Source organism: Coregonus clupeaformis, chromosome 27 (genome assembly GCF_020615455.1).
Source record: "Coregonus clupeaformis isolate EN_2021a chromosome 27, ASM2061545v1, whole genome shotgun sequence".
In the NCBI taxonomy this organism is placed as follows: Eukaryota; Metazoa; Chordata; class Actinopteri; order Salmoniformes; family Salmonidae; genus Coregonus; species Coregonus clupeaformis.
The window spans coordinates 5,880,826-5,952,914 of record NC_059218.1 but is presented as its reverse complement, the minus strand read 5'-3'; the positions used below and the strand labels follow the sequence as shown (position 1 = coordinate 5,952,914).

General features: G+C 44.3%; 1 protein-coding gene, 1 long non-coding RNA gene and 2 pseudogenes across 3 annotated transcripts in view; 3 read left to right on the top strand and 1 right to left on the bottom strand.

The window, feature by feature from the left end:
- LOC121542162 overlaps positions 1 to 343 on the bottom strand; it is a 2,183-nt gene extending 1,840 nt beyond the window's left edge. Inside the window, exon 1 of the long non-coding RNA XR_005995837.1 lies at positions 269 to 343. This is a non-coding gene — a long non-coding RNA (uncharacterized LOC121542162). The remainder of the gene's footprint in view (positions 1 to 268) is intronic.
- Positions 344 to 15,371: 15,028 nt separating this feature from the next.
- Positions 15,372 to 42,113, top strand: LOC121542219 (annotated as a pseudogene).
- A 189-nt stretch (positions 42,114 to 42,302) lies between these two features.
- LOC121542218 lies at positions 42,303 to 63,656 on the top strand (annotated as a pseudogene).
- Positions 63,657 to 66,527: 2,871 nt separating this feature from the next.
- Positions 66,528 to 69,855, top strand: LOC121541748 (14-3-3 protein eta-like). 2 transcript variants are annotated; one of them, XM_041851026.2, is made up of 3 exons: positions 66,528 to 66,637; positions 66,815 to 67,014; positions 68,361 to 69,855. In XM_041851026.2, exons 2-3 carry the CDS (start codon positions 66,928 to 66,930, stop codon positions 69,012 to 69,014), a joined length of 741 nt encoding a protein of 246 aa, XP_041706960.1. In that variant the 5' UTR covers positions 66,528 to 66,637; positions 66,815 to 66,927; the 3' UTR covers positions 69,015 to 69,855. The 2 variants fall into 2 exon arrangements, with proteins under 2 accessions (XP_041706960.1, XP_041706959.1); XM_041851025.2 differs by having other exon boundaries at positions 66,532 to 66,637; positions 66,750 to 67,014.
- Positions 69,856 to 72,089: the final 2,234 nt, after the last annotated feature.

Here is a 72,089-nt window from a genome sequence, read left to right as displayed (position 1 = left end):
GGGGTCAAATACTTATTTCCCTCATTAAAATGCAAATCAATTTATAACATTTTTGACATGCGTTTTTCTGGATTTTTATGTTGTTATTCTGTCTCTCACTGTTCAAATAAACCTACCATTAAAATTATAGACTGATCATTTCTTTGTCAGTGGGCAAACGTACAAAATCAGCAGGGGATCAAATACTTTTTTCCCCTCACTGTATATGAGTGTAGTATTAGTTCTTGAAATGGCATAATGCAAAGGAAAATATTATATAATGACTTACTGGCACGGAGTGCTCAATGTTCCTGCTGATAGCAAGCCTCAACCTGGATGAATGGTTCATGCCTGTAAATGAGCGGTCATCACTAGTTACCACAGCCACAAAGTCATACATCCCGCCTATTTCTCCAATTTCTCTTCTTAAAATCTGATTTTAAACCTAAGCCTAACCTAAGCACACTGATAACCTTATACCTAACCTTAAATTAAGACCAAAAAGCAACAGTTTGTTTTCATGATTTCTTATGATTTGGCCAATTGACTTTGTGGTTGTGGTAGCTAGTGGAAACCCAACAGAGCTGATAAAAAATATGCACGCCATTTTGTGATAATGGTTATGACAAATGACATGGCATCCATGTGAATTTATAGATAAGCTATTATTTATAATATGGCACCACGTATCATTTCACTAACAATTGCAACCTCGACTTATTCCATCATGACATCAATGACAACATGCTCCTTATTTGACTATAGTTAGCTGCTAGTTTAGCCAGATGCAGCCTGTGAGGCCGGGATAATTTTGCAGCCAAATTGCTTAAAATAGGGTGATTAGCCTAGGTAGCTAGCTAGCTAGCTAATTTTCCCCAAACATCGGACACCCCCTAACCTCGGACACTCTCTAGCGGTTGGAGGACTAAATCACCTCGAGCTCAACATTTAAATGGACTGGAAAATAACGGTGAGTTTTGCGACTAACGACACCCTTCTAGCTAGCTGACCACCGATTTTCAGTGCAATTTATGTAAGTTAAGTTAGGTTTTGAGCGTTTTCAAAAAAGTTATACATGTACACATTTTGTGGAACACGCTGCATATTGTAAAAATTTGACTGCGCGACAGACCACACATCATTTAATATCCAACTTTTTACCTCTGAAACAGATTTTCTAATGTTGCTAGCTTAGTTGCTAAATGTTGATAGAACTGCTAAGTAAGCAAAAAGGAAAGAAATTGTAAGCGTTAGATAATACATATCACGAAAACAGCTGCATGTTGTCAAGCTTTACCGTATCAAAATTGGAGTCCTCTGACGGAGGCGTTTTGCACAATCTGCAAAAATGTATTTGGAACTTTGAACCATGAACTATTTGACACCTATCACTGTTGGCTATGTTTCATCTTACAACAGCTACATAGAGGCAGTATTTTGTCAAATGGTACAATGTATGCATCAATATTACACTAATTGGGACACTAATTTTCATTACAGATAACATCAAACAAAAAACGTGGGTACACTGTCAGTTATTGTGAAAACTTTCATCACCTTTCAATGCCTTAGGTTTGAAATGTAAATGTTTATACATATTCAGATTGAGTTATCTTTCTAAAATGTGTATAGTATGCCAAGTTATTTAGCTACATGTATTAACACCACAGCATGGAGAAAGTCAAGAGGAAGCAGTGGAGTGAGGTGGACATGTTCCATGCCATGGAGGACTGCGGGGCAGGGATGGCTATCCGCCAGGCTGCCAAGGTTAGGCATCTTTTGTTTTTAGGAGATTACCATGTGTATGTGAATTTTATCTGCTAGTAACAGTTTTCTTTTCTTATCTACCAAGGTGCATGGTGTACCTCGGCAGACCCTGGCGGACAGGCTGAGCGGCCGGGTGACCCATGGTTGTCGCAGTGGACCACCCACATTGCTTGAAAAATATGACAACCCTATTAATTCTAGAAGTATCAACTATTGCTTGATTCAGAAAGTAGGCTTCACCTCCGAGTTACATCTGTATGCATTAGCTCGCTAGCTAGCTAGCGTGATCTAGATAATGTGAGCTAGCTAGACAACATTTCTGACATGCCACAATCCTGCTTACTTTACATCTGACAGATATGTAGTTAGCTAGATAATAATGGTTTATGATAATTGCAGTTAGTTAATTATCTAGCACTTAGCTGGCTAACTAGGCAGTTATCAAAGACACTCACTCTGTAACTTACCATACTTTTCTGACCAACTAGACATAGCCGCGGGAAGTAAGGGTACTTCTGAATCTAATTGCTCCTGTAAGTCGCTCTGGATAAGAGCGTCTGCTAAATGACTAAAATGTAAATGTAAATTTTAAAAAAGGTTTTCAAAAAAGGTTGCACAAAAGTAGTGCACTGGCCCTTTAATAGTCCTGTATTAGCGGACTGGTATAACCTATGAAGCACCAGCGCCAGCAAAAATAGCAGCACCCCCATGTGGCATCAGGCTATTCGGTGTGGGAAATGTGGAGATGCGGTGTCCAAGGCTACATGTAGCTATGTGTGTGGAAAACATTTCATCACAGGTAAGACATTTAACTAGTTTAGTACAGTCCGTTTAACTCCACTCACTACTTGTAGTTGTATAGTCCATTTGTTTGTGTTGTTGGTCTTGGCTAGCTATGTTCCAGTCGGTAGCTAGCTAGCGCTGATTCTCAAGTGGCTGCTAGCTTCATCATGAAAAGGGGCATGAGAGAAGCCCTACAATATTACGTTTTTCTAAGTAGTGAGAACGCTAGGGAGCAGGCAATGTTGCAAAATAATCTTTAGAACATGTTGTACTTTTCTTAAAGCTGCAATATGTAACTTTTTGGGTGACCCGACCAAATGCACATAGAAATATGTGTTATAGATCTGTCATTCTCATTGAAAGCCATTTCCAAGATGGCATAGCATTCTCTTGTGTGTCCATGTAAATAGCCTGTTTTTGGTTATTTTTTATTTTTATTTTACGTATATATTTCCCTATCACACTTTTCATCCTTCTACTAAATATACTTTCCTGCAACCCGCCTCACTCAATGTAGAACGGATTCTATTATTTACTCACCTTTATCTAGAATCTCCAGTTGTAAATAGCCAGCCAGCTAACTAGCTACTTGCTATTAGCCACCATTAGCGGTTTTCACCCAGAACATTGGATTTTCTGCCGGAATAACTGAATCACTGGACCTTAACACCGGATCGCAACTAGCTAGCCGCAACCGAATGGATGTCGAATGGATGTTACTGTAGGCTAATCACCACTGCCCCCGAAGCAAGCATCAGTTAGCCTCGAGCTAGCCTCGAGCAGGCCTATATCCCGGCTATCTACCTCTCTGTCTACCGGACGGGAGTAGCCAGCTAACTAGCTACTTGCTATTAGCCACCGTTAGCGGTTTTTCACCATTGTCCGTGGCCTGCACTACCTACCAGCCAGCTCTAGCCTGGACTATTATCGGCCAGTCTGCACTGTCTGCACAGCGCGTTATCTGATTTTCTGCCGGAATCACTGAATCACTGGACCTTTAACACTGGATAATCGCAACTAGCTAGCTGCAACCAAATGAACGTTGTTGTTGGCTAATCAGCCTTGAGCTAGCCTTGAGTCAGGCACATCTCCCGGCTATCTACCTCTCTGTCAACCAGACGGGACCTCCTAGAGTCGACACGGAGCCCCGCCGATCCATCACGACTGGTCTGCCGACGTAATCGTCTGTGGTTTCAACAGGGTTCCCGTTGCGACGACCACGAAGATCCATCTGCTAGCCCCGGCCCGCTAGCACACGCAAACGACAGCCGTGCTTCCTGATCGCTGTCCTGTAGTACCAATTCGAACTGCTCTCGGACTCACATATTGCTGTTCACTGGACCTTATGATCACTCCAGATGCCTGCTGGACTGTTCCTTTACACGGTACCCTGTCCTGTTTATCTGTTTAGCCTCAGCCCAAACTTTATCGCCATTACCAGTTGTTGTCTTAGCTCTCTCTAATAACACCTGTGATTGCTTTATGCCTCTCTCCCATGTCAATATGCCTTGCCTATTGCTGTTCCAGTTAGTTCTTATTATACAATTTCACTGTAGAACCCCAAGTCACTCTCAAACTGCCTCAAATAGTTCCTTTGTTCCACCCCCCATACACGCCGAGACCGGCTCAATCAGTGCCTCCAGTGATGCTATCTCTTTCATTGTTACCCAACGCTTAGGTTTACCTCCACTGTACTCATATCCTTCCATATCCTTGTCTGTACATAATGCCCTGAATCTTTTCTACAATGCCCAGGAATCTGCCCCCTTTATTCTCTGTACCCAACGCACTAGAAGACCAGTTCTTAAAGCCTTTAGCCGTATCCTTATTCTAGTCCTCCTCTGTTCCTCTGGTGATGTAGAGGCTAACCCAGGCCCTGCAGCCCCCAGTATCACTCCTACTCCCCAGGAGCTATCATTTGTTGACTTCAGTAACCATAAAAGCCTTGGTTTTCTGCACGTTAACATCAGAAGCCTCCTTCCTAAGTTTGAGTTATTCACTGCGTTACCACACTCCGCCAACCCTGATGTTCTAGCAGTGTCTGAATCCTGGCTTAGGAAGGCCACCAAAAATTCTGAGATTTCCATCCCCAACTACAACATTTTCCGTCTAGATAGAACTGCCAAAGGGGGTGGAGTTACATTTACATTTTAGTCATTTAGCAGACGCTCTTATCCAGAGCGACTTACAGTTAGTGAATAAATCTTTTTTTTTTTCTTTTTTACTGGCCCCCCGTGGGAATCGAACCCACAACCCTGGCGTTGCAAACGCCATGCTCTATCAACTGAGCTACATCCCTGCCGGCCATTCCCTCCCCTACCCTGGACGACGCTGGGCCAATTGTGCGCCGCCCAGTCACGGCCGGCTGCGACAGAGCCTGGATTCGAACCAGGATCTAGTGGCACAGTTAGCACTGCGATGCAGTGCCTTAGACCACTGCGCCACTCAGGAGACGGAGAGTTAGCCTGCAGAGCTCTATCATACTATCCAGGTCTGTGCCCAAACAGTTTGAGCTTCTACTTCTAAAAATCCTGGGCTAGACAATCTGGACCCTTTCTTTCTAAAACTAGCCGCCAAAATTGTCGCAAACTCTATTACTAGCCTGTTCAACCTCTCTTTCGTAACGTCTGAGATCCCCAGAGATTGGAAAGCTGCTGCGGTCATCCCCCTCTTCAAAGGGGGTGACACTCTAGATCCAAACTGTTACAGACCTATATCCATCCTGCCCTTCTAAAGTTTTTGAAAGCCAAGTTAACAAACAGATCACCGACCATTTTGAATCCCACCGTACCTTCTCTGCTATGCAATCCGGTTTCCAAGCTGGGCATGGGTGCACCTCAGCCACGCTCAAGGTCTTAAACGATATTATGGCCAACCGCGATAATAGACAGTACTGTGCAGCCGTCTTCATCGACCTGGCCAAGGCTTTCGACTCTGTCAACCACCGCATTCTTATTGGCAGACTAAATAGCCTTGGTTTCTCAAATGACTGCCTCGCCTGGTTCACCAACTACTTCTCAGAGTTCAATGTGTCAAATCGGAGGGCCTGTTGTCTGGTCCTATGGCAGTCTCTATGGGCGTGACACAGGGTTCAATTCTTGGGCCGACTCTTTTCTCCGTGTATATCAATGATGTCACTCTTGCTGCTGGTGACTCTCAGATCCACCTCTACGCAGACGACACCATTTTGTATACATCTGGCCCTTCATTGGACACTGTGTTAACAAACCTCCAAACAAGCTTCAATGCCATACAACACTCCTTCAGTAGCCTCCAACTGCTCTTAAACACTAGTAAAACTAAATGCATGCTCTTCAATCGAACGCTGCTGGCACCCGCCCACCCGACTAGAATCACTACTCCCGACGGGTCTGACCTAGAGTATGTGGACAATTACAAATACCTAGGTGTCTGGTTAGACTGTAAACTCTCCTTCCAGACTCACATTAAGCATCTCCAATCCAAAGTTAAATCTAGAATCGGCTTCCTATTTCGCAACAAAGCCTCCTTCACTCATGCTGCCAAACATGCCCTCGTAAAACTGACTATCCTACCGATCCTTGACTTCGGCGATGTCATTTACAAAATAGCCTCCAAACACTCTACTCAGCAAATTGGACGTAGTCTATCACAGTGCCATCCGTTTTGTCACCAAAGCCCCATATACTACCCACCACTGTGACCTGTACGCTCTTGTTGGCTGGTCCTCACTACATATTCGTCGCCAAACCCACTGGCTCCAGGCCATCTATAAATCACTGCTAGGCAAATCCCCGCCTTATCTTAGCTCATTGGTCACCATAGCAACACCCACCCGTAGTATGAGCTCCAGCAGGTATATCTCACTGGTCATCCCAAATTTGCATTTTATTGCATGACATAAGTATTTGATACATCAGAAAAGCAGAACTTAATATTTGGTACAGAAACCTTTGTTTGCAATTACAGAGATCATACGTTTCCTGTAGGTCTTGGCCAGGTTTGCACACACTGCAGCAGGGATTTTGGCCCACTCCTCCATACAGACCTTCTCCAGATCCTTCAGGTTTCGGGGCTGTCGCTGGGCAATACGGACTTTCAGCTCCCTCCAAAGATTTTCTATTGGGTTCAGGTCTGGAGACTGGCTAGGCCACTCCAGGACCTTGAGATGTTTCTTACGGAGCCACTCCTTAGTTGCCCTGGCTGTGTGTTTCGAGTCGTTGTCATGCTGGAAGACCCAGCCACGACCCATCTTCAATGCTCTTACTGAGGGAAGGAGGTTGTTGGCCAAGATCTCGCAATACATGGCCCCATCCATCCTCCCCTCAATACGGTGCAGTCGTCCTGTCTCCTTTGCAGAAAAGCATCCCCAAAGAATGATGTTTCCACCTCCATGCTTCACGGTTGGGATGGTGTTCTTGGGGTTGTACTCAGCCTTCTTCTTCCTCCAAACACGGCGAGTGGAGTTTAGACCAAAAAGCTCTATTTTTGTCTCATCAGACCACATGACCTTCTCCCATTCCTCCTCTGGATCATCCAGATGGTCACTGGCAAACTTCAGATGGGCCTGGACATGCGCTGGCTTGAGCAGGGGGACCTTGCGTGCGCTGCAGGATTTTAATCCATGACGGCGTAGTGTGTTACTAATGGTTTTCTTTGAGACTGTGGTCCCAGCTCTCTTCAGGTCATTGACCAGGTCCTGCCGTGTAGTTCTGGGCTGATCCCTCACCTTCCTCATGATCATTGATGCCCCACGAGGTGAGATCTTGCATGGAGCCCCAGACCGAGGGTGATTGACCGTCATCTTGAACTTCTTCCATTTTCTAATAATTGCGCCAACAGTTGTTGCCTTCTCACCAAGCTGCTTGCCTATTGTCCTGTAGCCCATCCCAGCCTTGTGCAGGTCTACAATTTTATCCCTGATGTCCTTACACAGCTCTCTGGTCTTGGCCATTGTTGAGAGGTTGGAGTCTGTTTGATTGAGTGTGTGGACAGGTGTCTTTTATACAGGTAACGAGTTCAAACAGGTGCAGTTAATACAGGTAATGAGTGGAGAACAGGAGGGCTTCTTAAAGAAAAACTAACAGGTCTGTGAGAGCCGGAATTCTTATTGTTTGGTAGGTGATCAAATACTTATGTCATGCAATAAAATGTAAATTAATTACTTAAAAATCATGTGATTTTTCTGGATTTTTGTTTTAGATTCCGTCTCTCACAGTTGAAGTGTACCTATGATAAATATTACAGACCTCTACATGCTTTGTAAGTAGGAAAACCTGCAAAATCGGCAGTGTATCAAATACATGTTCTCCCCACTGTATATATTTTCTGTTGTATTTTTGACTTTGTTTTGTTTTACCCCATATGGAACTCTGTTGTTTTTATCGCACTGCTTTGCTTTATCTTGGCCAGGTCGCTGTTGTAAATTTTTACGTCATTTAGCAGACACTCTTATCCAGAGCGACTTACAAATAGGTGCATTCACCTTATAGCCAGTGGGATAACCACTTTACAATGTGTGTATATATATATATATTTTTATTTTTTTATTTTTTTGGGGTGGGGGGGGTGGGGGGTTGGAGTAAGGGGGTGGGGGGGGTGGGGGGGGTAGAAGGATTACTTTATCCTATCCCAGGTATTCCTTAAAGAGGTGGGGTTTCAAATGTCTCCAGAAGGTGGTGAGTGACTCCGCTGTCCTGGCGTCGTGAGGGAGCTTGTTCCACCATTGGGGTGCCAGGGCAGCGAACAGTTTTGACTGGGCTGAGCGGGAACTATGCTTCCGCAGAGGTAGGGGAGCCAGCAGGCCAGAGGTGGATGAACGCAGTGCCCTCGTTTGGGTGTAGGGACTGATCAGAGCCTGAAGGTACGGAGGTGCCGTTCCCCTCACAGCTCCGTAGGCAAGCACCATGGTCTTGTAGCAGATGCGAGTTTCAACTGGAAGCCAGTGGAGTGTGCGGAGGAGCGCGGTGACGTGAGAGAACTTGGGAAGGTTGAACACCAGACGGGCTGCGGCATTCTGGATGAGTTGTAGGGGCTTAATGGCACAGGCAGGGAGCCCAGCCAACAGCGAGTTGCAGTAATCCAGACGGGAGATGACAAGTGCCTGGATTAGGACCTGTGCCGCTTCCTGTGTAAGGCAGGGTCATACTCTCCGAATGTTGTAGAGCATGAAATGAGAACTTGTTCTCAACTGGCTTACCTGGTTAAATAAAAAAAAGTATAAGAAGTGGTAGATCTGTTCTATGGACGCTATTTCTAGGCTTCCCATTCGTAAGTTTCATTTTTGCGTCTTTTACATTCGTTTTTTTGTACACAAGCTTTAAACAGCTGAAAATACAATATTTGTGGTTATGGAAAATATATTTAACAATGGTTTAGATGGTACAATGATTCTCTAAACCGTCTATTCCCAAACTACGCAAAATAAAAAATGTGAATCACATTTTCAAACAGTCCATTTAGATTTTCCAACGTGGCTATACATTTGGGTGATGTTTTTTTCTCACCTGAGTAGCCTCGTTTCAATACCAAAAATATAATTAAACCATCTAGAGTTCAGCGAAATAACAACACAATGTCAAATAATTAACATCAATCACATTAACCGTTACTCTCTCGCGGGAATTCTACTAACGGTCCGTATGTAGCCAAACGTAGCTGCTGCTCATTACGTTTGCTCGAAAATGGATAAATGGTTTTAAAAAAGTAAGGCAGCTTTGTCGCTATATTTAGCGAGTATTCAGACCCCTCTAGCGACACATTTTCAAAAAATCGACTAGCAACAACTCTAGCGACTTTTTCTGGTGTTATTGGAGACTTTTGGAGACTGACGTGAAAGCACGTATCGTTCTAACTCTTCTCAACGAGCAGCGGGTGCTGCCATGGGCCCCACCCCCGTCCCAATGCGCTCACAGGCGGCCCAGTCCTCGCGCAGCAGTCCCTCCCAGCTGCAGTCAGAGCAGGAGATGTTCACCCCTTCGCGTCCAGAAAGCAAATGAATAGCGCATGTGGGAAGCGGCCGCTGGCTGATCCCACCCTGGCTTACATTCAGGGCGGGATGTAAATGTAAAATGTTCTTTGTCTAAAATAAATCACTGCATTTTACTCACACAGCCTCAGTCACTTACTCACCTCGTCCACCGTTTGTGTGCCTCTCTGTGACATAAGCTAAACATCTAGCTGGCTAGCTCCTTCATGTCTCAGTCTAAACTGTACACTCAAAAATACAGAAAGGAGTGGGAATCAAACCCTGAATTCAAAGGCTGGTTGAAGCCGTTTATTGGAGATGATACACGGGCATACTGCCTGTATTGTAAGGCTGATTTCTACGCCAAACTTAGTGATGTAAAAAAACACATGACAACTCAAAAACATACTCAAAAGGCAAAGCCTTATAACAGTTCCACGCAAAACAAGCTGCCATTTATGGTTTAAAAAATTGACTCTGCAAAAAATCTGAGGCCACCATGGCATTAGCTATCACTGACCACTGTTCCATGCTGGCATGTGATCACATTGGAGAAGCATGTAGAGCTGCTTTCTCAGACTCCACTGCTGCTACCCACTTCAAAGTGCACAGAAATGATTAATGGTGTTCTAGCACCATACTTTCTGAAAAAGTTGGTCGAAGATGTGGGTGACCAGCGTTTCAGCCTCCTCCTCGATGAGTCCACGGATGTAAGTGTTTCTAAGTACCTGGGGGTTGTGATAAGGTACTTTAGTGACACCAAGCAGACAAGTGTATCAACATTTCTGGGGCTTGTTGAGTTGGAGGGAGGAGATGCCAAATCTATAGCCTGTGCTGTTGTGGCTTTCCTCGAAGTGTTGTCTTAAAAAAGAGAAACTCCTGGGGATAGGGACTGACAATGCCTGTTATGACGGGGATTAACAATGGGGTCCATAAAGTGCTGAAGGAGGAGTATGGCCTCAAAGATCTGGTTCTTATTCGCTGTGTGTGCCACTCTCTGCAGCTTGCTGTAAGTCATGCTTCCAATGACACCATTCCCCGTAGTGTGGAGTACTTGGTACAAGAGACTTATAACTGGTTTTCAGTGTCTCCAAAGTGCAGGGAGGCCTACAAGGCCAAATCTAAATACAGGCACAGACTGTGTGTGGAAAATGATTTAAGACTGAGATTCTCTCCAATACAACCCAACATTGCAGAGTTCTGTGCATCCTTTCAAGCACACCCTTTTCATTAACCTGTGGTGAGTTATTCACAATTTTTGATGAACAAATAAGGTTATATATGTAAGATGGCTAAATAAAGAGCAAAATTATTGATTATTATTATTATTATTTGTGCCCTGGTCCTATAAGAGCTCTTTGTCACTTCCCACGAGCCGGGTTGTGACAAACTCGTATCGTATAGTGTGTGTGTGGCAGGCTTACAATGATGGCAAAAAACATTTGAGAGTGCGCTGACCCTGGTGCTAGAGGGGGTACGCAGCTGGAGGTTGAATGTTTGAAGGGGTATGGGACTATAAAAAGTATGGGAGCCACTGCTCTACACTATACTTGCTTGTTTTGTCACAAACTGAAATTAGGTAAACTATTAGAATTTTAGCAACCAGGAAATGGCTGAGCGATTTCTGCATAATGCATATTTAAATGTATTTTTGTAATTGTCTATAATAAGCAGACAACAAGAAAATAGCATTTGAAAAAGGTCAAGTTTTTGCTGTGAGCCAAAGGTAACCTAGGTAACCACAGGTTGTTTTCCCCACAGGCGGGCAGGGTCGCAACGTTTTTATAACTAACTCAAGATAGACCAGAGCCTGTCGTTTCCAGTGGGAGCAAATTAATCATAGTGGGCAGAACAAGCAAGGAGGTGGGCAGAGCCAAGCACGAGCTAGTGAGATCCTATTGGCGCGTTCTAGCATTTATTTTCATTATTTCTGTTCGGGAACGCCTACTCTGTGAAGTGTGCATGTGCAATATCTCAATTTGCCCTTGCACTCCTTCTAAACGACACAATGTTTTGAAACTTTGGCTTAGGGTAAAGTCTACAAAATGTAGTCCACTTCACATTTACAGTGGGGAAAAAAAGTATTTAGTCAGCCACCAATTGTGCAAGTTCTCCCACTTAAAAAGATGAGAGAGGCCTGTAATTTTCATCATAGGTACACGTCAACTATGACAGACAAATTGAGAATTTTTTTCTCCAGAAAATCACATTGTAGGATTTTTAATGAATTTGTTTGCAAATTATGGTGGAATATAAGTATTTGGTCACCTACAAACAAGCAAGATTTCTGGCTCTCACAGACCTGTAACTTCTTCTTTAAGAGGCTCCTCTGTCCTCCACTCGTTACCTGTATTAATGGCACCTGTTTGAACTTGTTATCAGTATAAAAGACACCTGTCCACAACCTCAAACAGTCACACACCAAACTCCACTATGGCCAAGACCAAAGAGCTGTCAAAGGACACCAGAAACAACATTGTAGACCTGCACCAGGCTGGGAAGACTGAATCTGCAATAGGTAAGCAGCTTGGTTTGAAGAAATCAACTGTGGGAGCAATTATTAGGAAATGGAAGACATACAAGACCACTGATAATCTCCCTCGATCTGGGGCTCCACGCAAGATCTCACCCCGTGGGGTCAAAATGATCACAAGAACGGTGAGCAAAAATCCCAGAACCACACGGGGGGACCTAGTGAATGACCTGCAGAGAGCTGGGACCAAAGTAACAAAGCCTACCATCAGTAACACACTACGCCGCCAGGGACTCAAATCCTGCAGTGCTAGACGTGTCCCCCCTGCTTAAGCCAGTACATGTCCAGGCCCGTCTGAAGTTTGCTAGAGTGCATTTGGATGATCCAGAAGAGGATTGGGAGAATGTCATATGGTCAGATGAAACCAAAATATAACTTTTTGGTAAAAACTCAACTCGTCGTGTTTGGAGGACAAAGAATGCGGAGTTGCATCCAAAGAACACCATACCTACTGTGAAGCATGGGGGTGGGAAACATCATGCTTTGGGGCTGTTTTTCTGCAAAGGGACCAGGACGACTGATCCGTAAAGGAAAGAATGAATGGGGCCATGTATCGTGAGATTTTGAGTGAAAACCTCCTTCCATCAGCAAGGGCATTGAAGATGAAACGTGGCTGGGTCTTTCAGCATGACAATGATCCCAAACACACCGCCCGGGCAACGAAGGAGTGGCTTCGTAAGAAGCATTTCAAGGTCCTGGAGTGGCCTAGCCAGTCTCCAGATCTCAACCCCATAGAAAGTCTTTGGAGGGAGTTGAAAGTCCGTGTTGCCCAGCAACAGCCCCAAAACATCACTGCTCTAGAGGAGATCTGCATGGAGGAATGGGCCAAAATACCAGCAACAGTGTGTGAAAACCTTGTGAAGACTTACAGAAAACGTTTGACCTGTGTCATTGCCAACAAAGGGTATATAACAAAGTATTGAGAAACTTTTTGTTATTGACCAAATACTTATTTTCCACCATAATTTGCAAATAAATTCATAAAAAATCCTACAATGTGATTTACTGGATTTTTTTTCCTAATTTTGTCTGTCATAGTTGACGTGTACCTATGATGAAAATTACAGGCCTCTCTCATCTTTTTAAGTGGGAGAACTTGCACAATTGGTGGCTGACTAAATACTTTTTTTCCCCACTGTATACATCCGGTGAAATGTCTGGCTCATTGTTCTATCTGTTGCGATGTTCTATCTAATACAGACTGGGTCTATAGTAGACACTATAGTGTTCTAAACTTCCATAGCAGTCCTTGCACGCGCCAGTCTAGATTCCCCACTTTTCGTAGTGTTCTTTATGATCCGTGACTGTTACTCTTTTTGTTTATCTGAGAAATGTTATAATTTTCAGAGCTTTATGTAGCCTAATTCATGCACAGCACTGCATAGCCTACATACGAATGCTAGGAATAGCCGTACTGCAGTGTTTTTGTCATTTAGAGAAGGGGGTGCATCCTTCACGTGAATCTACACACATGTCAGTTAATATAGCCAGAGAGGAAGAGGCGAAGCGAGAGGTTTTACTCCGCCCAAAATCTGTTCACGAAAATAAGCTCACGAAGTGAGGAGTTTTTGTATAGAGGTCAATGAGTGTCGAATTGTCAAAATATTTTAATTACTAATTTGCCTCGTGAGGCTAATTAGATCAAATAGAATTTTCATAATGGATAAGTTGTTATGAACGCACTGATATATGGACTCACGTGGCATTTCGGCTGTAATAGACAGAGGACTCATCATGGATATAACCTATTTTAGCATGGACATTTCCTTTGAGTGCTTCCACCATTTTAAAGTAGTCAACTTTGTGGGGATTCCTATGAGTTGGGAGCAATCAGCCAATGAAGAAGAAGAAAATGGACTACTTTAAAATGGAGATAGCCTCAATGGCACAGCCCATGCTGTCACAGACAGTATAATGGCACAGATACAAAGATGAGTCCTCTATCTATCTCTATGGCCTGTTGTTCACACACGTATCTGCACTCTCGTTGGCTAGAATGGTCACACCTGTTCTCACCTCCTCCCGCCTTCCATCTTTGAAGACGTATTTCAGAGCGGTCACCTGTATACCTTGTCAATATAATAGACAATCTTTGATATACACTACATGACCAAAAGTATGTGGACACCTGCTCGTCAAACATCTCATTCATAAAATCATGGGCATTAATATGGAGTTGGTCCCCCCTTTGTTGCTATAACAGCCTTCACTCTTCTGGGAAGACTTTCGACTCGATGTTGGAACATTGCTGCGGGGACTTGCTTTCATTCAGCCACAAGAGCATTAGTGAGGTCGGGCACGGATGTTGGGCGATTAGGCCTGGCTTGCAGTCGGCGTTCCAATTCATCCCAAAGGTATTCGATGGAGTTGAGGTCAGGGCTCTGTGCAGGCCGGTCAAGTTCTTCCACACCGATCTCAACAAACCATTTCTGTATGGACCTCACTTTGTGCACAAGGGCATTGTCATGCTGAAACAGGAAAGAGCCTTCCCCAAACTGTTGCCACAAAGTTGGAAGCACAAAATCGTCTAGAATGTCATTGTATGCTGTAGCTTTAAGATTTCCCTTCACTGGAACTAAGGAGCCTGAACCATAAACAGCCCCACACCATTATTCCTCCTCCACCAAACTCTACAGTTGGCACTATGCATTCAGGCAGGTAGCGTTCTCCTAGCATCTGCCAAACCCAGATTTGTCTGTCAGACTGCCAGATGGTGAAGCGTGATTCATCACTCCAGAGAAAGCATTTCCACTCCTCCAGAGTCCAATGGCGGCGAGCTTTACACCACTCCAGCCGACGCTTGGCAATGCACATGGTGATCTTAGGCTTTTGGGCGGCTGCTCGGCTATGCAAACCCATTTCATGAAGCTCCCGATGAACAGTTATTGTGCTGACGTTACTTCCAGAGGCAGTTTGGAACTTGGTAGTGAGTGTTGCAACCGAGGACAGACAATGTTTATGAGCTTCATCACTTGGCGGTCCCATTCTGTGAGCTTGTGTGGCCTACCACTTAACGGCTGAGCCGTTGTTGCTCCGTTTCCACTTCACAATAACAGAACTTACAATTGACCAGGGCAGCTCTAGCGTGGCAGAAATTTGACGAACTGACTTGTTGGAAAGGTGGCATCCTATGACGGTGCCACGTTGGAAGTCACTGAGCTCTTCAGTAAGGCCATTCTACTGCAAATGTTTATCTATGGAGATTGCATGGCTGTGTGCTCAATTGTATACACCTCACCTAAATCCACTAATTTGAAGGGGTGTCCACATACTTTTGTATATATAGTGTAGCTAATCAGTACATTGCAGTAGTCATGGCCTGGATTCTCGTTCACAGGTTGATCACCACACAGCCTTACCATAATGCAGGAGACGAGGTATGGGATGATGCACTTACCATCACCTGTGAGCAGAGACAGGGTCATATCCAAATTCCCATAGGTACCTAAACACACACCAGCAGCCTGCTGCCAGCCAACTGGCCATCTGGATCAACTCAAAGCTACCATAATGTTTAAGTGGCTCTGGAAAGTCGCACTGGGGGGCCCACGGGCTCTGGGGATCCCAAATCCCCGCAAGAAAATTCAATAAATCGTTTTTTTTGTGTGTGTTGTGGGCACCCTGGAGATCACACCCGTCCCCAGATAGCATATGAACACGTCATTGCAAAAAGTTTCAGAATGACAGGAAATTTGCTCAGACCTTGCGGGGGGCCTCTCGAAACTGCGGTACGCCACTGGTATACCGTCGTTAAAAGTCACAAGTAATGAGCTCCTAGTTATTGAAACCGTGTGACATCCACACAGGGGCTTACAGTTGTCTGATTGAGTATGTGGGATCACAGAACTGGCTATTTCTGAAACCAGCACTAATAAGTTAATGTTAATGTTGTATAATAACCTACTGTACCAAAGGAGGCCTCTCCGTCAGTTGCAGCTGTTTAGGCTTTTAGCTCTGAGTTCTCACAACATGTACAGTGACACCTAAACTCTCCTTCCTCAGGACAGTATTCTGAGTAGATATATTAGAGGAACACAATAGAAACAAGTCTCTTGTATCCTCGACAATTTTGTTATATGTATCTTTTGCCTGGTGTAACATTTTCTGTATTTTTAAATTGTCAAATAAAATAAGCAGTGAAGAAGTAAATTGCCAGGGCTGCAAAAGCTTCAGAGGATGTGGCAAGACAGACATATTCCTAATATGCAATGATTTAGCTACATAGGAATACTTTTCCCCACATTCTCTTGGCGCCTTTTCAAAAATAGGTTAAGTTCAGGGGAGTTTGAGTGACATTTTAATGCTAGATATGAGAAGGGCTTTTACAGTAATGTCAACAAGAATAACTGGAACAGCAAGACTTCATAGACAGCTGGTATTTAAATAGAACACAATAAAAAATGCCCTCAGCATGTCAGATGGAAGCTCATACCAAGATCAAAGTCAGTGCTGCATTATTGTTTTCATTACAGATACCAAACAATGCATAAACTCTTCTGTGTGATTGCATGTCATTGAGAGTGATGTGTATTAACGTTGATGCTACTGTTTCCAGTGTTATACTCCACAGGCCTGTCTGCAGATGGAGGACTGGAATACTCAAAGGTTGCCTGTGAAGACAGCGCTGACAGCCATTAGGGATGAGTTGCCTGGTTAGGTGAATTGTTTGATTAAAGTCTGACTGATTCACTGATTGATTGAAATTGGATTTATCTGGAAAAGCAACAGTGGTTTCAGATGTTCAATATTTCCTTTGAAGATGGGACAGACTGAAAATGTCCAAAGCAGCGGTTTTTGGTGATTTGAATGTGGGCAAGACCTGCCTAATCAACCGGTAAAGTATTCAGTTTGTGACCTGGCTACTATATTTTCTTCCTTTTAGGTGGTAAACAGCCTCCTAACATGCTTCTATATTCTGTGTTGCACTTTCAGGTTCTGCAAAGATGTATTTACCAGAAACCACACGGCCACCATAGGAGTGGACTTTGAGATTGAGAGGTTTGAGCTCTCAGGAGCTCCATTCTCCCTTCAGATGTGAGAGAGGGTCATGTTTTGGTTTGATGTTGTGCTTTATTATTTGATTAGAGACGTTATAGTTCTTTACTTGTATGCAGGTGATCATTTATTTTCTTTCTCTACGTAGCTGGGACACAGATGGCCAGGAAGAATTCAAATGCATCGCTTCAGCATGCTACAGAGGAGCTCTGGGGAAAACCGAGACAGCCAGTGAAATGTCTTTGTAGAGTAGAGTATGGAAACCCTGGGGGGTTCACTGTTGCTGTATCCAAGCCATGCATGTTTTTTATTACAGTGATAATCACAGTGTTTGACATGGCAGACATTAAGACCCTGCAGCACACACAGTATGTTTATTTAATAGATGATAAAATCAAGAGCGAGCACAATACAAAGATAAATCTCTCAAATGAAATGTCTATTTTATCTTTCGCAGGCAGTGGTTAGAGGAGGCCATGCAGGAGAATGAACCTGGCTCCTGTTCGGTTTTCCTGGTCGGAACCAAGTGTGACCTACTTGTGAGTGCTCAAACATGTACCTGGTTCCTGTTAGGTAGATAGGCTACTGTAAATAGATATTGTAGAAAGGCACACACACTTCCCTACGTATTTATTTGTACAGTGAAGCTAAAACGTTTAATTTAGCTCTATACTCCAGCATTTTGGATTTGAGAGTATGTGAGGTGACATATGACCTTTTTATTTTAGGGTATTTTCATACATAACGTGAGCTCCAAAAGTAATTGAGACGGTGACAATGAATTCTGCTCTGTATCAGAGAATTCTACAGGAGAACTTGAAGCTGAAGCACATCTGGGTCATGCAGCAAGACAATGATCCAAAACACACAAAGAAGTCTACATGAAAATGGTTAAAAAGCAACACATTTGAAGTTTTGGAATAGCCTAGTCAAAGTCCAGACCTAATCCCAATTGAGATGTTGTGGCAGGACTTGAAAAACCACAAATGTCGCTGAGTTAAAGCAGTTCCGCATTCAAGAGTGGGCCAACATTCCTCCACAGCGACGCGAGAGACTGATCAACAACTACAGGACGCATGTGGTTGCAGTCATTGCAGCTAAAGGTGGCTCAACCAGTTATTAATGACACTTACTTTTTCACATGGGAATTGGGTGTTGCATAACTTTGTTAATTAAACAAATAAAATAAGTATGTCTAATATTAGGTTTTGGTTATGAAGATCTGATAACATTCAGTATAAAAAATACACAAAAATAGAGAAATTCAGAAAGGGGGCAAATACTTTTCACAGCACTGTAAACAGTGCATTCGGAAAGTATTCAGACCCCTTTACTTTTTCCACATTTTGTTATGTTAGTCTTATTCTAAAATTGTTTAAATAGTTTTTTCCTCTCATCAATCTACACACACTACCGCATAATGACAAAGCAAAAACAGGTTTGTAGACATTTTTGCACATTTATTAAAAACAAAAAACTGAAATATCACATTTACATAAGTATTCAGACCCTTTACTCAGTACTATGTTGAAGCACCTTTGGCAGCGATTACAGCCTTACATCTTCTTGGGTATGATGCTACAAGCTTGGCACACCTGTATTTGGGGAGTTTCTCCCATTCTTCTCTGCAGAGCCTCTCAAGCTTTTGTCAGGTTGGATGGGGAGCGTCGCTACACAGCTATTTTCAGGTCTCTAGAGATGTTCGATTGGGTTCAAGTCCGGGCTCTGGATGGGCCACTCAAGGACATTCAGAGACTTGTCCCAAAGCCACTCCTGCGTTGTCTTGGCTGTGTGCTTAGGGTTGTTGTCCTGTTGGAAGGTGAACCTTCGCCCCAGTCCGAGGTCCTGAGCACTCTGGAGCAGGTTTTCATCAAGGATCTCTCTGTACTTTGCTCCGTTAATCTTTCCCTCGCTCCTGACTAGTCTCCCAGTCCCTGCCGCTGAAAAACATCCCCACAGCATGATGCTGCCACCACCATGTTTCACCGTAGGGATAGTGCCAGGTTTCCTCCAGACGTTATGCTTGGCATTCAGGCCAAATAGTTCAATCTTGGTTTCATCAGACCAGAGAATCTTGTTTCTCATGGTCTGAGAGTCCTTTAGGGGCCTTTTGGCAAACTCCAAGCAGACTGTCATGTGCCTTTTACTGAGGAGTGGCTTCCGTCTGGCCATTGTACCATAAAGGCCTGATTGGTGGAGTGCTGCAGAGATGGTTGTCCTTCTGGAAGGTTCGCCCATCTCCACAGAGGAACTCTGGAGCTCTGTCAGAGTGACCATCGGGTTCTTGGTCACATTTCTGACCAAGGCCCTTTTCCCTCAATTGCTCGGTTTGGCCGGGTGGCTAGCTCTAGGGAGAGTCTTTGTGGTTCCAAACTTCTTCCATTTTTAAGTATGATGGAGGCCACTGTGTTCTTGGGGACCTTCAATGCTGCAGAAATGTGTTGGTACCCTTCCCCAGATCTGTGCCTCGACACAATCCTGTCTCAGAGCTCTACGGACAATTCCTTCGACCTCGTGGCTTGGTTTTTGGTCTGACATGCACTGTCAACTGTGGGACCTTTATATAGACAGGTGTGTGCCTTTCCAAATCATGTCCAATCAATTGAATTTACCACAGGTGGACTCCAATCAAGTTGTAGAAACATCAAGGATGATCAGTGGAAACAGAATGCACACGAGCTCAATTTCAAGTCTCATAGCAAGTGTCTGAATACTTATGTAAATAAGATATTTCTGTTTTTATTTCTTTTATAAATTAGCAAAAAAAAAATAACTTTTCACTTTGTCATTGCGGGGTATTGTGTGTAGATTGATGATGATTTTTATTTATTTAATCAATTTTAGAATTAGGCTGTAATGTAACAAAGTGGAAAAAGTCAAGGGGTCTGAATACTTTCCGAATGCACTGTATTTGTATTAAAGTAGTCAAACGTTTTGTATTTGGTCCCATATTCTTAGCATGCAATGATTACGTCAAACTTGTGACTCTACAAACTTGTTGGATGCATTTGCTGTTTGTTTTGGTTTTGGTTTTGGTTGTGTTTCAGATTATTTTGTGCCCAACAGAAATTAATGGTAAATAATGTATTGTATCATTTTGGAGTAACTTTTATTGTAAATAAGAATATAATATGTTTCTAAACACTTCTACATCAATGTGGATGCTACCATGATTACAGATAACGTCCAAACAGAGGACACAGGGGATACCCATGTCTGAGAAGAGTGGAAGAGGAGAGGGAGATGTGTAGAAAGATGATGAAAGAGTGGATTTCTAACGTGGAATGAGCTGTGACTGACACGTGTCAACATATCTGTCTTAACTGATATTACATTTACATTTACATTTACATCATTTCGCAGACGCTCTTATCCAGAGCGACTTACAAATAGGTGCATTCACCTTATAGCCAGTGGGATAACCACTTTACAATGTTTTTTTTTTTTTTTGGGGGGGAGAAGGATTACTTTATCCTATCCCAGGTATTCCTTAAAGAGGTGGGGTTTCAAATGTCTCCGGAAGGTGGTGAGTGACTCCGCTGTCCTGGCGTCGTGAGTGAGCTTGTTCCACCATTGGGGTGCCAGAGCAGCGAACAGTTTTGACTGGGCTGAGCGGGAACTATGCTTCCGCAGAGGTAGGGGAGCCAGCAGGCCAGAGGTGGATGAACGCAGTGCCCTCGTTTGGGTGTAGGGACTGATCAGAGCCTGAAGGTACGGAGGTGCCGTTCCCCTCACAGCTCCGTAGGCAAGCACCATGGTCTTGTAGCAGATGCATACATGCCTCACTGTCTAGAATGGACACCCAAGAGTCAACAGTCTTTATAATCATAATTTAGTACTGGATTTTGAGATGTATCAACGTGCTTGATATGAATCAATGACCTTTATTTAATGCACTGTAAAGTATTTGATGAATTCACAGTATTTTGTCTTTGGAAATTAGGGTGCATTTCAGACTATTTTGTATTAAGTGGTTTGATGGTTGTTTTGTAATGTGTAGCCCTAACATTCTGCAGTTGAAAATTAGAAATGTATTGTGTATTTGTGATATTACTCCTAACCTCGTCCCTACGCTGAATTGCTACTGCGCAGAGAGAGAGCAGGCTGGTGGGCGAGATTACTTATCAAAATAAAGTTTCATATTTTTGTATGGGTCTTCATAGTGTAACGTCTAAATATCTCAGTTCCTTTCACTGGATGGCTCTTACTTTATAAAATGCTACAGTGCTTTTTCCAAAAGACAATCACCTCAATGGAGGACGGGTTCAATATACTGCTTGGACCGCCATCAACATCTCTCCAACCACAGAATAAACTGCAAAAAAAAAAAATATTACTGCAGTGGCATAACTTTCTATAAATAGTCCTTCAAATTTGAATAAACAAATACTGATATAGAGAAACAAACAACTTCTGAACATATTTGACCCAAAACAATTGCTCAAGACAGCATAGTCCCCATAATGGTCGTCTTCAAACAGAATGCACACCAATGATTTGTTTTGAAGCCACGTGCCTCCATGTTGGCACTCCCGGACCGTTGCAAAAAATATTTGGGAAGCTATAAAAATGCATTTGTTAATGTCTACATTTGTTTTTGCCACATTTATTATATTACAGACACCATAATGCATACTTTTAGATTATATTATGTGCGCTAAACAAAAATGAAAAAATATATAAAAACATTGTCCTTAAAGTATGATTTTCTGTAAGTACTAATGGCACTGTCCCCACCACAAGAAAATACTTGTGTCCTTAAAATTACATTACATTGAAATACAGTAGAATTCCATTCATTCCTACGGAGGACTGCTTCTTCTGGGGAGTGCCAATATGACCGACCAGTGGCTTCAAAGCCTCTCATTGGCCAATACATAGCATCAGCAATCCAGGATTTAAAGTGCCTTTGGAAAGGATTCAGACCCTTTCCCCTTTTCCACATTTTGTTACGTTACAGCCTTATTCTAAAATGGATTAAATACTTTTTCCCCCTCATCAATCTACACACAATACCCTGTAACAACAAAGTGAAAACAGGTTTTTAGAATTGTTTGCTAATTTATTAAAAATAAAAAACAGTAATACCTTATTTACATAAGTATTCAGACCCTTTGCTATGAGACTCGAAATTGAGCTCAGGTGCATCCTGTTTCCATTGATCATCCTTGAGATGTTTCTACAACTTCATAGGAGTCCACCTGTGGTAAATTCAATTGATTGGACATGATTTGGAAAGGCACACACCTGTCTATATAATGTCCCACAGTTGACAGTGCATGTCAGAGCAAAAACCAAGCCATGAGGTCAAAGGAATTGTCCGTAGTGCTCCGAGACAGGATTGTGTCGAGGCACACATCTGGGGAAGGGTACTAAAACATTTATTCAGCATTGAAGGTCCCCAACAACACAGTGGCCTCCATCATTCTTAAATGGAAGAAGTTTAGAACCATCAAGACTCTTCCTAGAGCTGGCTGCCCGGCCAAACTGAGCAATCGGGGGAGAAGGGCCTTGGTCAGGGAGGTGACCAAGAACCCGATGGTCACTCTGACAGATCTCCAGAGTTCCTCTGTGGAGATGGGAGAACCTTCCAGGAAGGACAACCATCTCTGCAACACTCCACCTATCAGGCCTTTATGGTAGAATGGCTGGACGGAAGCAACTCCTCAGTAAAAAGCACATGACAGCCTGCTTGGAGATTGCCAAACGGCACCTAAAGGACTCTCAGACCATGAGAAACAAGATTGAACTTTTTGGCCTGAATGCCAAGCGTCACGTCTGGAGGAAACCTGGCACCATCCCTACGGTGAAGCATGGTGTTGGCAGCATCATGCTGTTGATGTTTTTCAGCGGCAGGAACTAGGAGACTAGTCAGGAGCGAGGGAAAGATGAACGGAGCAAAGTACAGAGAGATCCTTGATGAAAACCTGCTCCAGAGCGCTCAGGACCTCAGACTGTGGCGAAGGTTCACCTTCCAACAGGACAACAACCCTATGAACACAGACAAGGAAACGCAGGAGTGGCTTCGGGACAAGTCTCTGAATGTCCTTGAGTGGCCCAGCCAGAGAACCTTACTTGAACCTGATCGAACATCTCTGGAGAGACCTGAAAATAGATGTGCAGCGACACTCCCCATCCAACCTCAGAGCTTGAGAGGATCTGCAGCGAAGAATGGGAGAAACTCCCCAAATACAGGTGTGCCAAGCTTGTAGCGTCATACCCAAGACTGGAGGCTGTAATCGCTGCCAAAGGTGCTTCAACAAAGTACTGAGTAAAAGGTCTGAATACTTATGTAAATGTTATATTTCCTTTTTTTATTTTTTATACATTTACAACTATTTCTAAAACCTGTGTTTGCTTTGTCATTATGGGTGTGTAGATTGATGTGGGGAAAAAAAACAATTTAATCTATTTTAGAATAAGGCTGAACATAACAAAATGTGGAAAAAGTCAAGGGGTGTGAATACTTTCCGAATGCATTGTTCCTCACACCGGCTCCGCAGTGTCTCATTATACATAGAAAGCCTGTCCGACCCTAGTGCAGCTGTAAGCAAGTGGGTCGGATCTGCTGGCTACTAGCTCCCCTTCTCATCAGTAGTTTCACCCATGGTTAGCTGCGTGTGAACTACAATTCCGACGCTGTGTTTTAACGTTTCGAAACACCAATAATCATCGCTAGCGAATTTCTTTGTTTTTTGTTAACATATGCTGATTTTCCCCTTATCTTTCAAAGAAAAAAGATACACTTACTGTAACAGTTTTGCAGATATCCATTCGCTGTACGTGCCTCCAGTTGACAAACTACACTTCCACTTCAGTTAGCCTTACCCACAGGTGTTAGGAACACGCTAGATAGCTAAGTAGCACAGGTGGCCGCCTATGTCTTCCGTTAACAAGCACTGTCAAATGGAGATATGGCAGTCTGGGAACACTAACCCAATAAAGGTGTGTAGCAATTTAACCTATTTTATTTTTTAAATGCGTTCTCGCTGATATGAAACCGTACCACAAGCAATGCGTTTTAGTGTTCAGAACGAGCGTCAAGGTTCTTAACAACTCCCCCGACCAGAAAATACTATCGGAAATAGGTGCTAAAGGTAGCATCTATGAATGGGTTAGCTGGCTACCAGTTAGCTAGCTAGTCACCACCACAAGTCAGTCAAGTTAGTGGTGTCCCATGCGTGGAGCTCTGTTACTGAATTGGGGTGTTAATAGACATGGCTATAGAACTTCTCGTTCCATAGGTTTGATAGAGCTGGCTATAACTGAAAGGTTACATAATATTGGGGATTTATTATTCTCCTAAATTGATGGGATGACTAACTTAGAAAGAATGCATTCTTGACTGGGCTAATGTAGGTTGTGACACCTGGCAGGCTGTGATTGATGTGAAGAGCTGTTTTAGGGGGTAAAATGAGATAAGGATTGTGTCTCCAAATGCTAGACTATACTGGTTCTTTGTGATCTGTGAACCTTCCTTGGACGTAGGAATGATGTCTAAGGGAGCTGGCTCTTCTCACTATGACAGGTTGTTATGATGAACGTATGCCTGGTAACAGAAGAGGCTGGCAACAGGGGTGCATCAACGGATTGGCTGAGTAAAGTTTAAACCACACTCAGTCCTTTACTCTAATTGGCCAGCAGAGAAGTGGGAAATTCTCTCTGTCAGAGTATTTGAGTATTGAATCTGTAACAATGTTTTAGTTCTCTGGGGTGCCCTGCGAGGTATCTCAGAGAGCCCGTATATACGAAACATCATATTTACCATTGAAGGTTTTTGCATTAATTAAAATAACTAGTATATCTTAGAAGTCGTGTTGACCTCTTTTGTTCCTAATACCAGATTTGAATTGACGCGACTTTGACAATTGGTGACCCCGACGCGATCTGGTAGAAGGGACTTCGCTGGATACTGTCCGGCCCATTTGGTCACCTCTTTCATCGAACCGTGTGTTTCACAAACTGCCCGGGCTTCTAAAAAGGTAACCAGATACCTATTGTTAAATTACTAAAGATCTGCACATTGGCTTTATCCAAATTAATTTTGTGAAACACCTGTCTGATGTAAGTGAACTAAATTATGAAACTATTATGAGTAGATAAGCACAATATTGTGACATGCAAACCTGTGATAAATGTGATGTTAAACCATGGTACCAGAGAGTATTGATCTACCGGCAAGGTCCGTAACTATGGATACGGCTAGGTTCAGGAGACAATGCTGACATCTACCGGCAAGGTCCGTAACTGCGAGGATACGGCTAAGGTTCGGAGATACAGGGAATTATTGGCTAAGGGCGTTGGCTACTGACACATATCCATCGAGATATGGCTAGGATCAGAGGAGCGCCAAAATTTTAGTTGAGTATTGTTTCTTTGACACATATCCAGAAGAGATATGGCTAGGTTCTGAGAAAATACTGAAGTCTCCAGGCTAGGATCACCAGGGGTGAGAACTGGAGACACAGGGAATTATTGGCTAAGGGCGTTGGCTACTGACACATATCCATCGAGATATGGCTAGGATCAGAGGAGCGCCAAAATTTTAGTTGAGTATTGTTCCTTTGACACATATTCAGAGAGATATGGCTAGGATCAAGGAAGATACTGAAGTCTCTGGACCACAAATGGTGGAACTGTGAGATACAGGGATTAATTGATCAAAGTGTAACGTTGTGGCACATATCCACTGAGATATGGCTAGGATCATAATGGCCACTTACATTTTAGATAGTGTTACGCTACTGACACGTATCAGAAGGCTAGATACGGTTAGGGTCAGGGGGACACTGGGTGTTGTTGTATGCATGAGTGTGCGAATGATCACAGATTAAATAAAATAGTGAATAGGGGTTATTAAAAATAATAAACCTGTATATTAAGACGTCTGTGGCTGTCCAAACTGTATAATTTGGGGATAACTGTTGGGTTTGTGGTTGCTTAAACCATATAACCCGTTAAAAACAATTGGGAACATAAAGCTAAAGTGATGAATTCAATCAATCAATCAATTTTATTTTATATAGCCCTTCTTACATCAGCTAATATCTCGAAGTGCTGTACAGAAACCCAGCCTAAAACCCCAAACAGCTAGTAATGCAGGTGTAGAAGCACGGTGGCTAGGAAAAACTCCCTAGAAAGGCAAAACCTAGGAAGAAACCTAGAGAGGAACCAGGCTATGAGGGGTGGCCAGTCCTCTTCTGGCTGTGCCGGGTGGAGATTATAACAGAACCATGCCAAGATGTTCAAAAATGTTCATAAGTGACAAGCATGGTCAAATAATAATCAGGAATAAATCTCAGTTGGCTTTTCATAGCCGATCATTAGAGTTTAAAACAGCAGGTCTGGGACAGGTAGGGGTTCCATAACCGCAGGCAGAACAGTTTAAACTGGAATAGCAGCAAGGCCAGGCGGACTGGGGACAGCAAGGAGTCACCACGGCCGGTAGTCCCGACGTATGGTCCTAGGGCTCAGGTCTCTCAGTTGGCTTTTCATAGCCGATCATTTAGAGTTGAAAACAGCAGGTCTGGGACAGGTAGGGGGTTTCGTAGCCGCAGGCAGAACAGTTGAAACTGGAATAGCAGCAAGGCCAGGCGGACTGGGGACAGCAAGGTGTCATCATGCCCGGTAGTCCTGACGTATGGTCCTAGGGCTCAGGTTCTCAGAGAGAAAGAGAGAACGAGAGAATTAGAGAGAGCATACTTAAATTCACACAGGACACTGGATAAGACAGGAGAAGTACTCCAGGTATAACCAACTAACCCCAGCCCCCCGACACATAAACTACTGCAGCATAAATACTGGAGGCTGAGACAGGAGCGGTCCGGAGACACTGTGGCCCCATCCGAAGAAACCCCGGACAGGGCCAAACAGGAAGGATATAACCCCACCCACTCCGCCAAAGCACAGCCCCCGCACCACTAGAGGGATATCCCCAACCACCAACTTACAATCCTGAGACAAGGCCGAGTATAGCCCACAGAGGTCTCCACCACAGCACAAACCAAGGGGGGGCGCCAACCCAGACAGGAAGATCACGTCAGTAACTCAACCCCACTCAAGTGACGCACCCCTCCCAGGGACGGCATGAAAGAGCACCAGCAAGCCAGTGACTCAGCCCCTGCAACAGGGTTAGAGGCAGAGAACCCCAGTGGAGAGGGGAACCGGCCCGGCAGAGACAGCAAGGGCTGTTCGTTGCTCCAGCCTTTCCGTTCACCTTCACACTCCTGGGCCAGACTACACTCAATCATATGACCTACTGAAGAGATAAGTCTTCAGTAAAGACTTAAAGGTTGAGACCGAGTCTTAAGCCATGTTAAATTGAACTAATTATCATGGTAGAGCTAACGTAGTACAGTGAGGGAACTACATTTTGTGTCAGAGGGTAAGATGAGATCATTAATGGTACTATTGGTGGAAATCTATTTATCATTTCAAGGCATGGAGTAACAATCTGCATTTATGAGTGTAAATTCCACTGCTGATGTGTTGATTGAATGGGTACGATGGAGTATTTGGTTTGGTAATGTTGAATGGACTATTTGTAGCGTGTTTTGGGGTTAAATAGAAAAACTCACGTATTCAATAGGGAATGGGTAAGAGAGAGAGAGTTTTTACGTGTATTAAAAGTTACATAAGATAGCTTTAGTGGTATTCTAGATGGATCTATGAAAATATGTTACAAGTACGAATGACATTATTTCCTAAGAAGGAAGATTGTAGGGACATTTCCCGCGCCTCCCCCATAATGCAGGAAGGAGCAGGAGAGGGGGAGGAGATGTGAAAGACAGTATAGTTCAGATGGTAGGAATGTCATTAAGCGTATGCTGATAAACGATAGCAAGTATTTGTTTTATTAATTAGGGCCTAATCAGAGAGAACAGTTAAATAAATTGAATAGCGAACTGAAATGGGTTAGCGGGAAAATACAAAATAGTTGGACCATTTTAGAACGATAATTTATTTTGGTTAGGATGCAAGTATCCATTGGCTGTTGTGCTGGGGAAATAGCGCCAGCCTGTGGTGGGTCCTGGATTGGTAAAACAGGGGGGACAGGAACAATAGAAGGGGAGACAGATTTTCCTAGGGGGTTGAACAAATAATTGATAATGGATCATTTGAGATGAGATCACATGTAGCAGAGTTAGGGTAATCAATTAAATAATCATTGTATACTCGAGGAATTTTGAGTGGTTTAATGGATTAGTTAGGAGGAATTAGATTGATACAAACAATTATTGATGGGTTAAGACTGGGGATATCATGTTTTGTGTGTATTACCATCTTTAGATTATAACCAGGAGAAAGAGATTAGCTCATCTCAGTTAGGCAGTATTTAGGTCAAAAGAGGGAGCTACCAAATTAAATTGAGCCTAACTATCTCTGATTGTTATTTTTCAATTGGGTTTTTCAAATAAATAAAAAAACACACCCAGCATGATGTTTATAAAGGGTTGTTATGTTGAATTTAGGGGGATTTTCAACAGATCATGGGTGGTGTTTACTATGCTATAGGATGGAACGGTTTGTTGGGGGATATTTGAACATAAATTAATGGAATAAGATGCAGTAATCAAAGGAATGGTTATCACTAGGTAAATGGATAAAACAGGGGAAAAACATTACTGACTGGCAGAATACACCAAATGGGGATCAGTATGGCCACTCCACTGGGAGATATAGAAGAAAGTTGAATTGGAGAGCAAAAACCCAGCCCAGGGTCCACCTGGAGATAAGTTTTAACGGATGACAGGAAGAGATTTTCTTAACTCAGGAACAGGAGGCTGAGTTAGCAGCAATTCCTTTCAAATTATGGTCACAAGGACAACAGATGTAGGACTAATTAAGGGGGTAGCTCCAGTACAAGTGATTCCTCGATCCGATAATAGACCATACCAAAAGCAATATACTATGATACCAGAAGCAATAAAAGGGATAACACCTACATTTGAGCATTTACTTAAGGGAGGGGTGATAATTCCTGGAGATGAGGTACAATGCAACTCTCCAGTATTTCCTGTTAAAAAGGCGGCACCTAGCGCCGACTGGAGGATGGTCATGGACTTACAGTTAGTTTAATAGAAATATAATTCCCAGAGTTCCATGTGTACCAGATCCACATACATTGCTGAACCAAATGAAACCAGAGAACTCCTATTTTACAGTGATGGATTTAGCTAATGCTTTCTTTAGTATCCCAGTTCATCCGGATAGTCAGGGGTGGTTTGGCTTTACTTTTCAGGGAAGGAAATGGACTCACGCTAGGATGCCTCAAGGCTACTCGGAAAGTCTTACAATCTTAGCCCAGGCTATAACTACGAATTTGGGAAAGTTTGAACCTAGGGAAGGAAGCAAATGTTAGTTTATGTAGATGATATTCTATTGGCTAATCCCACTCAGGAGGGATGTAAGAAGGATACAATCCAATTGTTAACCTTCCTGGCAGAACAGGGACACAAAGTGAGCAAAAATAAACTTCAACTTTGGCAGAGCGAGGTCATTTACCTAGGACACACTATAACTCAGGAGGGGCGAATGTTAAACTCATCCAGGAAAACTGCTATACTTGAAGCGCCAAAACCGTTAAAACAAAAAACAAATGATTAGCTTTTTGGTAATGATAAACTGCTGTAAAGCTTGGGTACTCCATTATGTACTGCATACGGGTAAATTAAGTGATCTTATCTATGGGAAGGCAATGGTAGCCCATGGTAAAGTAATTTGGAACTCTAAGGAGGCATACATACATCAGGGATGTTATCCAAATGGTAGAGAGTAACGAGGGATATGACATTGGTAGTGATTTACAGATGATGAGGTTTTTTGGTGGGCTATTAGATATAACTGGGTTAATCATGAACATAGAGATTTTTATTCTTTGTTGCTAGACAGAAGACTTAGGTGACCTAAGAATAGACTTGTCATGTCCAACAATTAGTCTTCAGGTCAAGCCCGGGAGAGCCTGGGTAGAACAGAGTTTGAACTAAACATAAGTGTTTTTACAAGATAAGAGATTGATTGATTGGATTACTAAATGATTCTGAACTGAATAAAAGTCGAATTTTGTCAAGGGTGTTGAAATGGTGTGGTGTGGAATCAGGCGCAGAAGCAGATGTACAGTCCAACAAGACTTTACTTGAGCAAAATAATCCAACAGGCGGCCTGAGGCCAAACAGACGCACACAGGCGTCACACACGAGCGCACAAAATACAGAGCGCAAAAACTCTCCTCAACCGAGGAGGAAGCTAATAGAACTGGCGTACCGAAAACACAGGTTACGCACAAACACCTGACACGAAACAATCACACACAACACTAGACAAACACAACGAGAAACTTATAGGACACTAATTACGTCAAAACAGAAACAGGTGTGTAAACAAACAGACAAAAGCAAACGAACATGAAACATCTAGCGGTGGCAGCTAGAATTCGGGAGACGACGAACGCCGAAGCCTGCCCGAACAAGGGAGAGAGGCAGCCTCGGCTCGAAACCGTGACAGTACCCCCCCTTGACGCGCGGCTCCAGACGTGCGCCGACTCCGGCCTCGGGGACGACCAGGGGGACGCGGCGCAGGGCGCGGTCGGATGCCTCCGATGGAACTCCGTCAGGAGCGACGGGTCCAACACGTCTCTCCTCGGCACCCAGCACCGCTCCTCCGGACCGCATCCCTCCCACTCCACTAGATACTGGAGACCCCCATCCGACGTTCTCGAATCCAAGATGGATCTTACGGAGTAGCGCCGGTGCCCCCTCGATGTCCAACGGGGGCGGAGAAGTCTCCCAAGATCTCATCTTCTTGGAGTGGGCCCGCTACCACCGGCCTGAGAAGGGACACATGGAACGAGGGGTTAATACACTTATACTCCACAGGTAGCTGTAATCTATAACATACCTCGTTCAACCTTCTCAGGACATTAAATGGCCCTACAAACCGCCCGACCCAGTTTCCGACAGGGCAGGCGGAGGGGCAGGTTTCTGGTAGAGAGCCAGACTCGATCACCAGGTGCGTACACCGGTGCCTCACTGCGGTGGAGATCAGCGCGCGCTTCTGACGTCGGAGGGCCCGCTGCAGGTGGACGTGTGCAGCGTTCCAAGTCTCCTCCGAGCGCCGCGCCCACTCATCCACCGCAGGAGCCTCGATCTGGCTCTGCTGCCAGGGTGCCAGAACCGGCTGGTAACCTAACACACATTGAAATGGAGTTAGGTTAGTGGAGGAATGGCGTAGGGAATTCTGGGCCATCTCGGCCCAGGGAACGTACCTTGACCACTCCTCCGGCCGGTCCTGGCAGTATGTTCTGAGAAACCTACCCACATCCTGGTTTACGCGTTCCACCTGCCCATTGCTCTCCGGGTGGTAACCCGAGGTGAGGCTCACCGAGACCCCCAACCGCTCCATAAACGCTCTCCAGACTCTGGAGGTGAATTGGGGACCCCGATCAGCCACAATGTCCTCGGGTACCCCGTAGTGCCGGAACACATGGGTAAACAGTGCCTCGGCAGTTTGCAGGGCCGTAGGAAGACCCGGCATGGGGAGCCAACGACAGGCCTTAGAGAACCGGTCCACAACGACCAGGATGGTAGTATTCCCTTGGGAGAGGGGAAGGTCTGTTATAAAGTCCACTGATAGGTGGGACCATGGCCGTTGTGGAATGGGCAGGGGTAGCAACTTACCCCTAGGTAGATGTCTAGGCGCCTTACACTGGGCGCACACCGAGCAGGAGGAAACATAAACCCTCACATCCCTTTGCCAACGTGGGCCACCAGTACTTGGCACTAAGACAGTGCACTGTCCGGCCGATACCCGGATGTCCAGAGGAGGGTGACGTGTGAGCCCAATAGATCAATCGATCCCGAACCTCGAGCGGAACGTACTTCCGACCCTCCGGGCACTGTGGTGGACTAGGGTCGGTGCGTAACGCCCGCTCGAGTTCAGCATCGACCTCCCACACTACCGGTGCCACCAGACACGACTCAGGCAGTATGGGGAGTGGGCTCCACGGACCTCTCCTCCGCGTCATACCGCGAGACAGCGCATCTGCCTTGCCATTCCGTGAACCAGGGATGTACGTGATCTTAAAAGTAAACCTGGTCAAGAACATACTCCATCTTGCCTGGCGAGGTTCAGCCTCCTCGCCGCCCGGATGTACTCCAGGTTACGGTGGTCCGTCAAAATGAGGAAAGGGTGTTGAGCCCCCTCAAGCCAGTGCCTCCACACCTTTAGAGCCTGTACCACGGCTAACAGCTCCCTGTCCCCTACGTCATAGTTCCGCTCCGCGGACTGAGCTTCTTAGAATAAAAAGCACAGGGGCGGAGTTTAGGTGGCGCGCCAGACCGTTGTGAAAGCACGGCTCCTAAACCGGCCTCCGACGCGTCCACCTCTACTTGGAACGGCAAAGAGGGATCCGGATGCGCCAGCACCGGGGCCGAGGAAAACAGGTCCTTCAGACTCCCAAACGCCCTGTCCGCCTCGGCCGACCACTGCAGACGCACCGGACCCCCCTTCAACAGAGACGTGATGGGAGCTGCCACCTGTCCAAACCCCGGATAAACCTCCTGTAGTAATTTGCAAACCCCAAAAACTGCTGCACCTCCTTCACAGTGGTTGGTGTTTGCCAATTACGCACGGCCGACACCCGGTCTACCTCCATCTTCACCCCTGACGCAGACAACTGATAACCCAAAAAGGAGACCGACTCCTGGAAAAACAGACACTTCTCTGCCTTCACATACAGGTCGTGCTCCACCAGCCTCCGCAACACCCTGCGCACCAGGGCCACATGCTCGACACGGGTAGGTGAGTACACGAGAATGTCATCAATGTACACCACCACCCCCTGCCCCTGCATGTCCCTGAAGATCTCATCCACAAATGATTGGAAAACTGATGGAGCGTTCATCAACCCGTATGGCATGACCAGATACTCGTAATGGCCCGAGGTGGTACTAAAGGCTGTTTTCCATTCATCACCCTCCCTGATGCGCACCAAGTTGTACGCGCTCCTGAGATCTAATTTCGTGAAGAAACGCGCCCCATGCAACGACTCAGTCATGGTCGCAATCAGCGGGAGTGGATAACTATACTTCACCGTAATCTGATTGAGACCACGGTAATCGATGCACGGACGCAAACCACCATCCTTTTTCTTCACGAAAAAGAAACTCGAGGACGCGGGGAAGTGGACGGCCGTATGTATCCTTGTCTCAGCGATTCGTCTCATGTAAATCTCCATAGCTTTCTTCTCCTCCTGAGACAGAGGATACACATGGCTCCGTGGGAGCGCAGCTCCTGCCTGGAGGTTTATCGCACAATCCCCCCTGCCTATGGGGGTGGCAACCGCGTCGCCTCGCCTTACTAAACGCAATAGCCAAATCCCCATACTCAGGTGGAACGGCAATGCGGGCACCTGGTTTGGACTCTCCACCGAGGTAGCCCCCTATGGAAACGCCCAAACACCTACCCACACACTGAGCAGACCACTCCATCAGAGCCCTCTCCTGCCACGAAATCGCTGGGTTATGGGTACTCAACCAGGGCATGCCCAGCACCACCGGATACGCAGGAGAGTCAATCAGGAACAGCTGAATCATCTCCTGATGATCCCCCCTGCGCACACATCCTAAGTGGCGCCGTGACCTCCTGATTAAGCCCGTACCAACGGACGACTATCTAGGGCGTGAACGGAAAAGGAACATCAACAGGAATGAGAGGAATCCCTAACGCTAAACAAAACTTTTTATCAATAAAATTCCCAGCTGCGCTTGAATCTACCAGCACCTTATGCTGGGAATGAGGTGCTACCTGTGGAAAACGTACAGGCATACAAAAATGGGCAACAGTGAGCTCTGGGTGAGTGGGGCGCCTACTCACCTGGAGGGAATCCCCAGTGCGGGACCTGTCGTCATCTCCCTAGGAGGCCATCCCCAGCACCCTAGCCGCGGTGTGTCCTCCCCGACCACAGTTGGTGCAGTGGATGGACCCCCTAGCCTGCCGACTCCTCCTCTCTCTAGCGCCAGCGCCCCGAGCTCCATAGGACAAGGCTCGGAGACGCTGGAGGGTGGAATGGACGGACCCTCCGCAGGACGTCCCGCGGGTAGCCAGCAAGGTATCCAGCCTGATGGACATATCAACCAGCTGGTCGAAAGTGAGGCTGGTGTCCCTACAAGCCAGCTCCCGACGGACGTCCTCTCGTAGGCTGCACCGGTATAGATCGATGAGGGCCCGATCATTCCACCCTGCATCTGCCGCTAGAGTACGGAATTCGAGCGCGAATTCCTGGGCACTTCTCCTCCCCTGCCGGAGGAAGACCAGACGCCCCCGCCGTTTCGCTCCGGGGATGGTCAAACACCGCCCTGAAGCGGCGGGAGAATTCGGTGTACGTAATCGTCGTGGCGTCGATCTTCCTCCACTCCGCGTTGGCCCACTCCAACGCTTCTCCGGCCAGGCAGGAGATCAGGGCGGACACGCTCTCATGCCCTGAAGGTGCCGGGTGCACTGTGGCCAGGTATAGCTCTACCTGGAGCAGGAATCCCTGACACCCAGCCGCGGTCCCGTCGTAGGCCCTCGGGAGAGATAGTCGGACTCCTCGAGGTTCCGGCGCTGGAATGGGCGGGCTGGCCGATGGTGCTGGCAGGGCGGGCGGCGGTGGAGGCGAACCCCAGCCTCGGAGTGTGGTAATCACCTCCTGCAGGGCGGTCCCCATCTGCTGGAGCTGCTCTTGCTGGTCCCGAACCTGGGCTTCCAGTCTCGTCTGGGCTGCTTCGGCTCCTGCTGATTCCATTGTTGAGGGGTGTGTGATTCTGTCAAGGGTGTTGAAATGGTGTGGTGTGGAATCAGGCGCAGAAGCAGATGTACAGTCCAACAAGACTTTACTTGAGCAAAATAATCCAACAGGCGGCCTGAGGCCAAACAGACGCACACAGGCGTCACACACGAGCGCACAAAATACAGAGCGCAAAAACTCTCCTCAACCGAGGAGGAAGCTAATAGAACTGGCGTACCGAAAACACAGGTTACGCACAAACACCTGACACGAAACAATCACACACAACACTAGACAAACACAACGAGAAACTTATAGGACACTAATTACGTCAAAACAGAAACAGGTGTGTAAACAAACAGACAAAAGCAAACGAACATGAAACATCTAGCGGTGGCAGCTAGAATTCCGGAGACGACGAACGCCGAAGCCTGCCCGAACAAGGGAGAGAGGCAGCTTCGGCCGAAACCGTGACAAATTTAGCTGCCATAAAAGACAAAGGAAGTGGGAGGAGCAATAAAGAAGCAAAAGACAATCTCAAAAATGAAAGGCATGGCAATTGGATGATAAATTACATAAGGAATGGTTTAGAAAGGTGGTAATATTGACACATGAGCAAATCATGTGTCAAAAAGGGGGAGTGATAGGATTAAATAAAAAATACTTAAAAAGAAAAAACACAACAATAGAAATTGAGAGCTCAACATGTATGTGTGAATATAGTTTATTAACCACACCTGTATGTCAGAGGTTTTGTGCCCCACAGGTGAACTAAAGGAGAAGGTGACCCACTCTATCTCACCAGGAGACTGGGTGTGGATCCAGTCTCTAAAAGAAGAAAAACTGGAAGCAGGCCTGTTGGGAAGGGCCCTATCAAGTCCTATTAGATCCACCTGGGTGCATGTCACACACTGCAAAAAGGTAAACCCAGTTACACCTGATGAACAAACAGAGTTAAGAGAAAGAACCGATCACCACTAGGGCTCGGGGGTTGGCTCCTTAACGAAGATTCCCTTACCCTGTCTGATCATCCCTGTGTGAGTTTGGTAGAAGGTGAGGCAATGGGTTGGCGTCTGACATGTTCTCAGGGCGAAGGTGGGGATTCACAGGTCTCCTGACGGTAGGTAGCTGTCTGATTGTGGGGGCCATATTCCTAACACACTCAAACCCTTCTGATCAGCCAAAAGTAGTAGTTAACCTAACACAAGTTGATAAAATAATACCTGAGCACAGTCTATGAAGGCATAGGAGACAGCTAGACGTAGGGAAAGGGGAAGCACTAAGGACTTTAGGGGAGGACATCACTATATGTATGTCACCATGTACATCCTGGGACTATGTAGTTGCTCATATCGAGAGCGTGGGGGATATGTAAATCTCCATACACAGTTTAGGGACAGGTGTAGTATTGTGAAAGTAGGGAATTACCAGAAATGGCAGTGCGACCCATAGAAGGGTAGGTACTGTCTGAAAGTCTGAAGTACGCAAAAACTGGTTTATCCTCCATGCAAGCCACCTGGGAATGTGGTGAGAGAGTCTTGTAGTAACTTGAACTATCTGTATCCCCCGATAACAAAGTCATTCCGACCTAGGTTGCCTACGTTTGAAGTCTCAGGGGATTCTAATTGTTTTTTAGGACTAGTAAGATAGGATACAGAGTAGGGCATCTTAGCTCTGCTCCTACACAGAGAATATCACAACTAAAAGAGAACATGACTAATCTCTCCTCTTTGTTGCAGCCAGAGAATTTTAGGAACCAAAACCAGGCCCGTGCTGACATCTGATGGTTGTGTGGTGATTACTGATTGTGAATTCACCTACATATGTAAACAATCAAACGTGTCAGAGACTGGTGAGTTGTCACGTAGAAAGTAGGACCTCCTCCCGGGATCCTTTGATGAAAGGATCCTGTGATGGGATAGGAGTAACTCGAGGGGTTCCAGAACAATTCAAAGCTAGGAATCAGATCGCAGTTGAGTTTGAATCAAGTATTTTCTGGTGGTCAACAATTAATAAAAACGTAGATTGGATAAATTATATTTACTATAACCAGCAAAGATTTATAAACCACACTCGTGATGCATTAAAGGGATTAGCTGAGCAGACAGCGGCAACTAGCTTAATGACATGGCAGAATAGAATAGCTTTAGATATGCTTTTGGCTGAGCGGGGCGGAGTTTGTGTTCTGTTTGGATATTGTGATGTCACGAGAGGCTGTGTCCTGGAGGGACGTTACATCCCCCTGAGGTGGCTGCAAACCCAGACAGCTATGGCTCCATCTGCTGGTATGGTCGGGAACTCCACCCCTCTATGGCCAATCTTCCCACGCAGCTGAAACAAATGAGGAGCTGATGAGCTGAAGGTTTGGGAAGGGAAGAGACACAGTCTCCAACCTGGGCTCTCTGGAGGACAAGAGTGCTGCACGTCCACTTCCATGAGGAATATAAGGATTTGGAGATACTTACCTTTGGGAAATACTCACCTTTGGATATATGCACCTGTGGAAATACGTGAGAGACATTTGGAAGGACTTTTTGCTGGGTTGGCCACTAGCTGCAACGTGGACTACAGTAAGGCTGGGGAAAAGTTATCTGAGCGAGTGAGAATTATGATTTTGGATGTGGAAGAGACATCCCTGAACTGTTAACCCTTAAAGAGCCACAAGAGAACAGAATTTTGTTATATTTTCGTTAATTTCCCAAGACCTATAATAAAATCCTTGTTTTGTTTGAACCTTGTCTCCTTGCACTACTTGAGCAATCCCGCTGAAAGCTGTGTAGCCTCTCGTGACGTCACAGATGGTGGAGAATACGGGCACGCCTCAAGCGTTAATAGTGCATGTCAGAGGAGGATACCGAAGGTTTGATCACCCAGTTTTCCAAGTTGGCCGTAGGCTCCCCGCCGACTGAAATGGAGGACATATTGAAAGCCCTTGTTGCTGGCCAGCAAGCCCAGATGCAAGCAAACGTGGCTCTCTTGGAGGAGCAAAAGAAAGCCAACCTTCTGAAGGCAGAGGAATTGCAGTTGCAGAGACAGAGGGTGGTCCAAAATACCCGCCCAATAAAGGCAAGTGACTTTATATCTAAGATGGGAGCTACCGATGACATTGCGGCATACCTGCATGCATTTGAGGCCACGGCCACTAGGGAAGCCTGGCCCAAGCAACAGTGGGTTGGTCTGTTAGCCCCCTTTATAACCGGGGAATCGCTGAATGCTGTCCGGGACCTGGGCCCTGACCAGGTTACTGACTATGATGCCCTGAAGTCTGAGATCCTCAGCAGATATGGACTCACAAAGTTTGGTATGGCCCAGCCTTTCACAGCTGGACCTTCCAACCAGACCAACCTCCTCGGGCGCAGATGCATGAACTTGTCCGAATCGCAAGGAAATGGCTGGATCCGCAGAGGAATACAGCAGCGGCGGTGGTGGAGGCCGTTGTGGTGGATCGTTACCTACGCGCCCTGCCTTATGAGGCAAAACGGTTCATCAGTCAACAGGCCTTGACCACGGCTGATCTGACCGTGGAAGCTGTGGAAAAGTACCAGGCCACAGCGGAGATGCTGAATGCTTCCCGAAAAGACCCCAGGAGTGCGGCCCCACCACAAATGGGAAGAACCCGTCCAAAGGGACCCCAAGGTCTCGAACCCAGCCACGTCAGGGACTTATCCCGGCTCCAGGGGGGAGCCAGAAACCAGGCGGGTCCAAGAAGAGTACACCAGGAGGGGGAAACTTCGACAGTGTTACCGGTGTGGGGAGATGGGACATATCTCCTGGCAGTGTGGGAAACCAGCCGATGAACCTATGCCCACTGCAGAGTCCTCCAGCTCAGCACCCACACACCGTTTTGCCTCGCTCTTGGGAGTCGAGATGGCGGCCCAGATCGACCCCCCACCTGCCCGGTAACTGTGAATCACCATGATGTGGAGGCCTTACTGGATTCTGGTAGCCGGGCCACCCTGGTGCGTAAGGATTTGGTGGGCCCAACGTGTCTGACCCCCGGGGAAAGTCCTCCCAGTTTCCCTGTGTCCATGGGGACACCAGAGAATACCCCATTACTGAACTTACAATGACCAGCACACGGGGAACCATACACACGACGGCGGGGGTGGTTGATTCCCTCCCCGTCCCTGTCCTAATTGGACGAGACTGCCCAGCCTTTACCCACTCTGGAGAGAGTCTCAGGAGAGGATAACCCGAGTACCTCGGAAACGGAGAGGCAAGACTCATCCTGGGAAGGCTCCGGTGCAATCCTCCGAGTTACTCACTCCCGCCCGGGCTCTGATAGGGATGGCAGGTGCCCAGACCGACACAGAGACGGAGCTACAGAATCTGGACAAAGAACTGTCTGGTCTGAAGGGGACCGCTGAGAGGTATCGTTTGTTAAAGCAACAGTTAGACATGAAGACAGAAGAGTTAGATATCCTCCAGGCTAAACTTCCAACAGAGCTCCTTCCTAAGCAACAGGAGGAGCTGGAGAGGCTGCGCAGGACCATCGAGGAGTGTGAGGAGACCCTGCGCAGTAGTAAGGAGGTCCAGAAGAAGGCAGAGGAGAAGTACAAGGTGTTGGAGAACAAGATGAAGAATGCGGAGGCAGAGAGAGAGAAGGAACTGAAAGCTGCTCAACAGAAGCTAAACTCTGCTAAAACCAAGGCCGATGCGTTCAGTAAGAAACTCAAGGAGAGACAACAGGAGGCTGAGTCCCTGGTCCTAGAGTTGGAGGAGTTGAAGAGAGAGCAGTCTGGCAAGCACCACGGCAATGCGGACGCCCTCTCCCGGCGTGATGCCTTCTTCGCTGCCTTTACCCCGACGAGGACGTCGGTCCCGAGGAGGGGGATGTGTGATGTCACGAGAGGCTGTGTCCTGGAGGGACGTTACATCCCCCTGAGGTGGCTGCAAACCCAGACAGCTATGGCTCCATCTGCTGGTATGGTCGGGAACTCCACCCTCTATGGCCAATCTTCCCACGCAGCTGAAACAAATGAGGAGCTGATGAGCTGAAGGTTTGGGAAGGGAAGAGACACAGTCTCCAACCTGGGCTCTCTGGAGGACAAGAGTGCTGCACGTCCACTTCCATGAGGAATATAAGGATTTGGAGATACTTACCTTTGGGAAATACTCACCTTTGGATATATGCACCTGTGGAAATACGTGAGAGACATTTGGAAGGACTTTTTGCTGGGTTGGCCACTAGCTGCAACGTGGACTACAGTAAGGCTGGGGAAAAGTTATCTGAGCGAGTGAGAATTGTGATTTTGGATGTGGAAGAGACATCCCTGAACTGTTAACCCTTAAAGAGCCACAAGAGAACAGAATTTTGTTATATTTTCGTTAATTTCCCAAGACCTATAATAAAATCCTTGTTTTGTTTGAACCTTGTCTCCTTGCACTACTTGAGCAATCCCGCTGAAAGCTGTGTAGCCTCTCGTGACGTCACAATATATGTGCTGTATTTTCATCCTCAAACAATATAGCACCGGACGGGTCAGTGACAAAAGAGCTTCAGGGGAGTAACTACACTGGTGAATGAACTGGCTGAGAACTCTGGTATTGATAGCTCCATAAATGGTTGGTTTGATAACATATTTGATAAATGGAAAACTATTGTTGTAACTATTCTGGGTGAAGTTATAGCTTCTATGGGTATACTTGTTCTTTGTGGATGTTGTCTTATTTCCTGTGTCTGAGGTTTGGTGAGGAGATGGAGAAGTGATTTCCCAACAGATGGTGAGATACGGCCCAATCCTGGACTCCGACCTAAGGAATTGAGGATATGACCTACCAGGCTTGGTGGAGTGACACTAGAGGGTGTCTAAAGGGGGCCAAAATATACTTCTCTGTTTGTGTTTTATGTTTTAATAGTCTTATGTTTTGTGTTCTATTAATCCTGTGTTTTATGCTTTATTAATCAAGTTAACCATGTGAATGTTTGTCTTTCCTTATGTGATGGTTTGAAGTTCTTTGATGACTGGTAACAATTTGCAAGTTGGGTGTAGATGGACTGAGGGTTTTAATTTTTTTGTATCATTATGGCCTATTAATAAAAGTGTGATTTTTTTGTTTGTATTGTATTATAATGAATGACAATCTGTGTTTTCTTATTTTTGAATCACACCTTATTAGGTGTGAAAAGGGGGATTATTGGGGATTTATTATTCTCCTAAATTGATGGGATGACTAATTTAGAAAGAATGCATTCTTGACTGGGCTAATGTAGGTTGTGACACCTGGCAAGCTGTGATTGATGTGAAGAGCTGTTTTAGGGGGTAAAATGAGATAAGGATTGTGTCTCCAAATGCTAGACTATACTGGTTCTTTGTGATCTGTGAACCTTCCTTGGACGTAGGAATGATGTCTAAGGGAGCTGGCTCTTCTCACTATGACAGGTTGTTATGATGAACGTATGCCTGGTAACAGAAGAGGCTGGCAACAGGGGTGCATCAACGTATTGGCTGAGTAAAGTTTAAACCACACTCAGTCCTTTACTCTAATTGGCCAGCAGAGAAGTGGGAAATTCTCTCTGTCAGAGTATTTGAGTATTGAATCTGCAACAATGTTTTAGTTCTCTGGGGTGCCCTGCGAGGTATCTCAGAGAGCCCGTATATACGAAACATCATATTTACCATTGAAGGTTTTTGCATTAATTAAAATAACTAGTATATCTTAGAAGTCGTGTTGACCTCTTTTGTTCCTAATACCAGATTTGAATTGACGCGACTTTGACAATAACATGCAGTCATGGTAAAATGCTTTCTGTGTGCCATCTTTAGATTGTTCATCATTAATAATAAAACACACACTTGTGGTGCACAAGAAAGGCATTGGAGGAGGCAGTGGTGATTGAACTCATTTCAGTGACAGTGTAAAACGGTTCACAGTTTTTTATCATGTCTTGGTTGAAATAAATGCATTTTTGTTGTTTACAATATCCCCTCATGCTTCAGAGATGAGTTGGGAGGTGATTGCCAAGGTGTTGGGGAAATTATTGAGATTGCACACCCCACAGATGAATACAGGTGAGCATGCATGCCAAGAAGTTCTCTTTTGCCTGGGCCTATGTATTGGTCAAAAGTTCTAATGATATATTCTCCTCTTTTCCCAACAGCCCTCTCTTGCTGCAGGTGAAGAGTCTAAAAGAGACCTCCAGAAAGGTAAAGCATGACTAATTTCCTCCAGTTTTAGGGGAAGCCCCTATAGAACCTAGGTAGTGAACTGATCAATACCACATTTGATTATGAATGACATGTACAAGGAAAGCACATCAGTATATATGTAGCCTAAATACAAATGATTGATTCTCTCTTCCAGAGACAATCAGTGTGGACCAGACTGTGGCGCAAGCCTTCTAACTCCGGGCATACCAGGATGTCATCGTTAACATTGTGAATCCGTAGGTGCTTTTTCTATGCATCATATTTCCATTAGGATTTGATTGAATTACAGCACTCTGCATTGTCAAGCTGATTTTCATACTGTATATGGATTCGTGTGCTAGGATGTAACTCCCCTTCAAAGACAAATACATTGGAATGGGAGACATGGTGACTGAAGAAGAGTTTGGTGAGAGGGAGTCTGTTGAATACCTGTGTATATGATATTGGTGTTTTTAAGGTAGACTACTTCTTGAATCTCTAACTAGTAGAACGTCAGTAACACTCTATTTATCTTAGGTGAGCACCTGTGCTTATGTGACCCAGAAAGTGGAGTATGCAGGGATCAGGTTTGCAATACCATTCATAGCACATTAATAATAAATATGTTATTGCATGTGTACATACACTGAGTATACCAAACCTTAGGAACACCTTCCTAATATTGAGTTGCACCCCCCCCCTTTTGCCCTCAGAACAGCCTCAATTCGCCGGGGCATGGACTCTACAAGGTGTCGAAGGCGTTCCACAGGGATGCTGGCCCATGTTGACTCCAACGCTTCCCACAGTTGTGTCAAGTTGGCTGGATGTTCTTTGGGTGGTGGACCATTCTTGATACACATGGGAAACGGTTGAGCGTGAAAAATCCAGAAGCGTTGCAGTTCTTGACACAAACTGGTTGTAACTCTAATGAACTTATCCTCTGCAGCAGAGTTAACTCTGGGTCTTCCATTCCTGTGGCAGTCCTCATGAGAGCCAGTTTCATCATAGCGCTTGATGGTTTTTGCGACTGCACTTGAAGAAACTTTCAAAGTTCTTGACATTTTCCGGATTGACTGACCTTCACGTCTTAAAGTAATGATGGACTGTCATTTCTCTTTGCTTATTTGAGCTGTTCTTGCCATAATATGGACTTGGTCTTTTATCTTCTGTTTACCACCCCTACCTTGTCACAACACAACTGATAGGTTCAAACGCATTAAGAAGGAAAGAAATTCCACAAAATCCCGTTTAACAAGGCACACCTGTTAATTGAAATGCATTCCAGGTGACTACCTCATGAAGCTGGTTGAGAGAATTCCAAGAGTGTGCAAAGCTGTCATCAAGGCAAAGGGTGGCTACTTTGAAGTATCTCAAATATAAAATATATATATTTTTTACACTTTTTTGGGTACTACATGATTCCATATGTGTTATTTCATAGTTTTGATGTCTTCGCTATTATTCTACAATGTAGGAAATAGTAAAAATTAAGAAACCCTGGAGTGAGTAGGTGTGTCCAAACTTTTGACTGGTACTGTATATGAATACACACTTCACAATCGAATAGTAAGCAAACAGTTCAACACAGTACAAGTATAAGACTTGAAATAGATTGGACATGTGGAATGTAATTAATGTGACATTGTGTTCCAGGTCTGTCGGGAGAGGCCATCCAGATCCACCACGCCCACACCTCAGCCGAGCTCCTGGAACTGTCCTATTACGAGGCCACTGGCAGGTTAGACACGCCCCAGGGGGAAGGTCATGCCTCTTTTATGTAAATATAGTTGAGTCAATATGGATTATTCTCCCCCGGTAAACTGTATGTTCAGGCGGACGGCACCAGAGAGACTACAGGCAGGAGAGAATGGGCTGTACACCAGCGGAGGGACGGAGGAGTATACTCATGGCAGCCCAGCCAGCAGCAACGGCACTGGTACAGTGGGGAGAACAAGTATTTGATACACTGCCGATTTGCAGGTTTTCCTACTTACAAAGCATGTAGAGGTCTGTAATTTTTATCATAGGTACACTTCAACTGTGAGAGACGGAATCTAAAACAAAAATCCAGAAAATCACATTGTATGATTTTTAAGTAATTAATTTGCATTTTATTGCATGACATAAGTATTTGATACATCAGAAAAGCAGAACTTAATATTTGGTACAGAAACCTTTGTTTGCAATTACAGAGATCATACGTTTCCTGTAGGTCTTGACCAGGTTTGCACACACTGCAGCAGGGATTTTGTCCCACTCCTCCATACAGACCTCCAGATCCTTCAGGTTTCGGGGCTGTCGCTTGGCAATACGGACTTTCAGCTCCCTCCAAAGATTTTCTATTGGGTTCAGGTCTGGAGACTGGCTAGGCCACTCAAGGACCTTGAGATGCTTCTTACGGAGCCATTCATTAGTTGCCCTGGCTGTGTGTTTCGGGTCGTTGTCATGCTGGAAGACCCAGCCACGACCCATCTTCAATGCTCTTACTGAGGGAAGGTTGTTGGCCAAGATCTCGCGATACATGGCCCCATCCATCCTCCCCTCAATACGGTGCAGTCGTCCTGTCCCCTTTGCAGAAAAGCATCCACAAAGAATGATGTTTCCACCTCCATGCTTCACGGTTGGGATGGTGTTCTTGGGGTTGTACTCATCGTTCTTCTTCCTCCAAACACGGCGAGTGGAGTTTAGACCAAAAAGCTCTATTTTTGTCTCATCAGACCACATGACCTTCTCCCATTCCTCCTCTGGATCATCCAGATGGTCATTGGCAAACTTCAGATGGGCCTGGACATGCGCTGGCTTGAGCAGGGGGACCTTGCATGCGCTGCAGGATATTAATCCATGACGGCGTAGTGTGTTACTAATGGTTTTCTTTGAGACTGTGGTCCCAGCTCTCTTCAGGTCATTGACCAGGTCCTGCTGTGTAGTTCTGGGCTGATCCCTCACCTTCCTCATGATCATTGATGCCCCACGAGGTGAGATCTTGCATGGAACCCCAGACCGAGGGTGATTGACCGTCATCTTGAACTTCTTCCATTTTCTAATAATTGCGCCAACAGTTGTTGCCTTCTCACCAAGCTGCTTGCCTATTGTCCTGTAGCCCATCCCAGCCTTGTGCAGGTCTACAATTTTTTCCCTGATGTCCTTACACAGCTCTCTGGTCTTGGCCATTGTGGAGAGGTTGGAGTCTGTTTGATTGAGTGTGTGGACAGGTGTCTTTTATACAGGTAACGAGTTCAAACAGGTGCAGTTAATACAGGTAATGAGTGGAGAACAGGAGGGCTTCTTAAAGAAAAACTAACAGGTCTGTGAGAGCCAGAATTGTTACTGGTTGGTAGGTGATCAAATACTTATGTCACGCAATAAAATGCAAATTATTACTTAAAAATCATACAATGTGATTTTCTGGATTTTTGTTTTAGATTCCGTCTCTCAGGAGTTGAAGTGTACCTATGATAAAAATTACAGACCTCTACATGCTTTGTAAGTGTGAAAACATGCAAAATCGGAGTGTATCAAATACTTGTTCTCCCCACTGTATACACACACACACACACACACACACACACACACAGGTGTATCTGACTCGCTATATAAGCATTGTATACAGCACACTAAAACCCTGCCATTAATATACTGTACTTTTTATTATACAGAGTAATGTAAAATCAGTTATCTTATCTCTTAATGTTATATGGTTGATGGCTTGCACCAGGCTTTACAGGATGGGTGTATGTGACATTTTTTAAGTCTACTGATGGCAATTGATTGTCTGTGTCTCCGGTAAACCGTGGCTCCTCATTTGAGGACTTTTCCTCTGGCAGTCCGGATCCAAGTGAGTCTGTCTATGGAAGAAAACACACACTAAATAATAATAATATGCCATTTAGCAGACGCTTTTATCCAAAGCAACTTACAGTCATGTGTGCATTCATTTTTACGTATGGGTGGTCCCGGGGATCGAACCCACTACCCTGGCGTTACAAGCGCAATGCTCTACCAATTGAGCTACAGAGGACCACTACAGACCACTACAGAGGCTTACTGACACAGTCCCACACGTCATGCACGCAAATAACATCCTATCAGTTTGGTAATTGTATGACAACCGAACCGATGATTGGATTAAGCCCTCATGATGAACTGAGAGCTTATTCAGCTGAAGCTCTGATTGGATAGTTCCTCTGTTCGTTGTCTGTGTGGGTCTCAAACATCATACTGGGGGAAAGTCTAGGGTTCATAAAGGGTGAACATTCTTGGGTCACATCCCCTCCCCCCGTCTCCCTCTCTCTCTTTCTAATGTCCTTCTCTCTACCTCTGAGTATCTCTCTCTTCCAGTATCTCTCTCTTTCTTGGGGCTTCCTCCATTTTGTCCCTCAGGCTTCACTTCTGTCTCCTCAATATGTGCATAATTAGCCTCTTCAAGGTGTGTGTGTTGTGTCTGCATGAGTAACTGTCCATAATTTCTATTTAGCATGTATAGTGTTTGTTAGCATGTACAGTGCCTTCAGAAATTATTCACACCCCTTGACTTTTTTCACATTTTGTTGTGTTACAGCTTGGATTTCAAATGGATTAAATTGAGATTTTGTGTCACTATGCCTACACACAATATCCCATAATATCACGACTCAGGATAAGACCCAGATGCAGACAGTTCGAAATAGCAAAAGTGTATTTACAGAAACGGGGCAGGCAAACGACAGGCAGAGGTCGGTAATTGAGAACAGTGTCACAAGGTACAGAACGGCAAGCAGGCTCAGGGTCAGGACAGGCAGAATGGTCAAAACCGGGGAAAAACAGGAGCTAGAGCAAAACAGGAGTATGGGAAAAACGCTGGTAGGCTTGACGAGACAAGACGAACTGGCAACAGACAAACAGAAAACACGGGTATAAATACATGGGATAATGAGGGGAGATGGGAGATACCTGGTGAGGGTTGGAGACAAGCACAAAAACAGGTGAAATAGATCAGGGTGTGACACAATGTCAAAGTGGAATTATGTTTTAAAAAATGTTTACAAATTAATTACAAATGAAAAGCTGAAATGTCTTGAGTCAATAAGTATTCAACCTCTTTGTTATGGCAAGCCTGAATAAGTTCAGGAGTAAACATCTGCTTAACAAGTCACATAATAAGTTGCATGGACTCACTCTGTGTGCAATACTAGTGTTTAACATGGTTTTTGAATGACTATCTCATCTCTGTACCCCAAAGATACAATTATCTTTTAAGGTCCCTCAGTCGAGCAGTGAATTTCAAACACAGATTCAACGAGAAAGACTTGGGAGGTTTTCCAATGCCTAGCAAAGAAGGGCACCTATTGGTAGATGGGTAAAAATATTTAACTTCCCATTGGGCATGGTGAAGTTATTAATTACACATTGGATGGTGTATCAATACACCCAGTCACTACAAAGATACAGGTGTCCTTCCTAACTCAGTTGCCAGAGAGGAAGGACACAGCTCAGGGATTTCACCATGAAGCCAGTGGTGACTTTAAAACAGTTAGAGTTTAATGGTTGTGATAGGAGATAACTGAATATGGATCAAACATTGTAGTTACTCCACAATACTAACCTAAATGACAGATTGAAAAGAAGGAAGCCTGTACAAAATAAAAAGATTCCAAAACATGCATTCTGAAAATGAAAATGTGGCAAAGAAATTAACTTTATGTCCTGAATACAAAGCCTTATGTTTGGGGCAAATCCAACGCAACACATCACTGAGTACCACTCTTCATATTTTCAAGCATGGTGCTGGCTGCATCATGTTATGGGTATGCTTGTCATCTGCAAGGACTAGGGAGGTTTTTTTTAGGATAAAAATTAACAGAATAGAGCTAAGCACAGGCACAATTCTAGAAGAAAACCTGTTTCAGTCTGCTTTCCAACAGACACTGGGAGACAAATGTACCTTTCAGCAGGAGAATAACCTAAAACACAAGGCCAAATATACACTGGAGTTGCTTACTAAAATGACATTGAATGTTCCTTAGTGGCCTAGTTACAGTTTTAACTTAAATCGGCTTGAAAATCTATGGCAAGACTTGAAAATGGCAGTCTAGCAATGATCAACAACCAACTTGACAGAGCTTAAATAATTTTTAAAAGAATAATGTGCAAATATTGTACAATCCAAGTGTGCAAAACTCTTAGAGATTTACCCAGAACGACTCATAGCTGTAATCGCTGGCAAAGGTGATTTTAACATGTATTGATTCAGGGTTAGTGAATACTTACGTAAATGAGATATTTCTGTATTTCATTTTCAATAAAAAATATAAAAACATGTTTTCACTTTGTCATTATGGGGTTTTGTGTGTAGATGGGTGAGGAAAATAATATATTTAATCCATTTTGAATTCAGACTAACACAACAAAATATGGAATAATTCAAGGGGTATGAAAACTTTCTGAAGGCACTGTATATGTGTGTTTATCTGGTATATACACTCACCGGCCAGTTTATTAGGTACACCCATCTAGTACCAAGTCAGAACCTCCTTTTACCTCCAGAACAGCCTGAATTCTTCGGGGAATGGATTCTACAGCTGTTGTAAAACATTCCACTGGGATGTTGGTCCATGCTGATGCGATGGCATCACTCAGTTGCTGCAGATTGGACTGTGGTACATTCATGCTGCAAACAGCCCATTCCATCTCATCCCAAAGATGCTCTGTTGGGTTTGGTCAGCAACAATGTTCAGGTACAGTATCGGAAGGACCTAACATGTGCCAGGAAAACATTCCCCACACCAGTACTCCACCACCACCAGCCTGTACTTTTGACACCAGGTAGGATGGGTCCATGGACTCATGCTGCTTACGCCAAACCCTGACTCTGCCATAAGCATGACGCAACAGGAACTGGGATTCGTCAGACCAGGCGATGTTTTTCCACTCCTCAATTGTCCAGTGTTGTGATCGCGTGCCCACTGGAAACGCTTATTTTAGTTTTTAGCTGATACTGGTGTGGTTGTCTGCTGTAATAGCCCATCCGTGACAAGGATCGACGAGTTTGTTCCGAGATGCCGTTCTGCACACCACTGTTGTACTGCGCCATTATTTGTCTGTTTGTGGCCCGCCTGTTAGCTTGCACGATTCTTGCCATTCTCCTTCGACCTCTCTTTTCAACTAGCTGTTTTCGCCCCCATAGGACTGCTGCTAACTGAATGTTTTTTATTTGCTGCACCATTCTCGGTAAACCTGAGACACTGCGTGAAAACCCCAGGAGGGAGTCCGTTTCTGATATACTGTATCTGGCAAGCATGGCACTGACAATCATACCACGCTCAAAGTCGCTTAGGTCACTCGTTTTCCCATTCTAACGTTCAATCGAACAGTAACTGTATGCCTCAATGCCTGCTTTATATAGCAAACCACAGAGTGATCCATTTTTGTGAACGGGGTGGTGTACCTAAATAAACTGGCTGGTCAGTGTATGTGTGTAGAGTGGCCAGACGGAAGCCACTAAAGACTCTCAGACCATGAGAAACAAGATTGTCTGGTTAGACCTGGAGAGGTACACACACACACACACTATAGAAGGTCTACAATGAGGGCTGCTACAACATGCTGCCACACACTGACCTGGAGAGGTACACACACTATAGAAGGTCTACAATGAGGGCTGCTACGACATGCTGCCACACACTGACCTGGAGAGGTAGACAAAATTTAACCCACAGAGTACACAAACACCTCACATAGTATACAAAATGACTACTGCAACACTGACTGCATGGTCTACTGCCTTACTGAGAAATATACTAGCAAATAGAGCAGCAGCTACATACACCCATTTCAGATGCCTCTCACTCTCACTCTCACTGTCTGTCTGTCTCTTTCAGGCGGGATGATGAGGCCCCTGTGATGAGTGCCCCTCAGGTGTTTGAGGAGTTCTTCTGTCAGCGGCTGATGCAGGGCTACCAGATCATTGTCCAACCCAACAATAGGAAACCCCAGCCCGCTGTGGCCCCGCCCCTCAACAGTAGTCCACTCTACACCAGAGGTGTTCTATAACCTCTGTCTCTGTCCAGGCCTGTGGCTCTGCTCAGACACAGTTACCTAGTACCACCACAGTTAGCTATGGCTAGTCTCAAGAAGGCCAGTTTTATTGCTTCTTTAATCAGCACAACAGTTTTCAGCTGTGCTAACATAATTGCAAAAGGGTTTTCTAATGATCAATTAGCCTTTTAAAATGATAAACTTGGATTAGCAAACAACGTGCCATTGGAACACAGGAATGATGGTTGCTGATAATGGGCCTCTGTACGACTATGTAGATATTCCATAAAAAATCAGCCGTTTCCAGCTACAATAGCCATTTACAACATTAACAATGTCTACACTGTATTTCTGATCAATTTGATGTTATTTTAATGGACAAAAACATTGCTTTTCTTTCGAAAACAAGGACATTTCTAAGTGACCCCAAACTTTTGAATGGTAGTGTACTTATGCACACACACAGTCACATACAGAGCCATGTTTAGCTCCAGAGCTTTAACACTTTAACTTGGACCTCTTTCTACTGTAAAAGAGTTTGCCATAGCCAACACTGACAGCGTGCACAACATACAGTAAGACTTCCAAATAACTCTTATCTCTACCTTATCTTCCTGTCCTGTGCCATAGTTTGATAGACTCTCTGAAGTTCTGGCGGACCCGCTTCCTGCTGCTGCTGGCTCGGGGGAGCGAGACGTGTGGCGGACGGGGAGGGGCACTGGGATGTCTACGGGGAGGGAGCGGGCAGAGACGGCACCAGGGAGTGGGCCCTGCTGGACTGCTTCATCCGCTTCCTGGAGGGACTCAACCGCATCCACAGACGCCACCGCTCCAACAGGATCATCAGGGTAACACCCTAAAACACTGTCTTACTCAGAATAAGTTTAGGAAGCAAAAAATACAAAAACTCAAAATATCAACTCAAATTATGTGATTGAGCAGTCTTGCAAACCCAGTCAAGAGAGAAACTGACTCTGCTAGGAACAATAATTCTATGCCAATGTTGTTGTCTTAAGTTGTTTTAAGTTTTGAGCTTCCTGTCATATTGTCTTCCCCTCTCATTCTGTCTGTAGAAAGGAACAGCAATGAAGGGTCTGCAGGTGATTGGTCCTCTCCCTATCCATCGAGCCTGTAGTGCCCCCTCTGGTTAAGAAAGGCAGCGCCGCTTTCTCAGCTCTCCTCGAGTTGGAGCTGAACCAGAAGTGAGTAGAGTTGTCCTGTCTGTGTGCTTTCAGTGGAACCTTGTGTGTTTCCAAACTATTAGCAGCACAGGGTATCTGACATTGAAGGTACCGGTCTCACAATGATGATGCGCTTCCTGTCTGCAGGACTCTAGAGGAGCAGCAACAATATGGGAAACTCTCAGCTGCCACCAGTGAGTCTTCCACTGTCTCCACGACCACTACAAATGTGGACAGCCCTCACAAGGTGGGTATCTTTGTTTAGGTTTGGGAAGGAACACAATGATCAAGGGCTTTCTGTCTTGGGTTAAAGGGTGCTCAATTGGGGCATTTTGTGTACGTTTTGGTTGGGGGCACTTTTTGGTATGTATGGAATGTTTGTTTGACGGGGTTTATCTCTGCTTCCTTATTATGGGGTTTTACTATGCTTTTGTTTCCCTTTCTCCTTCCCCACCTTTCTCTCCTTCCCATATTTTCTTGATGATGGGCTCTGGGTTTTTCATCCTGTGGTGTATTCCTCCTATGCTGACAGGTTGCTGCCTACATTTGATATTTCATACATAGCCGTCGTTCCTCCTACATTTATCACACACAGGTCAGTAACTAGGGGCAACTGGACACCGCTGCATCTGTTAGAGTAGAAGTGTGTGTGTGGGTGGGTGGGTGTGTGTGTGTGTTTGTGTCTGTGTCTGTGTTGTCCTGTTACACTTGCCTTGCATCTTGCACTGTTCTTCTGGGGTGCAATCTGCATGTCTCAAATCAACCCAAGGTAAGATCTGAGTTATCCTCCTCTGTATCTCACTAGCAAGAGACCAGGAGTGATTGTTAAGTAATGTAAATGAAATAAATAGAAGGCAGCAGAGTAACTGCCTGAGACTGTCTTACTTCATTCTAACCTTTGCTGATTGGCCTTTAGGTTTCTAGTAGGACTGACCCCATTTAGTCGACTGGTCGATTGTTTGGCCGATAGGCTGTTGGTCGACAGATACTTTTTTAGTCAAGCAGTTGAAAAAATAGCACGTCTTGATTAATGCCTGTCTCAGTGGACTAATCCATTGCGGAGGCAGCAGGGATAGTATCACCAGTAGTACATTTGCTGTTAATTCCCATAATTTCTAATCTACAATGTTTGTTTAGTTACCATAATTTATGTTAATGCATTCAAATATTATTGTTACAGTCTTTTACCTTTCTCATTGTCGGAGTGGACACGTTGTTTGCAGAGTGCACAACCTAGGCTACACTTGTGAGGAATACGTTTTGTTTATTCATTGTGTTTTGTTTGGAGCGCTCCTGTCAATGTTGAGTAAGGATGCACACCTGTTTACATATAGTAGGCCTAAGCTACCTGGCCTGCGCGCAAATGTAGGCTTATAAATGTGCCCATTTGCGGATCTGATAGTATTTCTGATAGTCTTAACTCAGCACCACTAATGAGCTGTGGAGCTTCTCAAAGTAATTTTTTCTTCACCTCAAACAGCAAGTAAACAAAGTCTGTTTTTACATGCATTGAGAATGACAATAGTTCCTCAATGTAGTCTATTTGAAAAATCTTTCCAGCTCTCTTCCTTTTGATAAACACTCGGTATGAAAGGGAAAGAAATGTAATGCTCTGATCCGGTGGAAACGTCATAAAATAGGCCTACCTGAATACTTCTTATCTCTTGCACAAATAGCCTACAGCTGTGTCTGTCCGGGAGCTCACTGGTGCCGGAAACTCTGAGGGTCCAGAATATTTTATACAATGGTGCCAGAGTTTCCAGAATATTTTATACAATGGTGCAAGTTATTTAGCACATGCTTCGGGCTGCCAAGTTGATAGTTGATACAATGTTTCAAGTTCCTTGCAGACAGGCCATGTGTAGCCAATGTGATTTATTTTTATCAGGATATTTTCTACCTGCAGGCTGCAATGTTTTTATTTGTTGGCTTTATGTAGGCTATTTTTACATAGTTGGCAATGGCAATATAAGTTACTTTTAGATTTGTATAATTTTCATTTAGATATCATTTAGATTAATCACATGACAACGATGTTGAGATAAGAAGACTTTATTATAAAATAAATGAAACTGTTCCACGAAAATGTGCATATGAAAATCATAACTGTCACGCAGATCAGTAGAAATGGTAAGATAAATTGGCACTCCAAATGGAAAAGGATGCCGACCCCTGGTGTAGCGTCTTACCGGCAACTTCTAGAGCAGAATGGCAGCAGCGGGAGGAGGAGGTTCGGGAACAGGTTTTTTTCTTTTGGTTAGGCTATCTTGATCTCTGGCTCCCTCTTGTGTCATTTGTGTGTCTTAATTATTTAATCACAGTGTGCTTAAAGCATCAAACAAGCTCAGAAGCCTACATATAATGGATTTTATTAAAACATGTAGGGTGTGTTTATACTGTATATGAAAAAATACATGTTTAAACATTTTGACCAGTCGATTGGTCAAAAGAACAGACTACTCTTGGTCGACCAAGATTGTTTTTTTTTAGTCAGGGACAGCCCTAGTTTCTACTGAGCCTGCTGAAGGAGGAGCCACAGACAAAGGAGGTCAGGCAGGGGCTGGGGCGGGGACCAGTGGGGCTGCAGCCCAGGCAACATGGGACACAGAACCCAGCTTAACCACAGAAAGCAGGTGGGAAAGAAATACACATTTTTCCCCCTTCTGATTCGAATGTAAAGTGTTCAAAATCATGATTCTAGTTGTAAAGTGTTATGTTAACGATGATGACATAGTCATAGTTAACCATGCTTTTATGTCTGTGTTTACAGTGGACAGTCTGCTACTGGAGCCTGATCTCTGTCTTCATCCTCCACCCTGATGGAGATACTAGAGGCCATCAAACACCCCACGTAAGACCCTGTTTGTTTGTGTGTGTGTGTGTGTGTGTGTGTGTGTGTGTGTGTGTGTGTGTGTGCGTACGTTATGCTTGTGAGAGAGTGTGTTGGCGTGCACCACAACGCATACCTAAAGTGTTTTAGGTGTGGTTTGTTGTTGTCTCTGCAGTTAGATGGGTGTGTTTGAGCTACTGTTGTGTCCTGTTATGTGATATATAGGACAGGTGTGTTTGAGCTACTGTTGTGTCCTGTTATGTGATATATAGGACAGGAGTGCAGCTTCTACCTGAGCAGAAGGACCTGTCCCCTAACTGCTTCATCAGTGCTGAGATCGTCCATTGGTTGATCAACAACGTAGAGGGCGTGGCCACACAAGGAATGGCTGTCGACATCATGCGGGTATGTGTTTGTTTATCTGCCTTTGGTAAAGTATGTGCCAGATACACACTGTATGTCATGAATACAGAATTTGTGTGTTTGTGTTAACAGTATTCTTGCTGTGTCTCCTGTGAGCGAGGTTAGAGAGACACATAAACAGTCTGCACAAGCTGGCTAATCGAGGAGGGAAAAAAAGGAGGAAAAAAACAGTCTTTGCCCTGTTTCAGAGGAAGTGGTTTGAGGTGGCCTTTGTCCTGGAGGAGTGTCGACCCTGTGACCTCCCGGCCTTCCTGCTGCCCAGCTGGCCCGCCTCCTATGCAAATAGGCACAGCTCCTTCAGCCGCAGCTTTGGAGGACGCAGCCAGGCCGCAGCACTGCTCGGTACACACAGCCTGCTCCTCCCCCAGAGCTGAGCCTGAGCCAACCCACCACAACCTCAACCCCACCCCAGAATGACCATGCCTCCCGCTTCCGCCCAGTCAGACACATACCCTAGAACTGGCCCTCACACAGAGCCACCAGACAAGATTCCTGCATGCCTCTGTATGCAAATAGGAGGTGGTGCTAACTTGGTCAGCAGATTGGGACATAGTTGGTTGAGATCCGGTTGGACAATTTTCAATTAACTTGGTTTGAATTGTTGACAATAAGTCCCCTAAAGTAATTAGTAACTTGTTAACAGTTGATCTCTAAATAACTTAACACCACTTCATAACTGGGGAGCTACTATTCTATTTGATTGAGGCATGCAGGGAACTTGTTCACAAACCCATCAAACTCTATCTAATTTGTTCTTAGATTTGAATAATTGACCATGATTTATTACATACTAACCACAATTGTACTCTGTACAACCACTTGAAGTACTTTCCATTACTTGCATTTCTCACAATCACAACATTGCTTTCACATCATTGAATAAATGACTTGCCATCTACCACATTAACTAATAATTATCCTGGTCCTTATTCTGTGTGACACAAGATATTGGACCTCAGTACCTATACCCCTTACGGGCAACAACAGGGCTGCATGTGGTTGCTGGTTATCTATCTACTCCAGCTTACAGAACTTGGGTTGGTGGTACACCTAAACCTCATCCCATTCTGATCCCAACCCCCTCTACCTCCAATTGTAGATAGAAGTGGCATGTCAGTATGTGTACAATACAATACGTACTACATCTAATGGTAGTACTTGTGCTACTGTTGACTGATTGACAACAACTCGATCCAATCAGATCACTGATGGATGTGATTTGCATCTACTTCCTCCAATCAGAGCACTAATCGGTGTGGTAGTTCTGTTTTCCGTCCAGTTAGAGCACAGGTTGGAGTGGTAGTGTTTAGTGCATACTGTGGTAGTAGTGGCTGAGGTACAGTACACTCATAGGAAAAAAGGCTTCCAAAAGGGATCTTCGACTGTCCCCATAGAAGAACCCTTTTTGGTTCCAGGTAGAACTATTTTGGGTTCCATGAAGAACCCTCTTGGGAAAGGGTTCTACATGGAACCCAATAGGGTTCTTCAAAGGGTTCTCCTATGGGGACAGCCGATGAACCCTTTTATGTTCTAGATGGCACCTTTTTTTCTAAGAGTGTAGTGCAGTGGTGTGCAGAGCGCTGTCCTCTCTTTGCTTTCTCTCTCTTTACCGTTTAATGTGTAACGTTTCCACTATAGAATGCTGTGAGAATGTTACTGCATTTAGAGTCTTAATCCTTAAGAGTCTAAGCCAGGTGGTTTGAAACATTGAATTTGGCCTTACTGCTATTAGCCCATAGAAATGCATTGAATAACAGCTCCATACATGGATAAACAGATAGTCAACAACAACAACAAAATGTTCTGAAGTGTCTGTCCTATATCTAAGAAACAATGTTTTTATTTATACATGTATTTAACCCCTATTTTAGGCACTAAACTATCTCCATATATTGTACACTGAGTGTATAAAACATTAGGAATACCTTCCTTGTATTAAGTTGCAACTACTTTTGCCCTCAGAACAGCCTCAATTCGTTGGGGCATGGACTCTACAAGGTGTCGAAAGCGCTACACAGGGATGCTGGCCCATGTTGACTCCAATTCTTCCCACAGTTGTGTCAAGTTGGCTGGATGTCCTTTGGGTGGTGGACCATTCTTGATACACATGGGAAACTGTTGAGCGTGAAAATCCCAGCTGCATTGCAGTTCTTGTCACTCAAACTTTTCATACTGGTTCCCCGTGGGAATCGAACCCACAACCCTGGCGTTGCAAGCGCCATGCTCTACCAACTGAGCTACACGGGACATATCAATTCAATTCAAGGGGCTTTATTGGCATAGGAAACATATATTTACATTGCCAAAGCAAGTGAAATGGATATACAAAAGTGTAATAAACAATAAAAAGTGAACTGTAAATATTACTCACACAAGTTCCAAAATAATAGACATTTAAAATGTCATTATGTCTATATACAGTGTTGTAACGATGTGCAAATAGTTATAGTACAAAAGGGAAAATAAATAAACATAAATATGGGTTGTATTTACAATGGTGTTTGTTCTTCACTGGTTGCCCTTTTCTTGTGGCAACAGGTAACAAATATTGCTGCTGTGATTGCACACTGGTATTTCACCCAATAGATATGGGAGTTTATCAAAATTGGATTTGTTTTCGAATTCTTTGTGGGTCTGTGTAATCTGAGGGAAATATGTGTCTCTAATATGGTTATACATTTGGCAGGAGGTTAGGAAGTGCAGCTCAGTTTCCACCTCAATTTGTGGGCAGTGTGCACATAGCCTGTCTTCTTTTGAGAGTCTGCCTAAAGCGGCCTTTCTCAATAGCAAGGCTATGCTCACTGAGTCTGTACATAGTCAAAGCTTTCTTTAATTTTGGGTCAGTCAGTGGTCAGGTATTCTGCCACTGTGTACTCTCTATTTAGGGCCAAATAGCATTCTAGTTTGCTCAGTTTTTTTGTTAATTCTTTCCAAAGTAATGATCTTTTTGTTTTCTCATGATTTGGTTGGGTCTAATTGTGTTGCTGTCCTGGGGCTCTGTGGGGTCTGTTTTGTGTTTGTGAACAGAGCCCCATGACTAGCTTGCTTAGGGGACTCTTCTCCAGGTTCATCTCTCTGTAGGTGATTACTTTGTTATGGAAGGTTTGGGAATCGCTTCCTTTTAGGTGGTTGTAGAATTTAATGGGTCTTTTCTGGATTTTGATCATTAGCGGGTATCGGCCTAATTCTGCTCTGCATGCATTATTTGGTGTTTTACGCTGTACACTGAGGATATTTTTGCAGAATCCTGCATGCAGTCTCAATTTGGTGTTTGTCCCATTTTGTGAGTTCTTGGTTGGTGAGCAGACCACGGACCTCACAACCATAAAGGGCAATGGGTTCTATAACTGATTCATGGTATGTTAAATGATATGTTCCTTTTGATGGCATAGAAGGCCCTTCTTGCCTTGTCTCTCAGATCGTTCACAGCTTTGTGGAAGTTACCTGTGGGGCTGATGTTTAGGCCGAGGTATGTATCGTTTTTTTGTGTGCTCTAGGGCAACGGTGTCTAGATGGAATTTGTATTTGTAGTCCTGGCAACTGGACCTTTTTTGGAACACCATTATTTTTGTCTTACTGAGATTTACTGTCAGGGCCCAGGTCTGACAGAATCTGTGCAGAAGATCTAGGTGCTGCTTCTAGGCCCTCTTTGGTTGGTGACAGAAGCACCAGATCATCAGCAAACAGTAGACATTAAACTTCAGATTCTAGTAGGGTGATGCCAGGTGCTTCAGATTGTTCTAGTGCACTTGCCAATTCGTTGATATTGATGTTGAAGAGGGTGGGGCTTAAGCTGCATCCCTGTCTCACCCCACGGCCCTGTGGAAAGAAATGTATGTGTTTTTTGTCGTATGTTTTTCCCCCAACACCACTTTCCATCAATTTGTATAGCAGACCCTCATGCCAAATTGAGTCAAAAGCTTTTTTGAAGTCAACAATGCAATAGAAGATTTTGCCTTTGTTTTGTTTGTTTGTCAATTAGGGTGTGCAGGGTGAATAAGGTCTGTCGTATGGTAATTTGGTAAAAAGCCAATTTAACATTTGCTCAGTACATTGTTTTCACTGAGGAAATGTACAAGTCTGCTGTTAATGATAATGCAGATGATTTTCCTAAGGTTGCTGTTGACACATAACCCACGGTAGTTATTAGGGTCAAATTTGTCTCCACTTTTGTGGATTGGGGTTATCAGTCCTTGGTTCCAATTATTGGGGAAGATGCCAGAGCTGAGGATGATGTTAAAGAGTTTATGTATAGCCAGTTGGAATTTGTGGTCTGCATATTTTATCAATTCATGTAGGATACCATCAACACCACAGGCCTTTTTGGGTTGGAGGCTTTGTATTTTGTCCTGTAGTTCATTCAATGTAATTGGAGAATCCAGTGGGTTCTGGTAGTCTTTAATAGCTGATTCTAAGATTTGTAATTGATCATGTACAGTTGAAGTCTGAAGTTTACATATACTTAGGTTGGAGCCATTAAAACTTGTTTTTCAACCACTCCACAAATTTCTTGTTAACAAACTATAGTTTTGGCAAGTCGGTTAGGACATCTACTTTGTGCATGACACAAGTCATTTTTCCAACAATTGTTTACAGACATATTGTTTCACTTATAATTCACTGTATCACAATTCCAGTGGGTCAGAAGTTTACATACACTAAGTTGACTGTGCCTTTAAACAGCTTGGAAAATTCCAGAAAATGATGTCATGGCTTTAGAAGCTTCTGATAGGCTAATTGACATAATTTGAGTCAATTGGAGGTGTATCTGTGGATGTATTTCAATGCCTACCTTCAAACTCAGTGCCTCTTTGCTTGACATCATGGGAAAATCAAAAGAAATCAGCCAAGACCTCAGAAAAAAATGGTAGACCTCCACACGTCTGGTTCATCCTTGAGAGCAATTTCCAAACGCCTGAAGGTACCACATTCATCTGTACAAACAATAGTACGCAAGTATAAACACCATGGGACCACGCAGCCGTCATACCGCTCAGGAAGGAGACGCGTTCTGTCTCCTAGAGATGAATGTACTTTGGTGTGAAAAGTGCAAATCAATCCCAGAACAACAGCAAAGGACCTTGTGAAGATGCTGGAGGAAACAGGTACAAAAGTATCTATATCCACAGTAAAACGAGTCCTATATCGACATAACCTGAAAGGCCGCTCAGCAAGGAAGAAGCCACTGCTCCAAAACCGCCATAAAAAAGCCAGACTACGGTTTGTAACTGCACATGGGGACAAAGATCGTACTTTTTGGAGAAATGTCCTCTGGTCTGATGAAACAAAAATAGAACTGTTTGGCCATAATGACCATCGTTATGTTTGGAGGAAAAAGGGGATGGCTTGCAAGCCGACGAACACCATCCCAACCGTGAAGCACGGGGGTGGCAGCATCATGCTGTGGGGGTGCTTTGCTGCAGGCGGGACTGGTGGACTTCACAAAATAGATGGCATCATGATGTGGATATATTGAAGCAACATCTCAAGACATCAGTCAGGAAGTTAAAGCTTGGTCGCAAATGAGTCTTCCAAATGGACAATGACCCCAAGCATACTTCCAAAGTTGTGGCAAAATGGCTTAAGGACAACAAAGTCAAGGTATTGGAGTGGCCATCACAAAGCCCTGACCTCAATCCTATAGAAATGTTGTGGGCAGAACTGAAAAAGCATGTGCGAGCACAGAGGCCTACAAACCTGACTCAGTTACACCAGCTCTGTCAGGAGGAATGGGCCAAAATTCACCCAACTTATTGTGGGAAGCTTGTGGAAGGCTACCCAAAACGTTTGACCGAAGTTAAACAATTTAAAGGCAATGCTACCAAATACTAATTGAGTTTATGTAAACTTCTGACCCACTGGGAATGTGATGAAAGAAATAAAAGCTGAAATAAATCATTCTCTCTACTTCGGACATTTCACATTCTTAAAATAAAGTGGTCATCCTAACTGACCTAAGACAGTGGATTTTTACTAGGATTAAATGTCAGGAATTGTGAAAAACTGAGTTTAAATGTATTTGGCTAAGGTGTATGTAAACGTCCGACTTCAACTGTATACAGTGGGGAGAACAAGTATTTGATACACTGCCGATTTTGCAGGTTTTCCTACTTACAAAGCATGTAAGTCTTACAAAGTCTGTAATTTTTATCATAGGTACACTTCAACTGTGAGAGACGGAATCTAAAACAAAAATCCAGAAAATCACATTGTATGATTTTTAAGTAATTAATTTGCATTTTATTGCATGACATAAGTATTTGATACATCAGAAAAGCAGAACTTAATATTTGGTGCAGAACCTTTGTTTGCAATTACAGAGATCATACGTTTCCTGTAGGTCTTGACCAGGTTTGCACACACTGCAGCAGTTTGTTTAGTGTGTTCCAATTTTCCCAGAAGTGGTTAGATTCTATGGATTCTTCAATTACATTGAAGATTTCTGACGTGCTTTTCTTTCTTTTTGTGTAGTGTATTTCTGTATTGTTTTAGTGATTCACCATAGTGAAGGCGTAAACTCAGGTTTTCTGGGTCTCTATGTTTTTGGTTGGATAGGTTTCTCAATTTCTTTCTTAGGTTTTTGCATTCTTCATCAAACCATTTGTCATCGTTATTAATTTTCTTAGGTTGTCTGCTTGAAATATTTAGATTTGATAGGGAAGCTGAAAGGTCTGTTTAGACTTTCTACTGTGAAGTTTACATCTTCACTATTACAGTGAAATGTTTTGTCCAGGAAGTTGTCTAAAAGGGATTGAATTTGTTGTTGCCTAATTGTTTTTTGGTAGGTTTCTACACTACTTTCCTTTCATCTATAGCATTTCTTAATATTGTGCAGTTCCTTTGGTCAAATCAAATGTTATTGGTCACATACACATATTTAGCAGATGTTATTGTGGGTGTAGTAAAATGCTTGATGCCTCATGATTTGAGTATTGTTCTGTTCAGGTAGACTGTGATTTTGCTGTGATCTGATAGGGATGTTAGAGGGCTGACTGTGAACGCTCTGAGAGACTCTGGGTTGAGGTCAGTGATAAAGTAATCTACAGTACTACTGCCAAGGGATGAGCTGTAGGTGTACCTACCATAGGAGTCTCCTCATAGCCTACCATTGACTATGTACAGACCCAGCGTGAGACAGCTGCAGGAGTTGTGACCCATTTTTGTTGGTTGTTTTGTCCTAGTTGTGTCTAGGGGGGCATATTTGGGAGGGAATACTGTCACCTCCAGGTAGGTGTTTGTCCCCCTGTGTGCTGAGAGTGTCAGGTTCTTGTCCAGTTCTGGCATTTAGGTCGCCACAGACTAGTACATGTCCCTGAGCCTGGAAATGGTTGATCTCACCCTCTAGGATGGAGAAGCTGTCATCGTTAAAGTATTGGGATTCTATTGGGGGGATATAGGTAGCACACATGAGGACATTTTTCTCTGTTGAGATCATTTCCTTATTAATTTCTAGCCAGATGTAAAATGTTCCTGTTTTTACTAATTTAACAGAGTCGGTTAGGTCTGCTCTATACCAAATTAGCATACCCCCTGAGTCTGCTCTGCTCACGGCCTGGGCATATGAGCGGCTGTCATGTTGAGGTCCTTGCTGCAGGGGCGGGGGACATGGGGGGGGCATAAGGGGCATAGGTCTGATCTGGGGGGGCCTGTATAGAGTGTGGACAGGGTTTGTTTGGGGTGGTCTCAGCTGGTTGGGGTGTGGCTGGTGAAGCTGTGGTCTGGGTGTAGGTCCTCTTGGCGTGGATTCTCTCGGTGCTTGCGTTCACCCGCTGTATGGTGGCAAGGTGAATGTATTTTCGTGGTAGCAGGGTGGAGATAACCACTTGTGTGTTGGGGAAAGCTTTTTCAATCACTCCCTTGAGTGCTGTGGCCACCCTTTCCTGCTGGGCCCTCAGGTCGTTTGTGCCCGTGTGAATTATAATGTGGCTGGGGGACCCTAGTCTGTCCTCTGATAACAGCTCCAGGGCATGCCTAGTGTTTGGGCACCAGAGTTTAGCCACTTTGTGCTCTCTCTCAGATTCGGGTTTGTTCAAGACAAGTTTTCTGCCTCTGCTTTCAACTTTCCATCAGAGAACAAGCCCCAATACATCCATGCAACACGTAGGCACATAATAGAACTAAGATGAGCATGATTTCTAATTCTGTCAGAAACATTTTTTTCTATATGCCCTTTGTTACCTTTAACATCCTCCCTCACACTGTACTGTTCTCCTTCCCCTCTCTTTCTGTCTCTCTGTCCTCCCTGCTCTCTCTCGCTCTATAGGCTCAGTGTTCCTCCAGCTGCCCTACTCCAAGAGGAAGTATTGTAGTGGGCAGCAGTGGAGGAGGAGGAGTTCAACAGCATCAGCCAGTCAGGGCCTGTTTGGCTCGGAGGAGCTGGTGGGTTACTACTGGGCCTACAACACCATGCTGACCAAGGCCTGGAGGACGGCCGTGCTTGGGGACGAGAAGCTGGCTGACCGCCTGCTCAGAGACTTCACTGACTTCTGCGCCAACAAAGACAAGAGGCTGGTCAACTTTTGGGACAGCTGCCGGGAGAAAATTAATGCTAGTGTGCCGTGATAGAGAGGGGGAAGTGAGGTGAAACTGAGAAAGATGACACTGACACCTCTTGAAATGGGGATGTACTATATGAAATGAGTCTGCATTGGCTGCAGTGTTGAGGTTTGTGGGAAGAATTATCATCAAGAACCCCTTGTATATGTGTGCTGTGTCCCCCTCTGTGGCAGCACTTGTGCCTTGCATCTAGGTCAATGTTCGCCCAAGATGTACTCTTAAGGAGTGTACCGTTACTCCTTGAGGTCCAAGAACCTTATGTTATTTTAAGAGGTATACTGGCTCTGGCATCCGAAAAAGCCAAATACTCCATTTAAACAACAAGAGGCTGCTGAGGGGTGAACAGCTCATAATAATGTCTGGAATGGAGTGAATAGAATGGTATCAAACACATAGAAACCATGTGTTTGTATTCAATACCATTCCATTTATTCCGTTCCAGCCATAACTATGAGCCCGACCTTCCCAATTAAGCTGCCACCGGCCGCCAGTGATCTAAATGTGAATCGATTCTCATTTGCGATAAGGTTCTAGAAACATAAAGCCTATTACTTTCATATCACAAAATAATTTCATAAATGCAAAATATACACTTACTGTACACTGTTTTAACCGGCTTTATCAAAGTTGCAGCTGCCAATATTTTTCAGTGACAACACGTTTCTGCCGGCCTTCGGATCATGCTAGATAGCCAATTAGCACAGGTCTTCTGTCTGTCTTCTGTAAATATGTGCTGTAACATGGAGATATGGCAGTGTGGGAACCCTAACCCTATAAAGGTGTGTATCAATTTAACCTTTTGTTTTTTGAAAATTATTTCTTGCTGATATGTAAGGTCCTTATGCTTCCAAAACCATACTGCTAGCGATTTTTTATTGTACTTAACCCTAGGTTTAGCGGAATTGCCAACAACCGGATGCATCTAGTTTTCAAGGATACAGCTAATAGGCCCTTTTCACGATGACGTCATCTAACTTCCACCTTTCCGCGTAGCAGGTTAACTTCACTTCCGTTCGTCCGTAACCTGAGACTTCTCAACGAAAATACAACTGTTGACCACTAACTAGCAAGCTAGCTACTTGAAGAAATTCCAAAAGGTACGTTTAAGTTAAATTAGTAAAGTTAAGAGTAATAATGTTTACGTATATGCAATGGTTTGTAACTTGCTAACGTTATTGTTAATTCATAATTGTTCACTGCCTTAGTTACTTAAAAGTGGGCTAACGTTAGCTAACAACAACTTAGTACCAGATACCGATAACGTTAAAAGGTAGCGTTACATTGCTGCCTGGCTGTAATGTAACAAGTTTACTTAGCTAGCTATCTAACCCTTTGTTAGGCAGTTAGTTTATTCATGAATGTATAGTAACTCACCTATTCAAATACTGTTGTGCATGATAGCTAGATAAATATTGATTCCTGGTCAAAGCTGAATGTTAATTTAGCTGTTTCTTTTCTCTCGGTTTCTGTATCGCAACAGTATCCCATCCAACACCGAAGCATGGCACAATCTTCGAGAAGATGCTATTGCAGTGTACCATTTTGTTCAAACAACAAACAGAAATTCCCGTATCTGAGTTTTCACGATTTCCCTGTTGATGGAGAAATACGTGCCCGTTGGGTGAGGGCGATCAGGAGAGATGAGGGACCAAGTTTTAAGATTATTCGTGGGAGCACCTTTGTTTGCAGTCAGCACTTTCCCCCTGAGGATAGATACACATCGGCCAGTGGACGGATCCGTATTAAACAGGGATCAGTGCCGTCTAGATTCCACTGGAATGATTGGGGTAAGGATAGGTAGACAGCGTTAAACGTAATACTACTGTAATCCAATAATATATTACTTGTACAAAATGTTTAATAATTTAATCCTGATGCAATATAGCTGCTACATTTTGTCATTTTAGGGACTGAAAAGTGATTACCAAAATGTATCATGACAAGCATATGGTTAATTTCACACATATAGGAGGCGGCTCACAAGCTCGGGAGTCAGTTTACCAGCGAGCAAGAAAGCGTCTTGGTGTTGCTGTCCTGGATGATTCTGATCATGAGATGCCTGACAGCACAGAGGGTGCTTTGCCTGCAGTGACAAACGATCACGACTATGCCTGCCGTCCTTCTCCTGGTTAGTATTACAAATAAGAGTAACCATGTATCTGTTTGGCAAAAAAAGTAAAAGTATATGGCAGTTAAGTAAAAATACTATTTTATACTACGATTTGGAGTAACTGGTCTCTCTGTGAAAAGACTTGGCGTTTTAAACCTCATCCATCTTAGAAGCTTCTTCAGTTTTATTTATTGAAAATGGGATGGGATAGATGAGTAATAACTAACCTACCAACATGTATGCTTTTTTCTTCCCCTTAAGGTAAACTGGACAGTGCTACTCAAAGAATTCGAGAGTTGGAGCTGCAAGTGTTGTCCCTAGAAATTGAGATCCAGCACCTGACAGTTAAGAAGCAGCATCCACTCCTTTTTAATTTTTGTGTCACAGATGAGGACTATCGCTACTACACACGATTCAGCTCAAAGGAGGTCTTCACTGTGTTTTGGGATTCTGTTTATCCCTCTGCTTCACGGCTTGTATACTGGTCTAAGGCACAGCAAACGGCACATGTCTCATTTTTCTTCATGGACCTGTAACATCGCCCTCTCACTGTCACCTCACCGTTAACTACACTTGAGACTGTTTCAATACAGTGATTGGGAGAAAGGGCGCAGCATTAGCCATTAATACATTACTGACTCTTATCTTACGGTCGATACAAACAGCAGTAATATTAAAAAGAGGCTGCAAAACAGAAACTCGTCACCTCATAACCTTCGCTAGCATAGGGCTAATTTAAGCTAAATAAAGATAAACACGTACCTTCATAATCAAACAGGTAACCTTCAACGAAGAACTTGTAGCCTTTATCAAGCTTCGATCTTGAAGTAAGGGACCACTTGTCAGCAAGTCGTTCTACGTCGTTAAGTCGTATTGGTGGCAGATGTGAAAGGGACTGGGTGAACTCCATAATGATGTGCTACTAGCTAAGCGTTCCTAAGCGACACCGGATGTAAACATAACCTGCATCGCGGCAGAACGGAAGTTGTCTGACGTCACGTGAAAAGGGCCTATTCAACCTAGCTTCGTAAATTCTCCTAACCGGCTATGTCAATTTTGACAAAAGCTGTATCCCTTCTAGACTAAACCAAGTTACAGAGAGGATGGAATGGGAAGTGTTTTCCTTTTAAGGATGAAGGAGGGAATGATTGTGAGCAACACGGAGGTCTTCTGCAACTTTCAATGACGTGTGCACATTACAATGGTTGACATAAGTGCCAACATAGGTACCATTACTCCCCTATCATGGCTTTGGGACTGGGCAGATGTGAGTAAAGACATTGCTTTTGTTCTCCTCTCCGTCATATGTTTGTAAGCATTCCTTCCATGTCCATACTATATGTGAGGACTGGAGAGGTCACACTTGCTAGCACCAACCACTAATATACAGATAATTGGCACCAACCCTACACGCACGCGCCCTCAGTTGCTGCTACAGATCGAGGATGCAGTACATCGCACTGCGCAGATGCACGCCTGCAGCGTACGTTTCTATTTGTAGAAAGTGACGTCACCATCAAATATCAGCGGCAGCCTTCCGCCAGCACACCCCTTCACCGGATAGACTGGATTGACAGGACGCTTACAGCAGCACCCCAGGCCGCAGTAGCTAGCTAGCCAGCATCAGGTAGAGATAAAGAGGGTTTGGAGCGAGGGTTGGGAGGTTGTCACTGATTGTCTCACTTCTAATTTGCGCCTTAGACAGTAACATTAACATAATTGCTTCACCATTGTTTTAGCTAGGTCGTATGTAAGCGGGTATTTCGGAGAAAATCCGCAGTGACGTTTGATGTGCTGTTTGTAGCGTTGGACATCAGCAGGAAAATACATATCGGTGTATTCGAAAGCAATCGTCGACAGCCTGCCTCACTGTATCGTGGAACTGACTCCCTGACCTTCGGCACATCAACAGCGAGGATGGCAGATAGAGAGCAGCTGATCCAGAGAGCCCGTATGGCTGAGCAGGCGGAACGGTACGATGACATGGCCTCGGCGATGAAACAGGTAGAGACGTCATTGTTCTAATGCATCTCACTTGAAATAATTACTTAATGTGACAATCATTGATATCAGTTTGTAACAAAGGTCATCAGATTACGTCATTCAATAGTCTGACCATGTAGTATCTTGCCAACTACGGTAGCTAGTTAGCTACAGTAGCTGGGTTTTTTCGTCTTTACTTTTAGAAAATATTTCCAGAATTCTGTGCATAATCAAATCAGTGTGAAACCTGGTGCACACAACACCAAGGTTATTTTGCTTCTGTTACTATGTTATTTTGCCATATCTTTTTGAGAAGCGAATGTGGTAACTAAAGACCTAGTTAGCTATATCTAGCTAAGAATGAAACTGGTAGTCGTCTGGCTTCGTGGCTAGCTACGGCTGGTCGATGCAGTAGCAGTAGCACCAGCCCAGATGAACAGAGGCACACATTGGGTACCTTCGTTCACTAGTTACAGCACTTTGGGCTGAGTGAATACAACTAGCTAGATAGTCCAAGCTTGAAAGCTGGTCTTACATTACCTGTAATAGCTTAACTAAGATAATAATGGTCAACTTTATGCCAGACCGAGATAAATGTTCTTAAATAACTAGCAAATATGTTATGAACGACTAGATTTTGTTCCTTTGCGAATGCACTCACACATACCCTGTCTGCAAGGGGGTCGTCACTTGTTACCACATCCACAAATGGCTAAACCCTGTGTATTTCTACAATGTATCTTCTTAAAAATTTATTTTAAACCTAACCCTAAATACACTGATAACCTTATGCCTAATCCTAACCTTAAATTAAGACTAAAAATCACATTTTTGTGATAGACAATTTCGACATTATGACTGTGGTAACTAGTGACAACCCTGCAAGGTCAGATGTATTGATGCTGATGGATACATTTTCAGCTAATGACTTAAATGCATCCGGTTGCTCAAAAGGCATAGAAGTATCTTTATATAATAAAACAAAAAAAATCTGGTTCAATCAAGCACAGCTTCATTCACAAACACAGCATACATTTAGGCATCAAAGGCCTTTATCTCAACCTAGGCATGTATGCACCCTTCAACGTCACACCTTTGTCATGGTGAATTTGTATAGCTTTTTTTCAGGATAAGTTTAAAAACAGGTGCTCCCAATGTTAGGCCAATGGTCAATTTCTTAGATGTATAGAAAGTATATGATATGGTAGCATTTTCACATCCTGTCACCATTAATAAAATATATGCCATTTAGCACATACATTCATTTTTTACGTATGGGTGGTCCCCGTAATTGAACCCATTATCTTGGTGTTGCAAGAGCCATGCTCTACCAGCTGAGCTTTTTAACACTTCTATGTCCTCACCAGGTGACTGAGCTGAGCGAGCCTCTGAGTAATGACGACCGCAACCTGCTCTCCGTGGCCTACAAGAACGTGGTGGGGGCCCGGCGGTCCTCCTGGCGCGTCACCTCCAGCATTGAGCAAAGGGCCATGGCCGACGGCAACGACAAGAAGCTGGAGCTGGTGAAGGCCTACCGGGAGACGATTGAGAAGGAGCTGGAGACTGTCTGCCAGGACGTGCTCAACCTGCTCGACCAGTTCCTCATCAAGAGCTGCGGAGAAGACCAGCTGGAGAGCAAGGTGTTCTACCTGAAGATGAAGGGCGACTACTACCGCTACCTGGCCGAGGTGGCCACGGCCGAGAAGAAGACCTCTGCCGTGGAGTCCTCAGAGGGAGCCTACAAGGAGGCCTACGAGATCAGCAAGAGCATGGCGGCCACCCACCCCATCCGCCTAGGCCTGGCCCTCAACTTCTCTGTGTTCTATTACGAGATCCAGAACGCTCCCGAGGAGGCCTGCAAGCTGGCCAAGGAGGCCTTTGACGAGGCCATTGGACACCTGGACAATCTGAACGAGGACTCCTATAAGGACTCCACCCTCATCATGCAGCTGCTGCGGGACAACCTGACCCTGTGGACCAGTGACCAGCAGGACAGCGAGGGGGGAGAGGCCCAACCCTGAGACCACCTCCTCCTACTCCCAGATAGTCTTTAGCTAGAGTTAGCCACTCCCCTTCCCCCTGTTCTCTGTTCTGATCTTTCCTTCTCTATTCCCTCTATTTTCTTATCTCTTCCTAATCACTCACCTCTTCTCTTTGTGCCATTATAATACTAAATGAAGGCCTCATCAGGAAGAATCTGTTCTCTAGTGGCCTGTCGTTTTGTCCTACATTCTCACCTCTTCCCCTGCTGCTGCATTCACCCTCATACAGTCCTCCTCAACTTTTTCCCTCTTCTCTGTCCTCCTTCAAGGCTTTCTGTCCCTGGCCCACTTTCTGTGCACTAGTGGTATTTTTTTATTTTTTATTCTACCTGTTCCATTCCCTCCCTTCTATAGTTGCTGATCATTAACTGAATGGTTGGTATTCAAGTGGCATTTCCACAGGATGTTCTCGTGAGGACAATCTAGTATCTATCATCAGGAGTGATGTCTGTAATGCTAATTAGGGAAAATGTTTCATTATTTTGCACAGCATAGTGCAAATGTCACTATTTATCAGAATGTTGTTGTGCTCTCCTCCTTGACTTGAACCCTTTCTATGCCCCCCCACTGTAAGATGTCTGTCTGTTGTTCCTCCGCTCTATTTCCTGTCTATTGTCCTTTCCACTTTGTCCTATGACCTCTGTGTGCACTGCTAGCCCCTGTGAACGTGTTCCAGCCATCATCCCGTCTTGAAATGTCCGTCTTTGAATGTTGATGGGACAGTGTCTGGAGTTTTCAGTTGTGCAAGTACATTTGTTTATTATTATGAATAATGCGTGGTCATTAAAGAATGCCATTAAAATATTACCTACCATGGGAACTTATGTGGGTTTATGCCCTGTGCTTCAGAGTAATTTTTAATTGCAACGAATGGCCTTGATTTCTGTCTTCGTTATGCTGTTTATAGTTTGTGTGGGCGGGTGTGTATATGCTTTGTGTGCGATATCAAGATAGGAGCAATACAAGGGTATTGTAAGATCATACTGTGACATTGCAAATGTTAGATACCTGTAGACACTGACGCAACTTTATGTGAACAAGATTGTTTGTAGCTGTGATTGAGATGTGACAGATATTATTAAATCTGTGGATTTGCAACTCATCACACACACTCAAGGAGGAATGACGGAGGAGGAGAAGAGTAATAATTAACCCATTACCTGTGTGTGTGTTTACTCTGTGGGTGAGGTAGTTTTGTGGAAAAAGTACCTTTTTGGTTTACTGACCTGAGTCAGAATTAGTTTCCTTGTTGAAATAAACCATAATATTGTGAGAGGTCATGGACTGGGCTTGCAGTCAACATACTATACTATAGCGATGTTCATTAACATACATTTAATGCTATTATTATTATTATTATACTGAACAAAAATATAAAAGTAACATGCAACAATTTCAAAGATTTTAATGAGCTACAGTTCATATAAGGAAATCAGTCAATTTAAATAAATTAGGCCCTGATCTATGGATTTCACATGACTGGGCAGGGGCGCAGCCATGAGTGGGCCTGTGAGGGTATAGGCCCACCCACTGGGGAGCCAGGCCCAGCCAATCAGAATTAGTTTCCCCCCACAAAAGGGCTTTATTATAGACAGAAATACTCCTGTTTCATCGGCTGCTCTCAGACGATCCCGCAGGTAAAGAAGCCAATGTGGATGTCCTGGGCTGGCGTGGTTGCACGTGGTCTGCGGTTGTGAGTCCAGTTGGACATACTGCCATTAAATTCTCTGGCAAACGTTCTAGTGGACATTCCAGCAGTCAGCATGCCAATTGTACACTCCCTCAAAACTTGAGACATCTGTGGTATTGTGTTGTGTGACAAAATTGCACATTTTAGAGTGGCCTTTTATTGTCCCCAGCACAAGGTGCACTTGTGTAATGATCATGCTGTTTAATCAGCTTCTTGATAAACCACACCTGTCAGGTGGATGGATTATCTTGGCAAAGGAAAAATACTCACTAACAGGGATGAAAACACATTTTTGCACAAAATTTGAGCTAAATTATTTTTTTGTATGTATGGAACATTCCTGGGATCTTTTATTTCAGCTCATGAAACATGGGACAAACACTTTACATGTTGCATTTATATTTTTGCTCAGTATATTATTATTACTACTACTATAATCTCCTATTAAACATATCCTATTAAAGCTAATAAATCCTTCATAATTGTTGTGTTCTATCAGAAACCCACAATTGCTTTCCCTGTATGCTCTTTCTCCCAGGAGTCCTCAATTCATCCGCTGCCACAGCACTTTCACAGTTGACTAATCTACCTAGTCACCTACTTTCAGAGTTGTATCAATCAGCCCTTTCCATTAGGACTAGAGTTAGTGTAATTCTGATAATGGAGTGATATGCTTCCTAAAATGTTTTTTTTTTTACAGGAATATGTTTCTTTCCTCCAGTATTTCCTGTTCAGTTGATCATTAATGACCCTTTGTTTGCCATTAAACACATTCTTTGATTTCTGACACATTTGAGAACAATTCAAACATGTATTAATTTGTTTGCAATGCACAGACGCATTGGCACGCAAGCTGGCACACACCTTTTCATGGTCTCAAACACACGTACACACCTATACAGTGGGGAGAACAAGTATTTGATACACTGCCGATTTTGCAGGTTTTCCTACTTACAAAGCATGTAGAGGTCTGTAATTTTTTCATAGGTACACTTCAACTGTGAGAGATGGAATCTAAAACAAAAATCCAGAAAATCACATTGTATGATTTTTAAGTAATTAATTTGCATTTTATTGCATGACATAAGTATTTGATCACCTACCAACCAGTAAGAATTCCGGCTCTCACAGACCTGTTAGTTTTTCTTTAGAAAGCCCTCCTGTTCTCCACTCATTACCTGTATTAACTGCCCCTGTTTGAACTCGTTACCTGTATAAAAGAGACCTGTCCACACACTCAATCAAACAGACTCCAACCTCTCCACAATGGCCAAGACCAGAGAGCTGTGTAAGGACATCAGGGATAAAATTGTAGACCTGCACAAGGCTGGGATGGGCTACAGGACAATATGCAAGCAGCTTGG

What these genes read in the sequence shown, in the direction of transcription:
- LOC121541748 (XM_041851026.2), top strand. Translation starts at nt 66,928, where the DNA reads ATGGCAGATAGAGAGCAGCTGATCCAGAGAGCCCGTATGGCTGAGCAG. An exon ending in TGGCCTCGGCGATGAAACAG is followed by an intron (nt 67,015 to 68,360) that starts GTAGAGACGTCA and finishes TGTCCTCACCAG; the next exon opens with GTGACTGAGCTGAGCGAGCC.